The 70491-nt window shown below is 49.3% G+C and overlaps 1 protein-coding gene across 3 annotated transcripts; it reads left to right on the forward strand.

Moving 5' to 3' along the window:
• Positions 1-5115: 5115 nt before the first annotated feature.
• Xpnpep1 (X-prolyl aminopeptidase 1) lies at positions 5116-53117 on the forward strand. 3 transcript variants are annotated; one of them, XM_052183857.1, is made up of 21 exons: positions 5116-5230; positions 12051-12139; positions 18959-19083; positions 29808-29871; positions 30975-31079; positions 32139-32231; positions 32510-32653; positions 34273-34368; positions 36510-36591; positions 38080-38290; positions 39494-39583; positions 40449-40499; positions 41585-41643; positions 41767-41844; positions 43830-43901; positions 45120-45180; positions 46402-46471; positions 47287-47460; positions 48191-48267; positions 49017-49115; positions 52586-53117. In XM_052183857.1, the coding sequence occupies exons 1-21, from the start codon at positions 5199-5201 to the stop codon at positions 52712-52714; spliced, it is 2001 nt and encodes a 666-aa protein (XP_052039817.1). In that variant the 5' UTR covers positions 5116-5198; the 3' UTR covers positions 52715-53117. The 3 variants fall into 3 exon arrangements, with proteins under 3 accessions (XP_052039817.1, XP_052039824.1, XP_052039832.1); XM_052183864.1 differs by lacking the exon at positions 12051-12139; XM_052183872.1 differs by lacking the exons at positions 5116-5230; positions 12051-12139; positions 18959-19083 and adding an exon at positions 29396-29516.
• Positions 53118-70491: the final 17374 nt, after the last annotated feature.

Below are 70491 nucleotides of genomic sequence, written 5' to 3' on the forward strand. Positions count from 1 at the left end.
CTTAGAAACCTTTGAAAAACTTGAAAGAAATCCTCTTAATTTTGCCGACTGCAAATATTTCAGTTTCAAAGCCTCTTCACGAAGGAGTTTAGGGAAGGAATTTTGCCATAGTCCCCATCTCAGTACAGAGACAGGATATTAACCTGTTATCAACTCTCAATAAATAGTGATCCTGAGGAATCACTATTTATTGGAATGCTTAGATTGGGAAGATGCAAAATTCTCCCATTCTGCCTCCCAAAGAGAAAGGCAGAATGAGAGGCACTTACATTTTTTCTTTTTTTTATTCTCTCTCTCTCTCTCTCTCTCTCTCTCTCTCTCTCTCTCTCTCTCTCTCTCAGCACCAGTGGAGATTGAACTCAGGGCCCTGTGCACGCAAGACAAATACTCTACCACCAAGCTAAATTCCCAGCCCTTTACTTACAAAAAAAAAATGTCTATGTATGTGTGAGCATGTGCGTATGTCACTGGGTGTGTGTGGAGGTCAGATAACTTAGAAGGGATCAAGGCTGGCTTTGAGGCATATGTCTTTGTGAACTATCTCTCTAGCCAGATCTACCTGTCTGCCTGCCTGTCTGTCTATCTATTTAGTCTATCTATCTATCTATCTATCTATCTATCTATCTATCTATCTATCTATCATCTATCTATCTATCTATCTATCTATCTATCTATCTATCTATCTATCTATCCTTTTGTTGTTAAATTGTGTTTTGAGCCTGTTCTAAGTAGAATGTACTCTGTAGATCAGGCTGGTCTTGAACTCTGAGACCTTCCAACCTCTGCCTCCCGAGTGCTGGTATTAAAGGCATGTGCCACTACCACCTGATTTTTCTTGGGTTTTATTCCTTAACCCCAGTATAGGGGGAAAAAGAGGTAACAAGACAAACAACAACAAAAAGGAGAAAGAAACAAAAAGAAAAGAACAAGGAGGGAAAGTAGAAACTGTTTCAGTTTCTGCCAGCCCAAGATAAATGCTCCAAGACATTATATAGATCATTTTGCTTGTATCCTGAAGAAGCATTTACACTGTAACAGTTTGTATCTAAAGCTATGGCCACGTTATTGTGAAAATGGGATGTTGTTTTAGATAATTTTTTTCATTTATTATTTCAAAACTACTAACAAAGCTGCAATGACTCATCCATAAAATTCAAGTGTGCAAATGATTACTTAAAGGATCCAGAAGGAGCACTTTTGATTGCAAGTGACAGGAAGCCCACGCCAAAATGACTTAAGAACCAAAGGGAAATTTTGGCTGACATCTGAAAAGTGTAATGGGAGATGTGGTCCAAGGCCCAGCAGGCTCAGGGCTCAGGTGCTGTCAAGAGCACTGTTTCTCCCTTTTGCCCTTGCTTCCTTCTGCTGCCTTGGTACCACTGAAGGCTGCACGCAGACAGAGCCAGCAGCTCAGGGGCATTGCCTCTGCTGTTACTGGCAGATGAGAGTGGGTCCCATTCCACTCTTATTGTTTGAACCTTGCTGCACTGTACCGGTTTCTTAGCAATCTCTGCACCCATTATTATGGTTTTGTGTCTGGACCACACAGTCCTTTTTGGGATTCAAATATCACCTGGACCACACAGGCTGAGAACGGGGGTGGGGGGGTAGAGGGGGGCAGGAGTGACACTGAGCTCATGGATAGCTTGGTTTTCAGAAAAAATGGTGGGCGTCCAAAGCAGTAGGCTGCAAAGCACACATTTTCAGAACTTGCTTCATGTTAGTTTTCTAGAACTTTCATGCAAACTGTCACAAAGTGGTTGCTAAAAGCTCTGAAAGTGACTGTCCCAAAGTTTTGGAGTCTGGACTTGGAAGATCAAGGTATGTACGAGGTCATTTTTTATTTTTTTCCCTTGAGGGATGATCTGTTCATACTCTCTTGGCTCTGTGTGGCCCGAGGGTAACCGGTGTGCCTGGCTTGCAGGTGCATGGCTCTGCTCTCTCTCTTCACCTTCACATGCCTTTCTTCCCGTTTGCAGATTCCTTTTTTTTTTTTTTTTTTTTTTTTAAATAAGGACGTTAGTCATCTCAGAGTAGGGACCTGTCTGTTCTGAGATAATGCCATTTTAATGAATCATGTGCTCAGAAGTGGAGCCCACAAGGCAACTGCCCAAAGTCATTGAGCTCATGATAATCACTGCATCAGCAGGAGTTCCAGGTGATGCTGGGCGTGACCTTATTGGGGGAAAGAGGAAGCTTGACATGGCTACCAGGCTACCCGACCTTGCGGTGGGGGATGGGGGAGGAACCAGTGGGGGATGGAGGGATGGAGTGGGGGTGGGGAAGCAAAGGTAGGGTACAGGACTACCCTGGGCCTGTGTGCCCCAGGGCAGGAGGGGAGCAATCGGACTCCGTCAATCTCAGAATCTCAGGACAAGACCTGCCCCACCCCCATCGGCATGGCTCCGCGCCCCACAAGCAATGAACTTGACCGCTGAAAACCACAGTCTTTGCAACCAGTAAAACGAGCACAAACAGTTGCTTGGCCCATTGGGTTGTGGTGGGCTAGACAGATCGTGTCCAGTCTGCGTCAGTGTGACCATCTACAGGAGGTCTACAGAACTAGAGAAATCGCACTTAACCCTTCTTGTTCTCACCCACTGCGATGTTTTAAGAGTCTCCTCCTGGGACTTCCCGAAAGAACTTGAAGACTCTGAAGGTGGCTTTGCTGTCTTGTACACAGGGCTACCCGGTGCTTCTTTCCCTCTCCTCAAAAGCCAGTGTGACATACATTCTGAGGTGGCTCCTTTCTCCTTGGCAATTACAACTGAATTGCTTGCTGCCTTTTGGTCTCTCTTAGAACTCCGCCAGTACTGCCAGATTTCTCTCTCGTTATTCTTCTGGGCGTGGGCAGGAGCCAGTCCCTTTGTTTACAGTCTCTTTTTGGCTTCATAAGCTTGAGGAAATGAACAGACAGGCTGTATCACACATATTCTTTTCTGGCTTGTCTAGGTGCTAACCTACTGCTCCCCGGGACTTTCAGTCCTCCAGGAGAGCAGAATCCATTTGACACAAGTGTACTAGGACTTCCCCAAGGTCATCTTGGGATGAGTGGGACACAGCCTGGCTCTTAAAACAGGTGCTCACTTTCATTAAGTGCCAGGTGCTGTTCTAAGCACTAGGGACATAACAATGAACAAGAGAGCCACTGTGCCCGAGAAGTGTGCGATCTGGGGACATTTATTTCTGCAGCAAACATGTGAGGGTGCCTATCAGCTATTGCCCATTTTCAAGCAACAGAAACAAGTCCTGCGCTGACAGTGCTATAGTGTGTGTGTAGGGTATGTGTATAGTGCTATAGTATGTGTGTAGGGTATGTGTATAGTGCTATAGTATGTGTGTAGGGTATGTGTATAGTGCTATAGTATGTGTGTGTAGGGTAGGGTAGTGCTATAGTATGTGTGTAGGGTATGTGTATAGTGCTATAGTATGTGTGTAGGGTATGTATATAGTGCTATAGTGTGTGTGTAGGGTATGTGTATAGTGCTATAGTGTGTGTGTGTAGGGTATGTGTATAGTGCTATAGTGTGTGTGTAGGGTATGTGTATAGTGCTATAGTGTGTGTGTAGGGTATGTATATAGTGCTATAGTATGTGTGTAGGGTATGTGTATAGTGCTATAGTGTGTGTGTAGGGTAGCGAGACAGCGGGCAGATTATCCTCAGAAGATGAACGCCTGTGAACAACAGGAGAAGCTGTGGGAAAGGAGCAGGCTCAGGATTGGATCTGTCCAAGGGGTTTACAGCTTTAAGCAGGTTTCATTGAGGAGGTGACACTTGATGGGTCTGTGAGTGTCAAAGACAGGAAGGCCAGCTTAGGTGAAGTGACTTGTGAGCCGTGATTAAGAAGAGTTTCACCCTGAATGAAACAAGTCCTAGTTTCTTTTCTTAGTTGTTGTGATGAAACATTCCGACACAAGGAATTTGAGGGGTAAAGTGCTTCTTTGGCTTACATATCCAGGTTATAGTTCATGGAGTCCTGAAACCAGTCTTTACATCCATAGTCAAGAGGAGAGAGTAATGTATAGGGGAGAGTAATGTATTTGTTCTAGACCTCAGCTCATTTCACTTATACAGTGGCTATGGAGTGGGTCTGTCCGTTTTTTTCCTTTTTCTTAAGATTTATGTATTTTATGTATATGAGTACACGGTAGCTTTACAGATGGTTGTGAGCCACCATGTGGTTTCTGGGATTTGAACTCAAGTCCTTTGGAAGAGCAATCAGTGCTCTTAACCCCTGAGCCATCTCTCTCCAGCCCTCTGGCTGCCCCTCTTAAATAACACCATCAAGACAATCCCCACCCCCTCACCTCAGGCCCAGAGGCTTTCCTCCCAGGCGATCGATGATTCTAGAGTGGTCAAGTGGACAGCAGTAACCATCACAGGACACCGCAGGGTAGGTTTGGTCTGGCTTCTAAGCAGGCGTCACACAGGTGAGGTGGAAGTGATGCACCCCAGTCAGAGAGGTGACGTGATGGAAGTGGGTGGGGCTACGGATTTGTTTTGAAACCAGGACCAGGCGGATCTTGGGCAGATGGAGCATGGTCTGGGCAAAAGGCAGAGATTGTATCAAGATTTTTGCCCTGAGAACATGGAATAGCTACCGAGTGAGATCAGAAAGCCCTACGTGAGGAATGTTTTTGTTTGTACTTGGGGTTAGGAGCTAGGTTTGGACGCTTTAACGCCCGGTCGTTACCCAAGCGAAGTGAGCAGCAGGTTTTGAAGCTGTTTGGCCAAATTATTTGGCGGGGGCATCTCTAAGGTCTCAGCAAGTTATATCTTGATCTTGTCAGTGTCTCCAGGACCCTAACTAAAATAGGTTCTTGCAGAGCTGGCCCACGACTCTCTCGTCTTAGTTGACCTAAAAGCTGGAACAAACCTGAGAAGCATGCAGCTTCCTTAGCTGACAAAACACATCTCCTTCCTCTTAAATGGGGGAGGAAGAGAAGAACTGACTGACCGGCGCCTCTCCCAACTGGTCGCCCAGAACACCGCCCTGTCCAAGCAACAGCCCAAAGGTTTCGGAATTCTGACACCAGGCCACGCCCCCTCCGGCGAACGGGCGGGGCTTACAACGGGGCGGAGCCTCTGCGTGAGCACGCCACAGAGCGGGGCGTGGCCTGCCCGGTGCGCGCGCCTGGCCGTGGGTGATCAGCTGGTCTGCGCTCCCCTGACGTGGGCTGGGGCACGTCACCGCCGAATGGCAGCCTCCAGAAAGCCGCCGCGAGTAAGGTGAGGGTACTGTGCCGGCTGACCGGCGCCCGGCGCCCGGCGCGCGAGCTGCACACCCGGGAGGGTAGGGAAGAGAGGGCGAGGAGCGACCGGCCCGCGGCCATCCGGGATGGCCTCGGCTAGCGGGAGCTGCCCGAGCGGGAACCGGGGACCGATCTGTGCAGCCCGGCAGGACTCAGCTCGCTTCCGGCGGGGCCCCGGCCACCTCCGGGCGGCCGGAGCCCGTCCTGGGACCAGTGTGACGGAGGAACTGCCTCGCCGGTCCGGGGAAGCCGGCGATCCTTAACACCCCCGACCCCGAGGGGAGGCCATGCTTTTGCAGGAAGTTGGTCCCTCTTGGATCCACCCCGGGTACCCAGAAGTGATTGTGCCCCTGCCCTCACCCTTCCTCCACGGCGGCAATCTAAAGTTACAACCCTGATCATTCCGATGACTACTGCATTTTACCTCTTGATTCAAACTCCCCACAGAGATAGGCAGCCGTGGGGACCCTCCCCACCCAAATGGTCCCAGGGGCTGTATCAGGAAGCAGATAGGCATAACCTTCCGAAAAAAATCCACCAGGAGCCTGCTCTGGGTTCTTCTTGGACACAGGAAGTGAGAAGATATTTCTCAGACTCATGTTGAACATGTTTTAGTTTATCCCCTCTCCACCCGAACCGGGCACACTTAGTTATTTAAAGTGGGAGGTGATAAGAACACAAAACCAGAATTAAAACTCTGAGGTGATGCACAGAGAGAGGGCTTACCCATCCTCTCAGACCAGTTGAGTCTTGAATGAACACTCGAGGCACCGCAGCCGGACTTGTGAAATCCCGATCATATTTTGCTTGTTTTTGTGAGTGGACAGATCTCAGTCCACCTTGACATAGACTTGCTCTTGTCACAGCGTGCTAAGTGCAACCAAGAAGTTTATATATGCACCGTGGAGGTTGGTGTGGGCAATTGTCCATGTGGATAGACTTTCCTGGACGTTCTCTGCTGGACATAAGGTCAGGCAAGTGGATAATGATGTAATGTCAACGGTTAGGAAGCTTGAGGACCATGCCATAGCCATTACTGGATCCGTAGTGTTGGGGGTGGTACTTCAGATGGTAGGCTGAGAGAGGGAGGGTGTCTTCCGGAAGTGGTAGAATTTCAGGTCCATCCAGTGTACAGATAAGGACTCCTTTCAATTTAGAAGGTCAAACTCAACGCGTTGAAGGAGGCAGAGGAGGTGGGTGGGCGTTAGTGAAGCCAAAGATGGAAGAACCAATCCTGGCACTAGACGCGGCTTCCCTGGTTTCACTTCTAGCTCCAGTGGGTTCAGCTCTTGCTTGGGCAGACTTTTCCCTTATTGCAGGTGATGAGAGTTCTAGGCTGACAGTCACTAGAAACAGCCTGACGGCATGGCTGGAGCAGCGCTCTTAGATCTTCTCACTGAGCTGACTTGATTGTTGATGCTGTCTGAACCAGAGGAATGCATTTACCAAGCCTGCATCCGTGATGTGCATGGGTCCGTGTGCTGCAGCAGTGATAGATACTCACACCAATCCCTTGCATCGAAATGGATATGGGGATTCTCAGAGCGAGCACCATGGTGGTAGTCGTCACATCAAGAGTGGTGGGTTCTGGGTAGTGCAGGACAACGTTGCCTACGTTCCCACCCTGAGAACTGTCCCATTTATCTCATTTCACTGGATACCATTTAGCCCTTGGTTCTTATTCAGCCTCAGCTTGAGTACTAGAGATAATGTGATTCTTATTGCATACTGGGACTTAGAGTTCGGGTGCACACTAAAGTTCTGTTGTTGCTTTCTTAAAAAGAGAAAGGGAGGCAGTTGTGTAGTTTGAAGCAGTTCTGGCCATAACCACCTTATACAGAGAGGAAGCAGGGAGCTCTCTGCACAGCCCATTCCCACTTACATGGTCTGGAGGCGGTCTAGGCTTCTGAAGTTCTTGAAAGGGACAGAACACTGGGCGGGAAGGAGAGCTGGGCTCTCTATTCTGTACTCCTTTGTTAATTGAAACCTTGAAAGGCTTTGAGAGTCACCGAGGCGTATAACTGTTACTGATGCTTATGACACTTTTATCCCCAAATTCTCTTTTAGATTATTATTTGTGTATGTGTGTGCCTGCGTGAGGTTTATGTGCACCACATGCGTGCAGGAGCCCTTGGGGGTCAGAGGAAGGCTTTGGGTCACTGGAACGGAAGTTATAGCTAGTTGTGGGGGTGCTGAGAACCAATTTAGATCCTCTGCAAAGAGCAGCAAGTACTTTCCACCGCTGAGCCTTCTCTTCAGGCCCACCCCCCACTCCAATCTTGTTCCTATCGGTACTTAGTCTTCATTTCCCCCAATTCAGCATTCCCTGTGGCCCTCCGCAGCTTAAAAGTTACTTTGTCTCTATAGGTTCTCACTCTGGTCATTCATATAAATAGAATCAGACACTGTTATTGTTGTTGTTGTACACTGTTGTTGTTGTTGTTGGGGTGTGTGTGTGTGTGTGAGTTGCCTCCAGTGCCTCATGCATACTGCTTGCTAGGCAAGTGCTTTACTCCTGAACTACACCCGTAGTCTTGTGAACAAGTTTTAATGAGACTTTGTTTTCTGTTTTCTTAAGTGTATGCCTAGAAGTGGAACTGCACTGGTTGGATAACTATATTTACATTTTCAAAGGAACTGTCACATTGTTTCCCAAAGCACAGCACTGGTTTACAGGCCCACCCATGTGCAATGCCTGATCTCCCCCCCACCCCACCCCCCAGACAGGGGTTCTCTGTGTAGCCCTAGCTGTCCTGGAACTCACTCTATAGACCAGATTGGCCTTGAACTCAGAAATCCGCCTACCTCTGCCTCCCCAGTGCTGGGATTAAAGGCATGCACCATCACCGCCGGCTCTGCCTGACAGTTCTAACTTTCTGCATTCATACCCACACTGGTTATTATCTGTGGTTTCAGTTGCAGTTGTTTTCCTTTTTTTTTCTTTTTTTCTTTTTTTTGTAAAGGCTAGGTGTGGTGGTCCATGCCTTTAATCCCAGAACTCAGAATACAGAGACAGGTGGATCTCTATGAGTTCAAGATCAGACTAGTCTGCATAGTGAGTTCCAGGCCAGTTAGCTACATAGTGAAACACTGTGTCAGTCAGACAAACAAATTATATTTTGTGTGTGTGTGTGTGTGTGTGTGTGTGTGTATGTATGTATATGTGCCGTGCCTAAGTATATGTATGGGCCAGAGCCCACTGAGACCAATTGCTTTTGTAATTGCAGTTACAGGCAACTGTGAGCCTGTATGGGTGCAGGGATTGGACAAAGAGACAGGTGGATCTGAGTTCAGGACCAGATTTGTCTGCACAGGCATAGGGAGTTCCAGGCGAGTCAGCTACATAGTGAAATTTTGTCTCAGACAGACAAATTATTATTTTATGTGTCTGTGTGGGAGCCCACTGAGACCAAAACAGGGTGTTGGACCCTCTGGAACGAACCGGAGTGATAGGCAGTCGTGAGCGTCACCGCGTGTGGGGGCTGAGACTCAACCTGGTCCTGTGCAAGAGCAGAAAGTACTGTTCTTAACGGCTGAGTCATTTCCAGCCTCCCTCCGAGCACCCCTTCCTTAGCGGGTGAGAAGTCACATCCTTGGATCCTGTTTCCTTCTTTCCTTCAGTGCTGGAAGAGGAAGGAAACTCAGGGGCTCTGGCTTGCCCAGGAGAGCGTCCTGCTTTTTCCTGAGCTCCACCCGTCAGTGCTGTGCTGCAGACGAATGATGCTGAATGATACTGGACATCGCCCCCCCCCCCCACCCCCGCCCCACCCTCTGCTTGTTTTTTGAGGTAGAATTGCACACTTGAGTCTACGCTGGACCCAAATTTGTGGCAGTCCCCCTGCCTCAGCCTCCTGAGTGTCGGTACTGTGTGTGTGTGTGTGTGTGTGTGTGTGTGTGAGAGAGATAGAGAGAGAGCTACCACACGCAACAGTGTTCAGCTTCTTACAGATCTTTGACTATTTGAAGAGATGTTTGTTTATTTTTCCTATTTTCAAATTGTGGTTATCTCTGTATTGGTGAGTCAAAATGATTGGAGCCTTTTGGCTAATCTTGGTCTCTTATATTACTATATTTTAGGGTTTTTTAGGATTTGCTTGTCACTTTATGCATAGAAGCCAGCTGAAATTTTGATAATGTTCAGTGTGTGTGTGTGTGTGTGTGTGTGTGTGTAGCCCTGACTGCCCTGGAACTTGCTATATAGACAAGGTTGGTCTCTAACTCAGATTGCAGACCCCTGTGTCGGAGTGCTGAAATTAAAGGTGTGCACCATCATAACTGGCAAGAATTATCTTAATAATAAGCAAGTCTTCAAATCTGTGAACACAGGCTCTCATTCCATATATTCAGATTCTATTTAATTCACATCACAGATTTTTTGTATATTCTACAGTATTCATTTTATACCGTGTTTGTTAAGTGTATTAAGTAGTTTATTGCTTTTGATGTTATTGAACGTGGCTCTTTCTTAATTTTTTGATGTTGAGAGCAAGGCTATGGAAGTATAATTAATTCTTGTATGCCATGTCTTTGGTGAGCTCAGTTACTCTAGCTTTTTCGTGAATTCTTAAGGGTTTTGCGTACTCAAAGCAGTGCCATTGCCAGAGGATTTTGCTTGTTTTTTGTCTGGATGCATTTGTTTCCCTGTCTTGCCTCATTGCCCCAGATAGAGCCCCAGAGATGCAGCATGGAGAGCATCCTGTCTTGCTCCCCCCTTACCTAAATAGGGATTTCATTTCATAGCATTTACGTCTCACACGTTTTTGGAGTTCTACTTATTAGATTGGGAAGTAACAAAAACTACCTTTCCTTGTTTTTGGGTGTGCGAGGGCCACGTATGGAGGTCAGAGGCCAGCCTGAGGAGTCATTTCTGTCCTTCCTGTCTGTGGGCCCTGGAGTTTGAACTCTGGTCCTCAGGCTTAGCCTTAGGCTCCTGTGACCTGCTGAGTCACCTTTTCCTGAGGTAGAGAGTTCCTCTTTCTGGCCTACCTAGTGCCTTTATCATCCACGGCTGTTGCATTTGTCAAGTGATTTTTTTTCCCTTACATCTTGAGATGTTGATTTTGCTTTTTCTTGTACTGAGCTGATATCTTACATTAAATTTCCGATATTGAACCAGCCTGTGTTCTTGGGATAAAGCCTGTGTTTGCTGCTTTTTGTGCTGTTATTGTGTTTGCTGAGGTCACACGTTCTGTGACATACATACCTGGCATGTCTTGCTTTGGACACCAGCTCAAGGCCTCATTCTACCCTGGTATAGCCTTCATGGCCCTTGTATTTGCTATCCTCCTGTTCTGGAATGTTCTTCCTCTAGAATTGAACATGGCTAGTTTCTTTAATTTTTTTTTTTTTTAAAGATCTTTCTGTGCTCAAATGGCAAGTATTATCAGAAAGACCTCCCTTAGCTGCCTCCCGTGGGCCAGCCTTCCTCTTATCTTCCGGATACCCTCTCCCTAGTCCTTCCTTCTTCCCCTTCGTAGAGCTGTGCCCGCTGCTCTCTGTCCCTGTCCCGTGCCTCCCCTGCCTCCCTCCTGCCCAGACAGGGTTTCTCTGTGTAGCTCTGGCTGTCCTGGAACTCACTCTGTAGACAAGGCTGGCCTCGAACTCAGAAATCCTCCTGCTTCTGCCTCCCAAGTGCTGGGATTAAAGGTGTGTGCCACCACTGCCCCGCCACCACCATCACCAGACGCCTTATCCACCGAAGCGCCCAGGTTTTCAGCTAATCTAATACTTGAGTGAGCTTGAGAGAGCCTGCCGAGGAGACTGGCGAGCTTAGCCTGGGAAGGTCTTGGGTCCAGATGGAGGCCTTTATGCCTCGGACCCAGGGTTCTTATAGAGAGGACAAGAAATGTGTGCACATTTGCCTAAGAAATTAATGTGAAAATCGGCTAACAGTGATAGTAAGACTTGTATGAACCAGGACATAGCTTTTCATAGGTAGTTTCTATTCAAGACAAGCATATCCCTCCCTCCTCATCCCCTTCTGAGACCCGCGCTCACTTGTAGTGCATGGTGGGCTCACACTCTCCCCGCCTGCTTTCTAGGTGTGTACCACATGCCTGGCTAATGATAAACTTCCATGCCTTGAGACAGGCTCTCATGTATCCTGGACTGACCTTAAGCCAAGCAGTGGAGGATAACTTTGAACTTCAGACTCTGCCTCCCAAGTCCTGGGGTTCTGAGCATGTGCTACCTTGTCTGGTTTATGCAGTTGGTGGCGACTGGACATGGTTTCCCCAGGGCTAGGAGAGGGTTCTGTCATCTGAGTATATCCCCAACCCATGAAGATAAACTCCCAACGAGCTACCTATAGGGGAAGCAGCAGATGCAGCCAACACCAGATTTGCTATCCCGTGCAGTATCTGTAGTAAGAGTCTAAAGGGCTCTCGCTGCTGGGAGGAGAAACTGAAACCAGAATGAACGCACAGGACACGGCAGAAAAGTGTGCTAGAGCTAAGCAGAACCTTGTGTAAGTGAAATACATTGAGAACATAGTTACAGAAGATAAGTCAGTCTAGTCCTGGGGTTGGATGCCATTGAAGAGAGTTCATGAATTAAGGTAAGCTGAGGCACTCTGGCTGCTGTGGAGAGATTTGACAATGACGATCTAATGTGTCCCGAGGGGCGGTGCTCCCTGCTGTGGTGTACATGGAGTGGAGGATGGCTTATCTGAAACCTGTAGCCATCGCGATACCAGGCTGTGACTCAGGCCGGCCCTCAGCCAGGGTGCCGCCTTCCTTGACTAGCCTTGCCACGTTTCCTGGGCCGAAGTCTGCAGCACTCTGCTCTTTCTCTTCAAGGGCGCACCGCCAGGATTTTCAGCTGAGAAATTTAAGAATAATTGAGCCTAACGAGGTGACACCCTCAGGAGACCAGAGTGTGGACACAGGTAACAGTCATTTTGCTTATACATGAGGTGGAATGTCGGAAGAGTCCCGTCCCAACCTCAAACTGATTGAAGGGAGGGTGAGAGATTTGTAATTGATTGTGGGTAAGATGAGGATCTGGAAATTACAAATCATGGTATCCTCTGGGTGGTCAGTCACTGGTTTTACAAGTCACGTTTTTTTTTGAAGACAGGGTTTCTCTGTGTAGCCCTGGCTGTCCCGGAACTCACTTTGTAGACCAGGCTGGCCTCAAACTCAGAAATCCGCCTGCCTCTGCTTCCCAGAGTGCTAGGATTACAGGCGTGCACCACCACCGCCTGGTGTCACTATATTTACAAGTTAAATTACTGTACTATATTTGGTTATTGTGTATGCGTATATGAGTGTGGAGTCATGGCCCATGTATGGGGGTTGGGGACAACTTGTGGAAATTGGCTTTCTCCACCATGTGGGTTCTGGAATTCGTCAGGCTTGGTGGCAAGCAACCCCATGGCTGGGCCATTTTGCTGGCCTCAGTTTTTTTTTTTTTTCTTTCAAGCCAGAAAATTACATTTCCTTTTTTCCCCCTCCCATTTCTTGTTCTTATGAGGATGGATGATGATGAAGGTGGGGTGGAGGAGACTGTTGTTGAAATGTCTTCTGGTTCTTCTCGTATCAACCTTATCTCTCATATAGTTCCTGTTGATTATCTTAGAAATTGACTTTCAACTTTTTGTCCTCCTCTGAAGTGAGAAAATATATAACTGTGCTGTACCAATTGAGTGTGGAATTAAGGAAAGTTTTTCTTTTCTTTTCTTTTTTTCTTTTGAAAATGTCCCAGGTTCAGCCTTGTTTCTCAGAACATGTTGGTTATTCACCCAGTGAGGTTGCTAGAGAGATGACAGGAGTTCTTGGCTGCACTAGGCAGGCCTCCGTTAGCTGTGGCCGCCCGAGGAGAACTGCAGTGTGCCCTTTATCGAAGTGGCTGTGTACCCACTAAAGTACCCGTGGGAAGACTAAGCGTATTGTGTGCGATCTCACGTCTAGAAATACAGATTATCCAGCACATTCCGAGCTGTATTAGGAAGAAGAGAGGAAGGAGGGAGGCGGAAGAGGGAGAGTGGGTAAATGGCTCAAATAATTAATTTGGAGTTGGGAGAGAACTTGCAAGTGTGTGCTTCCCGGGAGCTCAGCGGGTAGCTGGTGGCTGGAGATGGGCCCAGGGACCGATTCTGCTGCTCGTGGGCTTCTTTCCTCTTCCCTCCCCTAGGGATGCTGGGAATGGCGCATGGATTAGAAGGTTGCATGGACCTGAAACTCTGGCTCGAGATGGTTTAGCTGACTTGGGCACCTCCCTAACTCCTCTCAACCCCTGTTCCTGCAAGTGGGAATAATGAAGTCTTCCTCAGAAGAATCATCCTGAGAATCAAGTATTAATGTGTGTAAAAGCCCTTGGCTGTCTCAACCACATAGGCAGAAACATGTGCTGTCGCCAGACCAGGGCATCTGGGCATACTCTAGGATGCTGAAACTGGAGGGCAGCGGCCCTCTGCTCTTACAGCACGATGGGCGGGCATCCCATCAGGTCCAGGTCCGCGTGTTTCTTGAGCATGGGTGCCACAGCTGTCACGTTTAGTGCCATCCACCCAGAGAGGGCAATGAGCCATGCCTTCGGTGTGAGCAGGGAAAAGCGTTTGTGACAATGGCTTCAGGTTTGAGAACTTGTTTCATATGCAAGAGGCTTTCTAATGAGTTATTCTCTTTAAGTCACGATTTTATAAATCCCGGAAAGTGTAGGCTCATGTTACTCCCGGCCAGCATGTAGTCCTTGGCTTTCCGCTTCCCCGCACACAGCGCAGCTCCTGGCTGCTGTTCCCTCTTCTGAAAAATGAACGGTGCGGAGTGAGGTTTTTAATAGAGCATCTTCTAAGTGTCTACGTTTTTTCTCACTGTTGTTCTGTAGCTTTTTCTGAAAAGATCTCAGACACAACACTGTGATAGTCAGCCATCTAAATGTGTGTAGTTATGCACAGATACAGAAACAGCATGATCTCTGCTTTAGGGAAAAGCAGGATACGTACCTGTTACGCCATTACATTTCTTCTTTAGTTTATTCTGTGTTTATTCTAATAGTTGCAGATACTCATAAAAATGCTTATTATATAAAGGGTACTCTTGTTAGTAATGGGTATCCTCATAGAATAATTAGTTTTCCTTCCCTCCCCCTTCTACCCTGGCCCTGGGATGCATAGTTTTGCTGGTTTTGACCTTGAATGTCAAGTCTTCAGTCATCAGTCACCCTCGTAGACTGTGTTTTTCATGGCCATGACTACTCAACCATCCTTCCTCTTGTACTTAATCTCAGTGGTAGTCCATGGGGGAGCGGCTTCTAGTTCTACAAGCCCTTGACTTCAGCCACTGAGATCCCCATATTTACTGTTGCCCCCACCACTTTTTTTTTTTTTGGATTTGGATTTTTCGAGACAGGGTTTCTCCATATATCCTTGGCTGTCCTGGAACTCACTTGGTAGACCAGGCTGGCCTCGAACTCAGAAATCCTCCTGCCTCTGCCTCCCAGAGTGCTGGGATTACAGGCGTGGGCCACCATTGCCTTATCATTATCTGTTGGTTGTACTTTAGGGAGTTTTTTCCTCATGTTCAAGGATACAAAAGACAAAGAACTTGCTACATTTTATCCAGAACCAGCAAGAGGAGCCTGACGGCTAAGCAGACAGGAAGGGAACGTGGAGAAGTGCTGGGGGCAGAGGATCCGGTGGACCGGATGGATGCTCATGGTTGTAAGAAAGCCTGGCATGCCAATCAAAGAGAGGGACTCAGTGACGAGGCAGAAAATTGATGAAGGCCAGGGTGTGGCCATGAGGAGACAGTGAGGAGGAGGCCAAAGATGACTTTGGTCAAACCCACTTGGCCTTGACCATTTTCAGTTCTTGGCTGAGATGTAGGTGCTTGCAGTTGGCTATGTTAATTTTGTCTGTGAGGTTAGCAAATGCTATCGTTGATGCATTTGATTCTGTATGGTAAGCACCCTGTTGGTGCCAACAAAATCCTTCAGTTGCAATGTACCTAAATTAGAAGCCAAAATCTGTCAGGAAATGGGTGATCTTGAAAGAGAGTATGGTGGGCTCTGCCAGATATTTGCCTTTTTAAATTTCATATGCCAGGCTGCACTCCAGGCCAATTGAGTCAGAAGTTCCCCCACTGGAGTCTGCAGTTCAAGAGACTGCTGTGAGAATGTTAACCCAGGCCTCCTGTAGTCCTCACTGCTCAGGAAGCTGCAGTAGGGGGAGCTCTTGAGTTCAGGAGGGCCGGACTAGCTGAGGCGAGAGGGGCCCCTGACCACTGTGGGACGGGCTTTGATTAGAAGCATAACAGATCTGTTCAGAAACTCAGGAGAGTGTCCCAGTCAGGTTTTCAGGTGCTGGTGTTCACCTGAGTTCACTTTGGGTCTGTGGAGGTGTTAACGTACGAATGAGGGGGGGTGTTGGTTTTTCAGGGGAGTGGAGCAGGGCTATGTATTGAACGGAGTGACTTGTGGGCCAGGCAGGTGCTTAATACTGAGCTACACCCGCAGTTTTAAGACTCATTCATAGCAGTCCAAGTACTTTTTGTGTTTGTATGTGTAGTACTAGAGCCTAGTGCACACTGGGCGAGCCCCTACCCTGAGCCATCTCCACAGCCTTCTTTTTTTTACTCTGAAGTAGGGCATCAGTGATTTGTCCACACTGGCCAGGCACCTGTGGTTCCTTCACTTTATTCTCCTAAGTAGTGTCTTTAGAGCAGATATTTTGGCTGTCTCTGAGACATGAGGGGATCTGGGTTATGAGATGGGAGAACAGGGAAGAAGGATGCCCCTCTGAAGGCAGGAGGCAGAAGCAGCTGCACTGTAAGGAACAAGGACATGGTCAGGTGACAGATGGGATAGTTTCCAGTGATCCTTCCTCTAGTTGTTCTGCCCAGAGACTCCTCAGAGTTGGAAGTCCAGCTGGTGAGGTTGTCCTTGTGCTGACGATGCTCTGGTGTGGTTTCGGTGAGTCATATAACCAGTGTGAGGTGCACTGCAGGGACATCTATTGAGGACATCACAAGGACTGAGGTATGAAAACCCAGGTGCTGGTGCAGAGAAGCAGACACAAGGTACACCGTGGGTAAGCTGCGGCAGTCAGGTGGGCAGTCACATTCCCTGGTCTTTACCCAGATATGTTGACATGCACACAAAGGCCATGCCTGCACATGACTGTTATGGCAGCTTCGTTCCTAGTTACCCAAACTTGGAAGCACCCACATGTCTTTCAGCAGCTGAAGGAATAGATAAGCGTCAGTACAGGTAGTTATTGGAGTATCATTCAAGACTAAAAAGAGTTGAGCTATCGCACTCTGAGAAGACATGGGCAACTCTTACCCTCATCTTGGTAAGTGAGAGAAGCTATTCTGAAAAGGCTGTGTATGATTCTGATTGAATGACATTCTGGGAAAAGCTGACTAAGGAAATGGTAAGGAAAGGCAGAGACTGCCAGGGCCCGGGGGTGGGGGGTGGGATGGGGTGCAGAGGGGGAGTGAGGGTAGGGTAGCTGATGATTTGGGGGGTCAGCGAAAATACTGTATGCTCAGACATGGTGGCACATTCCTGCGATTGTGGGCTTGAGGCCAGCCTGACTTATGGTAAGTTCTAGACCAGCCTGGGGCTGTGTGGGAACAGCGCACTTTGGTTGTGAACCCCGAGCTCCTCCCAAAGGTAAAATGTCTATTGAAGAGTGTATCGGAGGGCTGGTGAGGCAGCTCGCAGGTAAAGGTGCTCAAGGCCAAGTCTGACAACTTATATTGGATCCCTGGGACCCACGTTGTGGAGAGAGAACCGATCCTTCAGGTCCTGACTTCCACATGTATGTGCATAAATGCGCACTCAGACAAACAAGGGTAACTTAGAAGTGAAAAGAAACTCTCTCAGCTGGGACGGCGGTGCACGTAGTGTCCAGGACTCTGGAGGCCGAGTGAGCCATTCCAGGGGAGACCCTGTCTCCAGCAACAACAGCAACACAGCAAGGATTCCCCCAAATAGACAGCCCTTCTTTAACCACGCCCATTGTCTGCTTGGACCTCTAGCATTCCGGTCATAAAAGGCCTGAGTGCTGACCGCAGCGCAGAGCTGGCCTTTTGTGAAGTCATTGGTCAGGTTGCCATAGGACTGTGTCTAAAGGCTTATCGATTGGATAACGTCAGTGTCTGTTGTGTCAAGGTCTTTTTGAAGAATCTGAAGAAGCAGCGGCTGGAGAGATAGCGTAATGGTTAGGAACTTGGGCTCACAGCCGGCTTTAAGTCCAATTCCAGGAGATCTGATACCATTTGGCCTCCAAGAACACCAGGCATGCACATATTGCACATACGTACATACATACACACATACACACATGCATGCATGCATGCATATATACAAGCAATGTAGGTAAAACATTCATATAAATAAATCTAAAAGATTGACAGTGTCATCCATTTATAAAATTAGTTTCAGGCATTTCAGCCCATCACTCTCAGCCCCCACTTTCTCAGTGAAGGCTTTCTTCATTAAGTTATCTCCTGTCCTCACACCTTCTTTCTCTGTGCTACGTATAAACCCATTTAGGTTAAGAGTTGCTTGCACAAGTGTGGGTGAGATATTATCTGTTGAAGCATAGGCAACTATCAATGGCTACATCACTGAAGAAAGTTCCAACCCCCGCCCCAGACACCAGCTGCCAGAAGGCTCTCAGGAGGTGGGCAGGCCTTACCCATGCTGCCCTGTCGGCAGGCCCAGTCTTGTGCAGGTCTTGTGAGGTTAGCCGGGGCTACAATGAGATCGTGAGTGTCTGGTTATGCCGTGTTACACATCTCTCCATCCTCTGGCTTTTAGAGTCTGTAGGTCCCCCCCTCTTCTGTGATGTTGCCTGAGCTCTGGAATGGGTCCATGCAGGGCTGAGGACTTAACAGTCATTTGGCACTTTGGTATCTCTGAGCAAACCATGAGAAGCAAGGCAGTAGGCAGCATCCTCCGGGGCCTCTGCATGAGCTCCTGTCCAGGTTCCTGCCCAGTTTGAGTCCCTGCTCTGACTTGCTTCAGTGATGTACTGTGAGGTGGAACTCTAAGCTGAAATAAACCTTCTCTACCCCCAAAAAGGTTGCTTTTGGACATGGTGTTTTATCACAGCAATAGAAACCTACCATTAAGAGATCCCCAAAGTAACCACATGGACTATTGCAATTCTGGAAACTTCATGTCCATTTTAGAATGCAATTTTAAAGTAAAATAATCTACATATGCTATTTCAAAATATGTTTTTAATTACCCATGAAGCCTAGACATCTTTCCAGTATACAGACACACATACACCTATGTGATACTTTCCTAGGCCCATATAATTTTTAGTGGCTGTTTAGTGTTATAGTTATGCATTAGGATGTATTTAACTAATAGTGTATCCCTTTATTTCTTCCGCAGCTGTAAACAAAGGTTGATACTTATATTTCCTTACACCTGTTTAATTTTCTCCTCAGAGTAATGTCCTAGAAGTGAAAGATTATTGGGAAATGAGTCTTAGTGGCAAAAGTTTTCTTGCCACCTAACAGGTGTTTAGAAGTTTGCGTTTCAAAACTGTAACACGCACCAGTGTCTGGCTGCTTCGGGCGGGGCTGGAGGTGGAGTGGCTGCTTCGGGCGGGGCTGGAGGTGGAGTGGCCAGTCTGAGGAGGAAGCTGGAGGAATGTGAAGGCTCCCTTCTTTAGCTTGCCGTGGCCCTGTAGTTGCTGAATTGCGGGGCCAGGCTGTTTTCCTAACAAGCTCTCATGTTGCAGACCACAGGATGGCTCCGAAGGTGACTTCAGAGCTGCTCCGGCAGCTTCGACAAGCTATGAGGAACTCCGAGTACGTGGCAGAGCCCATCCAGGCCTATATCATCCCGTCAGGAGATGCCCACCAGGTACCGTGTGCTTTCACTTCCTTATCTCTTACTTTCTAGATAATAGACTGAGCCTCCTCCCAGGTCCAGAGTCCCAGATGAGGCTGTGATTGGTGTGAACACCCTTGGTCTTCCCTCCCTCCATCATGTGGAATAAACAATGGGGTGGAGTCTCCCCTGAGGGAGTGGCTGTGAGGGGCGGCGATCGGCCTCTACTGTGGCCATAGATGTGTTCAGAGGTACTCCTGTGTCTTGTCAGATGTCCTACAAATGTGCGTTTTGTGATCTAAACACTGTAGTGAGCTGTAGTTAAGAACATACCTGGAGCCGGGCGGTGGTGGCGCACGCCAGAGGCAGGCAGATTTCTGAGTCGAGGCCAGCCTGGTCTACAGAGTGAGTTCCAGGACAGCCAGGACTACACAGAGAAACCCTATCTCAAAAAAACCAAATCCAAAAAAAAAAGAACATATCTGGTAGTCTGCCAGCATAATCCATTAGAATGTGCAGTACCGGAATGTTAGCAACACACTCATACACACACACACACACACACACACACAGACATACACACACACACACACACACACAGACATACACACACACACACACAGTTACACAACAGCTTTTCAGGACAGGTTTCACTCCGAAAAGCAGATGAAAACTCCCCCTATCAAGAGGCCCTTTAGCCCCTCCTCTCTGCTCCTGTAAACCGCCATTGTACGTTGGGTTCTGAGAGCTTGAGCACTTTAGGGGCCTCACATGGCCAGAACCCTGTGTGACGTTTGCTTTGCCTAAGACAGCGTCCTCCGGGCTGCACAGGACAGGAGCTGACAGGCTTGGGTGATAAGGGTCCCCCCCCCCCCAGATGACCCCTCCTTCTTTTCTTTTTTCATTTGCCCTCCTCCCGGTCCATCCCCTCTCTACTTTATTTGTGAACCTTTACCTCTGAAGGCGGCCTAGTGCAGAAGGGTGTGAGCCTTCCTGCACCCCAGTCAGATCGACGCGCCTGCCGCCTGCCTCCCACCGTGTGCAGCCGCATGTCTGTGCCTTTGCGTTTCTGCTCCTTTAGCCACACTCTGTGCTATCTGTGTGTTCATGGGTAGAGAACATTCTCGTAGCCAAGCCAAGCCAGGTTTATCTTGATGTTCTTAGTCCTGGGTGCTGTTCATGAGATGCTTTTCTCCCCCCTTTTTATCACAAAGGGAAATTATGTGTTCCGTTGAATTTTAAATGCTTCGCCTCTGACTTTAGGTGTGGCCTAACGAACCCTTCTGGACTGGCTGGTGTAGGCTAATCAGTCCTTCAGCTCTAAGGATCCTGGAAGGTCTCTGTAGGACTTTTTTTTCTCAATTAGGACGCTGAATCTGGAACTCCAGGAAAACACATTATTTAGCTCAGGCTTGTTCAGGCAGGCATGGTGGAAGTCACTGTCGAGACGTCACAAATCTACATATACTTACATTCCTTTATTTTTTTACTGAGACCTAGGCACCCACTGCATGGTACCTGGTCTGTGCACACAGTGGGGAGACTGAGTATTGTTTGTTTGTTTGCTCTGTCTGCCTGCCTGCTCAGGGGCTGATACAGGACAAATGCAGAGGCTGGTAGCTCCCATGTGGGCCAAAGACCGGGGATGCCAGACTAGCCTGTCTAACCAGCTGCACAGTTGTTAAGAATCTGAGTCTCAGCTTCCCTGGGGAGTCACAGGGCTGCTGTCAGCCAATGCAGAGGCAGGTCTGCCCCTGGGTGTCCCTGCAGGAGCTGTTGTCCCTGTAGGAGCTGCTGCCTCTGGGTGTCCCAGCAGGAGCTGCCTTTATTGTTACTGTCACTTTTATAGAAGCTAACAAGAGTCCCCTTAGCATAAAAACCTGGACAAGCCACAAACAGATGTGAAGACACAAAGCCTGCGCGCACGTGTGTCAGGAAGGGCTCAGCCAGCACCCCCAGGAGGAACGCGTGAGGTGTGTGCAGCCTGCAATCTGGAGCCACACTGTAAGATAGTAAAATAATTAAGTTATTCATGCCAGGGTATCAGAGGAAATGATCATTTTCACATATTAGTATAAAGAGTATAGATTACTTCTTATAGGAAGCATTCATATGTGGTAGTTTGTATTAATAAAGCACCTTAGTTTGAATATGTTTTCGAGTATTTGGTCTGTATTTACCTTTCATTAAATTGATAGTTAACAGGGCTGGAGAGATGGCTCAGCAGTTAAGAGCACTGACTGCTCTTCCAGAGGTCCTGAGTTCAAATCCCAGCAACCACTTGGTAGCTCACAACCATCTGTAATGGGAGCTGATGCCCTCTTCTGGTCAGTCTGAAGACAGCAACAGTGTACTCATATACATAAATAATATTTTTCTTTTTTTCTTTTCTTTTTTTGTTTTTGATTTGGTTTTTTTCGAGACAGGGTTTCTCTGTATAGCACTGGCTGTCCTGGAACTCACTCTGTAGACCAGGCTGGCCTCGAACTCAGAAATCCGCCTGCCTCTGCCTCCCAGAGTGCTGGGATTATAGGGGTGCGCCACCATTGCCCAGCTAAATTTTTTTTTTTAATTTATAGTTGACAAAGTAGACTCCCATATCCATGTTGTTCAAAGCATACTTAAGAGTTTTCTACTAATCCAATCTGTGTATCTGTTTTAAAATTACATTGCTATTGATTAAAATGAGATAAAACTAAATACTCACAGTTTCAGTCTAATAAGAAAGTAACGTAATAATGAACTACTTTTCAAGTGTTCAGGGCCACATGTGGTGAGACTCTTGTCATTACAGTGTTGGTTTGTGTAAGTACAGGGTGCATTCCTAGCTGAGAGAGATTTCTAAGACCGCAGGATTAAGGAAGGCTTCCTCAAAGAAGTGCATTTAATTGGACTATGGGTGGTTAGAATTTGGATGTGTGGAGAATGCTGGGGAAGGAGAGACAGGGACAGACATAGAAAGCGCGCATGGATACGTTCGGGGGCGGGGTGGGGGGAGACAGACAGAGATATTCATGGAAAGCACTGCATGGACACATTTAGTCAAGGCCATCTATCCTGTCCGTCATGCGTGTCCATAACCTTGACCCCACAGTCAGGAGGTTTTGAGACTCTCTTAGAGCCCAAACTTGGTGTCATAGTGGAGGATGGCTTTGGAAGCCCACTCCTCCTGCCGGCTAGGGTTGCAGGGTACTGCCCTGCCTGGCTGAGTTGAGGTATGGTTAGCAGTATGACCAGGAGGGGCCTTCTTGAGTATGGCTTAGAGGAGGAAGACGTGGAGTGGGGACGCCTGTTTGTCGATGGCCAGGCCAGGCCAGGCCAGGCCAGGCCACGAATCTAGGCGAAAGGTTCTGAAATTGAGCGTTGGTCGTGGTGGAGAACAGAGACTGGGAGAGAAACAGCAGGCCGTGCTCTAAGTGTGGGCCAGGCAGGCAGAGGAGACCACAGGTGTGCTCCACGCGGGATGCGTGATGGCAGCAGCAGAAGCGGGTTTCTTGTTTCAGTTTCTGTGGAGAGGCACTGCATAGCTGGGGTCACCCCCTTAAGTGGGGCCTTGTGTCCTTGGCCGGCTCTGGGAACGGGGAGGGAGTGCTCCTTTGTGTGTGACTTGTTCAGCGGCCTCCTCAGCAATAGAGAGGCTCTGTTCTCTGTGACTCTCATCCTGATCGGTTCACTTCTGCCTGATTCAAGGTCAGTGGAATTCCTCCTAGGGGTGGAGAACGGAGGGTGAAGAGAACTGAAGGGGAAATCTTGAATTCTGTCCTTTGTGCACTTTCCAAATACAAGCACACCCACACTGTTCCTCAGTGGAGAAGAACCAGACGAACCTCAAGCGCACGGTTATGCAAGGACCTGGCACTTGAGTGGTCAGGCAGATAGATCCTGGGATTTCTTGGAATCAACAGCTTCCAGCCAGGACAGCCACGGGGTGGGGCCAGGGCTTTCTTTCAGAAATCCTATCTTTCTTCTTATCTGAAAGGCCCCTAGTTCTGTTCTTTGATTTGGCTTAGTCAAAGGGTCACATTTTGTCATAGTGAATTTGTTACTATGAGTCTTTGGCGGTATGTGGTTCTCTTTCTAGAAGACACGAATCAGATTTTCCTAAATTGTACTTTTCTCCATACCTCCTGAAGTCGGCCTCCTGTTTTGTTTTGTTTCTTAAACTTAACCCTGGGACAGATTAGTGCTTTTAACCACTGGCTCATTACAGCCAACGCCTGTGATGGTAATGCATCGTAAAGCCTCCGGGGCCTGGTCCTGTGAGGTCGGAGGTCTCCATCCTGTAGTTCAGAGTTCCTGTTGATGAGGGACTTGACCTGGGCTCCTTTGTCTACAGTCCCACCTTTCTAGCTAGCAAAGGGAGAAATTACTGAGAGAATATATTTACATTTAACTTTTTTAAAAATATATTGTTGGTTTTCGATCCATGTAGTTATCAAAGTGATTTTTATTTAAAGATTTTTTTTTTCCCGAGACAGGGTTTCTCTGTGTAGCCCTGGCTGTCCTGGAACTCACTCTGTAGACCAGGCTGACCTCGAACTTAGAAATCTGCCTGCCTCTGCCTCCCAGAGTGCTGGGATTGCAGGCATGCGCCACCACGCCCAGCTTTATTTAAAGGTTTATTTATTATATGTAAGTACACTGTAGCTGTCTTCAGACACCCCAGAAGAGGGGGACAGATCTCATTACAGATGGTTGTGAGCTACCATGTGGTTGCTGGGATTTGAACTCAGGACCTTCGGAAGAACAGTTGGTGCTCTTAAACGCTGAGCCATCTCTCCAGCCCTACATTTAACTCTTGACCCAGCCCTTCCCTTCCCATCATGTGACCTACCTAGAAGCCATGGGACCTGGGGGTGTCTGGTAGCCCCTACGCTGTGGCAGGAGTGTTTGTTGTCGGGAAGCTGCACACTTTCCTCACAAACATTGTACGTTGACGCTGTTCCGTTTAGGAGAAGAGGTGAACAGCCCGGGCATTGCTCCGTGTTTGGGTGTAATGGAGGAGTTTAGGTCTCTGTTCAGCATCTACATGTGATATTTTCATAACACAGATAGATAGATATCCAACCATTCGGTTTTATAATGTTGAGAGCTTCATGTGTGTGAAGCATGTACTTGGCTTACAGGAACAGAGGATCAGGGAGAGGAAACCATGCTCCCAGAGCGGACTCTTAATAAGTTAGTCTTGGTTGTGGTGTTGGGCGTTTGTCGTCTCTGTCCTATTCCCAGACATGTGGCCGGCCACGTGACAGCTCTACAGTCTTAGCACTAGTTACCCCCGACCCTCAGCCTCAGTGTTCTCTAGAACAGGGTAGAGTGCAAGCTTTTTGGGTAATGTTTGGACCTCTGTTTCTTCAGACTGTTCTCAGAATTCTCTGCTGCTGCCCCTGTTGTCAGGCCCATTGACTAGCAGCTCAGATGGTGTGTCTTGCCTCTGGCCTTCCCTAGCCTTCTCCTGTTGAGTGAAATATTTTAAAAGCTAGTGCTGGTACATTCTCTCCTGCACTTGTGCCTCTAACTCTCTGCCCTGGTGGCTGGCCGGCCATATACTGTAGAGTCGTGGAGATTCACTGGCCCCGAGCTCCTGAACCGTCTCCACCCAGCTTGCTAGGTTCCCAGTGGAGGAGGGTCGCTACCACACCAACCCTGTGCTTCAAATTGCCCAGCAGCTTTTGTGGAGCATCTCAGGCAAACCCATGCTTGGCCGCCATACCTTTCTTGAACCCAGAAAATCCGCAGTGTGAAGGAAAACACAACACAAATTAGTTCAGCAACAATGGTAACTCAATCTCTGGGGGCAACACCTAAAACCTGATCTTGTAAGCCTTACTAAAATCTGATCCCTGCGGTGGCGGATCCTTGCAGATCAACCATGATACCAGGAAACTCCAGCAGCTACATCTGTCCAGGTTCCCAAAGGGAAGTAACTCTCTCCCGCTTCCTCTCTTCCTTCGTCCAACCCGGAAGTCCCGCCTACTCACCCAGGGATTGGCTCCTTCATTCATTAGGGGATTGGGTCACAGGACAGCACCAGGCCCATCCACAGTGGTCCCCTTTCTCTGGAGAGTCCTCTTGCTCCTCATCTGTCCATGGTGGCCCAGGTTAGACCTCCAAGTGCGGCCACACTTCAGGGCCGGGTATGAGCTGGTGCTCAGCACTGAAAAGGAGCAGCACTCGCTCCTCTGCGTTAGGCAGCGAGCCAGACTCAGGGAACCTGATCAGGCCTCTCAGTGTAAGCATCGCCTTCTCCCCATTTCACAGATGAGCAAGGTGAACCCAGCTAGTGAGCTGAGTGCTGGACGTGGTAACAGGCTTGGGTCATAAATCGTGTTATTATTGAAGGCTGTGGACTCTGGGCCATACTTCATGTTCCTTGTTCCTTCTGAGTTTATAATCCATTCTTATGTTAAATTTTCATAAACAGTTTAAAACTGTGAGTTGCCTGGCCACATAGGCAAGGGTGAGGAAGTTAGGTAGGCCCGAGTTCACATTTTTTCCTCCACTGTTTGTTGTTGTGGAACCTTGGATGGAAGGAAGTAACTGATTCTGTGAGCTTCAGTTTTGTTTTCCCATCTGTGGCTGGGGGAGGTGATTACTTCTAGACCTCGTGATATTAGAACTGGAAGAAATTAATACAGTCATTGGCAGCAAATAGGAACTGGGCCCAGTACCTCAGCCAGTGTTATCTGTCAGCATCCCGAGATTGACAGAGGCGGGAGGCCTGAGAGCTGGCGTGGGCCGGAAGCTCTGTCAGCCGGTGTTGGAACTGGGTTTCCAGAGATGACTGGGGTTCCTTTCGTAGTTCATGCGCGTGCTTGATTTACATTGCTTGAGTCAGACACCAACATTTTAAAAACCTGGTGGTTTCTCACAAACACAGGCATCTATTTCTAGCTCCGAGTACTGAAGGCTGGCCCAGCTAGGTGGGAATGGGATCGAGGAACAGCTGCTCTCTTTCTGTCGGGCCTTGTCCCTTTGTCCTACCTGCTGGCCTCCTGCTGTGCTGCCAGGTGGCTCGAAGCCTGAGCTTCAGATGGTGAGTCCCTTCAGCCCCTTTGCTGTTCCTGTCACAGCTATGACAGACACCTCAGACAGGAGACTTGTTCCCTCACAGGTCAGAGGTCCCCAGGTCTGTGGGGGGCCGCAGGGCTTCTTTACTTCTGGAGGCTTCAGGGAGTACCCACTTTCTTGGTTTTAGCTCCGACTGTTTCCTTCCTTCCTTTTCATAGAAGGGGGGAGGTTCCCTGGGCAGCGGGGAGAGGCCCTTTATTTATTCTGCACAATTTGGTTGGGAACCCACTACGTGGCACCTGCTCTGTGCACAGGGACAGTTGTGGCCACTCTGTTCTCAGGGGACGCTCTGGGGGAGGTACGAAGGACCAATGCAGTGAAAGTGTGAAGGGTACCCCTAAGAAGAGAAGAAACTGCTTCTGCACAGACAGAGCCCTCAGATGGACTGGGTGGCCGCCGTGTTTGGTAGTTTCAGACAGTCTCGCTGTGGAGATGACAGTCACTGGGATATGCACCGATGAGGTGCTGGACGGGGTTGGAGTTTCCAGAGGACAGCAGGGCCTGATCAGGTGGTAACTTGGGGACTGGATCAGGATTTGCATTTGATCTTAAACATGACAGGCAGCCTAGAGAGTTTGAAGAAGAGTGGTAATAGACGTGCAAATATTAGGGATATATGATATATGTGTGTTTGAAGCTCCCCCTTTCAGTGTGTGTGACGTGAGGATTCAGGACTGTGGGCAGGTGGAAATGAGGAGGCTTATGAGGTTTATGAGAAATGCAGAGAATGGGAAGTTTTGGAGGAGAAGCCAACAGCTGTGTCTGCTTCTCTGGGACTCTCCTTAGCCTGCTCTGGGAAGAATGTCTCTGGGCTCTGCCAGCTTCTTGACTGGGGACGAGCACCGGCCAGGACTCAGCGCTCGCCTGGCCTCGCTTAGCCTTTGGCGTGGAGGTAATGCCGCTGCCAGCCCCACGAGCGGTGTCTTTCTGCCTTCTTGACCACTTAGGTCATGTCTGGTTCTTGTCCCAGGCTTCGTCTGGGTCCCAGGCTAGACATGATCATCTGCTGGAGAAATGTGTCCCCTGTCTTTGTGGTCGGGGCTGGACGAGTCCCATGGTCTCCTGTCCTTCCCCAGCCCCTCAGCTTCCTGGAGAATAATATGGCCACATGGGAGACCTGTCTCAGAGAGATCTGGAGTCATTAGCATCGTCTTGTCAGCACAGCCTTGCTCTGTCCCAGAGAGGAGGGCCACGCCCAGGGAGCCATGCTGTCAGAGAACGTCTCTGCTGAGCGGATGAGTCTGTCTGTCTTAGGAGGATGGGGTCTGGATCTCCGGTGTCCATGCATCTTCTGCAGGCTTCTGCCAAGGGTCACACATCATCTTATTTGCCCTTCCCAGCAGGCCTAGGGGCAGGCGTTGCTTCTCCCCAGCTCCTTTCTCCTTAACCCTCTTTTATTTTGAGAGGGTGGCGCTGCTGCTGCTGCTGCTGCTGCTGCTGCTGCTGCTGCTGCTGCTGCCACTGCCACCGCCGCCACCGCCCCGGCTGTCCTGGACTTGTCTAGGCAGCACGAACTTAGGACCTTCTTGCCTTGACCTCCTGAGTAGCTGAGAGAGACCAGCGCCACTAGGCCTGGCGCTCCCAACTCTCTTTTAAAAGTGGTCACCGGGTTAACAAATGAGGATTTGGGGACCATCTCTCCCTGTGACTGTAGGTCCAGTGATTTGTCCTAGCTTGCATGTGCTCTGTGTGCTCTGTTGGGTTTGGTGGTGGGAATAACACACTTTAGAGCTGAGGAACTGGGCCGATGGGGCGCTGGGCCATGCAGTGGCTGCAGAGCTGGGCCTGGGCTGGGGGCCGGCCGCGGCTGGTCTGCAGCTTCCTCTTCTGCAGCTTCTCCCAGCAGCGAGCGGCTCCCTGAGGGTCCCCGGGGATGGATGGTTGCAGCAGCTCTGGTGAGGGAAACAGATCCGTCACGGCAGGAGTGGCACTTGGGCACTTTTGTTCTCTAATGCACCGACTGTCTACACACCCTGGGCTTGGCCAGCGGCCCCATGCTCTAAGTTCCTTCCCTCCTCTAGGGCCCTGCCACATAGCTCTGGCTGTCTCTGACTCCTGGTTTCCTGCCTCAGCCTCTTCTTGCTGACATTGCAAGGGCATTCTCCCATGCTTAATATCGTTGACCTTGCTGGGTCTTCTGGCCGGGGAAAGCCTGCTGGCAGTGGTCGTGGAGGGAGACTCAGTCCCGGACATAAGCGGACCTGGCTTGGATCCTGGTCCACTGTTAGCCTTGTCAGTGGGCAAGTTATTTAGAGTTTCCTTTTTGAACCTTAGTGTATTAACTGATTTGCTGCGAAGAACATCTGAGAGAAGCTCCTTATAGAAGGAAGGGCTGAGGTGCACCATGGTAGGAAAGGCTCCCCCGGGAGCAGAAGGCGGCTGCTCATGTTCTCTTATAGACGGGAGGCAGAGAGAGATGGATGTGAGCGCCCAGAACACCCTTTCCTTTCTGTTCTGTCTGGGACTCCAGCCTCTGGAATGGTACTGCTCCAGACAGAGTAGGGCTTCCGACCCCAGCTAACCTCATCTGGATGGTCCCTTTAGGGTGCCTCGGTCTACCTTAATTAATCTAATCTTAATAATCCACCACAGACCTGCCCAGAAGTTTGTCTCTTAGGTGGTTCCAGGGCCTGTCAAGGCAATAGTAATAACTGTCACACTCCTTACTCACTTTTGATCTTGTCCTGGAATCCTTAGGATGAGAGATACCATGTACTAGAAGGCAGCCTGGCATAGGCCTCGGGGTCGTGGATCTGGGGCTGACAGCTCAGGTTCAAATCCTACCTCTGCTGTTTACTTTGTGCAAAGTTCCTGAGTACTGCTTCTCTGGCTGCCGCACGGTGGTGTCTCACAGCCCCCAGCCTCTTCACTTTATGCTATACCAACCTCTCTCCCACACAGAGGCAGGGGGATTCTGAGTGGGAAGGACCTACTTTTCTGGGAGCCCTCTGGGTTGGAGGATGTGTTTCTTCCTGTTACCTGGACTGAAAGGGATGGGCCTGTGTGGGAGACTGACAGCACCATGGGGGTGGGGGTGGGGGACACACACAAGACGTTCAGAAAGGAGCCAGTGTCTGAAGAGACTTCAGCTAAAACGAGTGCAGTTCCACGTTTCAGAAAAATAACGGATGCCCAAATGTCAGCGGCAAGGGGCGGAGCCTGCGGGAGGGGGCGGAGCAGGATGGGACCTTATCCGGGAAGGTTTTGAGCATTTCTCCACAGTTGCTTTGTTCTCCAAATGGGGCCATGCAGCTAAAGGACATTAACTTGTCCTCATTAATTAGAGTCTTTCACACCGTGTGCTTTCCGTTGTTGTTTAGCTTTTTCCGAGGCAGGATGTTGCTGTGTAGCCCAGGCTGGCAGATTGGTTTGTAGCCTCAGAGCTGGGATTGCAGGTGTGTGCCGCCATGCCTGGCTATTTAAAAAAAGAAAAAAAAAGTCTGGTTTGCTTTTCTGCTTCTCCCTTTGGCTCCATGAGCAAAGGTACCAAGACCCTTCCAGCTGCTGTACCGGTAACGCCCGTAGGCTGTGGCACGGGGCGTGAACAGTTAACGCCCGTAGGCTGTGGCACGGGGTGTGAACAGTTAACGCCCGTAGGCTATGGCACGGGGCGTGAACAGTTAACGCCCGTAGGCTGTGGCACGGGCATGAACAGTTGAGGCTCAGCTCTCGTCTCTGTTTTCCAGAGTGAGTACATTGCACCCTGTGACTGTCGGAGGGCGTTTGTCTCTGGATTCGATGGCTCTGCAGGTGAGTCACTAAATGTTCTGTTCTTACTCCGTCTTTGTTTTGGTTCTGCTCTGAGGGGAACTGAATTGTGTTCCAGCCTATGCCATAGAATCAAAAATAAAATCAGACTGGACATTCCCCACCCGAGCCTGTGCAGTGGTGTGGGTTCTGATTTTCCCATCAACATTACCTTTTAGCAACCCCCTGTTCTTTTCTGTGTCTTTCCTGTTCCAGGCGAAACAAAACAACCTTCTATTACAAAGAACAGTCTTGAGCTTTGTATTGCTTCTGACATACACACAGAAGTAGTATCAATTAAACTGCATACGGCTGCCTAGCTAGTACCCCAAAACATGAAATATGGGACCTTACATAGCTTCTGAGTTCTCCCATTTTAGCTCACTGGCCCTACAGGTCTCTCTGACCTTTTGATACTTCAGTTTAACAGCACTAGATAATAGTTAGTGGCTGACGTTGAGCACCCTTGGTGTTATGCCCTAAGTTTTCCAAAACTGTTACACTCTTGACTTTTTAGATGGTTTCCCCTCTGGGATCTTATCCCTTGCGCAAACTACATGAGGTCAGAGCCCCTCTCTTCTTGTGGTTCACCTCTGCTTCCTTTGGCTTAAGTGCTTGTGTTAGTTGGCACGGTTTGGTTGGTTTTGGCCATCACCTCTGCTGAGGGCCCTGAGGTCTGCCAGGCCTGTGGGAACTCAGGGTAAACAGAGGTGGGAGCCTGGACTCCTCGCTGGTGCCTGCTGGGTCACCATGGACACGGGTGGCTCAGTGTCTGCTTCTGGGGAAGGTAAGTGGCTCTTTGTGGATGTCTGTGGGAGCAGAAGAACCTTTCCCACCTTGTCTTGTTGGTTATGGGATTTGGCCCCCTGGTCGTCCGCTCCTTAGCTCCGGCTGCACGTGTGCGGAGGCCGGTGTCCTGGTGGTCTAGGCGTCAGGACTGCTCTCGCAGCCTGGCCTGAGCTGCCCTGGTGTCTTTCTCTCACCGGGCATTTCCTCGGAGTCCAGGACCCCTGTGCTCCTCACCGCCCGGCCTGCCTACGGCTGTTTTCGGACCAGTTCACAGTGGTGCTCAGAACCCCCTCTCTCTCCCTGCTGCTTTGCCCCAGGCACAGCCATCGTCACGGAGGAGCAAGCGGCCATGTGGACTGACGGGCGCTACTTTCTCCAGGCTGCCAAGCAGATGGACAACAACTGGACTCTCATGAAGATGGGTAGGTAGAAGCATGGACTGCCCACCTGGTGTAACTGGGGTGCTCTGTCGGGGTGGCGGGATGCTTCAGGGACCTAGGATCTTAGTGTCTTTCCTGACATCTTGGATCCCTTGAAAAGCCGAGGAAAGCCAGAAAATGGTATGCCTTGGTATACATGCCGGCGCACACTCACCTTTAGAGGATCCAAGGTTTAGAAACCCCAGTTCAGTTTGCAGAGAGAAACTGACTGTTGGGTGTGCAGGCTGAAGCTGGTGGGTCTGGTAGCACTGTAGGGTCAGAGCAGCGAGGCGTGAATTCCGCTTCCCATTGCAGTGGGAATGTCGCTCCTTGTCCCCTCTCCGTGGCGCTCCCGTGTCCTCCCTGCCTTTCTTCAGCTGTGCCACAGCCTAGGGAGGTTCTGCAGGTTTTCACTGCCCATGAGTGACGCAGTCCTAGGGTTTTGATCTTCTGCTGGGCAGTGATGTGACGTCATCTTACAGAAGTTATACTGGGACTTCCAAGGAAAATGTTGTTAGTAATGTGGTTTTTTTAGTGGTTTGTTAAAAAAAATATGGAAAGAGTCAAATAGCAAAATAAAGCTTCTTGTTAGCCCTTAGTTGTTAAGGACTGGGGGTCATGGGCTTTATAAACCTCTGAGCCTCCTGTCTGTCAGAAGTTAGCAGAGAAACCCTCAGAACGCATGAGCTTTCACTCTGCATAGGCGTGCATCGTGCCAGCATGTTAATGGTTTAGCAGATGTCTCATTAGTTTCAAAAACTTTGTCCCCAAATTATTGGCTTGATTAAAGAAAAACTGTCCTATAGAAACTATTTTAGTTCTTTTGGAGGTTGTTTGATATTTATCACAGTCTGGTAGAAGTAAGAGGCTGTCCATTGTGGTTGGGAGCCCAAGGTTGCCATAGGCTCCTGTGCACACCACTTGGAATCCCCAGGAAGACATTTTATAGTCAAGACTCAGGCTCAGTCCTCTAGTCAGAGGCTGGCTGTGGGCAGGGGGCTTTGCTCTGTGGTCTCAGCCTTCCATGTGAAGGGAGGGAACTTAGCAGTTCTGTCCCCCTAGGTCTGAAGGACACCCCAACCCAGGAAGACTGGCTGGTGAGTGTACTTCCAGAAGGATCCAGGGTTGGTGTAGACCCTCTCATCATCCCCACAGGTGAGTGACTCGGTCCTTCTCAGACTTCTGGACATCGCTGTCTACCCTCCTTGTTTGCTACCGGGATCTGGGCATTTGGGACTCAGTATGACTTGGTGTCGCCTTCGAGGGTCAGCTAAGGAAGAAGTTTCTGGGACAGGCAGGGAAGGCCATGGTGTCCTCCATTTTGTGTACCTGGTACTGAGGAACACCTTTCAGAAGAGCCTGGCCCGAGCCCTGCTTTTTGCCTTTGGTGAAACGAGTATTCATTTGGTGGCTGGCCGTATGCTTTCCTTCAGATTACTGGAAGAAGATGGCCAAGGTCCTGCGAAGTGCTGGTCACCACCTCGTGCCTGTGAAGGAGAACCTTGTGGATAAGATCTGGACAGACCGGCCGGAGCGCCCTTGCAAGCCCCTCCTCACACTGGGCCTGGATTATACAGGTCAGAGCTGAAGCTGGAACCCTTAGTGAGACCCTGCCTCGCCAGCCCATCTTGCTAGTCAGATTAAAGACCCTGATACGAAGTCTTGCTAAATCCTATTGTACTCAACCTTGTCTCCAGCACAGGTCTCTGGCGTTACCACAGGGCTGTGCCTCACCTGGCGTAGAGGGCAGGTGACAGACAGGTCTTTACCGCCTTCTGCTTTTGCTCCCTGCTTGCCACTTACTTGGCTTGGTGTGTGTTGGCCGAGCTCCTCTCTGGTGGTGCTGTGGGTGCTGGCCGGAAGACCAAAGCTTTTCCCTGGTTGGCCACTGCCCCTCTTCTGGGTCAGGCACTGGGTGTGGCACCTCCTGACCATTCCCACTTCCTCTTGCGGCACTTCCAGGCCTCACTGTCTTGTACCTTATGGCCTAGAAGTTAAGATGTGGCTGTCTCCGGCCCAAGCTGCTGGACTGCTGAGTGGGAGAAGACAGTGTGGATTAGTGGAGACAGTGAAGGGTGGGAGGGGGCCGGAGGTGGGGCTGTGGGGAGGGAACAGGGAGGTGGATGGATGGGGGACGGCTGGAATGTAGGCAGATTGCCAGAGGGGTCCTGGGAAGAAAGTCTCACAGCTCAGACACTGGGCCAAGTTTTAAACTGCATTCCCAGGCTGATCTTCAAAGCCGGCTGTGGTTGTGGGCAGCCCCAGGCTTGCTTTCCTGTGTGACACCCTCACTGTGGGTGTGGTTTGCTGGGGAGGATGGGTACAGCGAGTGGCCCAGGGTCAGCTAAGTATTTTCCATCAGCACGATTGAAATTGGTTTTAACCAAAATAGAGCCCCTGACCTGTTGCCGCAGGAGAAGAGATCTCAGATCCTGATGCCAAAGTCTCTGTTTTACAAACAGTTGCATGCTTTGAGTGTTCAGGACAGGGCTAGGTGCTAGGTACACCACATAGCAGTGCCTACCCTATTCCTAGGTAGCTAGTGAGACGCTGTTACAGATGCTGCTGTGGGGGGGTGACTAACTTGGGTGCCACATAGCATTCTGAGGAGCAGCAGGGAAGCCTTGGCTGTCCCTCACAGGGCAAGTGTGATTTGGAAGTAATGTTCACAGTGAGTCAGGCTGCAGCAGGGACTCTTCGGTCTTAGCCCCAAGTCTTCTGGCCCAGGAAACCTAAAGTGAGTCTCACAGGTGAGGTCTCCTGCTGGAGAGTGTGTTCACGTGGCCCGGCTAGTTTGCCCAGTCACACCAGCCTATATATAGTCGCACACTTAATTGCCAATCTAACTGTATGTACTGTCCAATGAGGAGGGACTAGGTATGTCCAGAGCCGTAGCTGCACCGAGCAGTAGGGCCACGTCGATCCCTGTGCCTGGTAAGTCTAGATGCCCATGTGGGATACGCATGTTCCTGGAGAGGCGTCGTTACGGCTCATGGCAGTCGGGTGACTGGCACAGTCGTACTTCTGTAGGGATGGACCCTCCGCTGACTGCCCGGGCAGACCGCATGCTTGCCGTAAGAAGGCTGCATGCTTGCCGGAAGAAGCAGTACTGTGTGAGAGGGTTTGGCATAAGCCTTTTCACTTGGCTTTGGCTTCACGGGATCCTAGCGGAGTCAAGTGCATGTGTTTCTTGCAGGCATCTCCTGGAAGGAGAAGGTTGCAGACCTTCGGCTGAAAATGGCAGAGAGGAGCATCGTGTGGTTCGTGGTCACCGCCCTAGATGAGATTGCATGTGAGTACTCCGGCTTCCCTGCCAGGCCTTTACCTCATCTCCTCCTTGGGCCTCTGGGGATCTGCGTGCTCCCGCCATTCAGCTTTCTGAATGCTGAGGGAATTATAACAGTGTCTTTAAGTCAGAGAGCAATGCACGGAGGAGGAGGCACTGCAGTCGGGCAGAGGTCATATGATCCGCTTGCCACAACAGTGCACAGCCAGGGCGCCTGGCGAGCCCACGCGTGGGGCCTGCCTCTGGCCTCATGGGCTGAAGGGCTGTGACGTCTCTGAGGAAGAATACTTCTCAATACTTCACGTGTTGCTCACTCTTTATACTTACACAGCTTCTAAGATCTTCACAGAGAATATTTCTAGTAAGATTTTTTACCTCGGAAAACTTAACTGAAACGTCTGAAACGTCTTCTCTAGGTCCTTTCCCTCAGCCTTCTGACTTTGCACTACCCATGCCCTGGGCAGTTGTTTGTAAATCTGACGTCTCCCAGAGTCTGAGGAGCCTGACTGAGATGCTCCCTCCTGTCTTGCTCTCACTGGATTTGATTCAGGAAAGCTCGGAAGAGGCTTTTGCGTTTTATATCCGCACTGGAGGGGAGCCTCTGTGAGATGCCCTGCCTCTTCCATCCCCAGACCTCGTCACATGCCTGTGATTGTTGTCTCTAATTAACCCTGTGTCAGAGGGAAAAACACACAAACGTGCTTTCTCCCCTTAAATATAAAACAGATATGTTTTTTTGGAAAACCTGTGAAGGGTTTAGGGGAAGTAGTCGGAAAACAAGATCACTCAGTCCTGTTCCCTAGTGACAGCCGTTGTTGACATTTCTGTGTATCTGTCGTTCAGCCTGGGGTTCTGAATGTGTCAGTGTGCAGGGAACAAGTATACACGTAATTTAAGCATTAGCAATTCCATCAAATGGTTATACTGCAGCCTGCCTAACAGTTTCCATATGGAAGGCCTTTGGGCTGTTTCCAGTGTCTCCCTCCATCAGTTGTTATGACACTCTCGTCAGGACCCCGGCTCATACACTTCTTAGGTTCTCATCATTTTCATCTTCCTGTTTCTGGCTGACTTTGCGGGCAGTCTTGTGAGTTTAAGGGTGAGCCTGTGGTGCGGCTTTTGACACATCCATTCTGTCACACGTCAGCAGCCCCAAGTTTCTCCATTTCAGGAGGTAGTAAGCTTGATGTGGGGCGCATGTCTTTAACCCAGTGCTCGGGAGGCAGAGGCAGGTGAATCTGAGCTTGCGGCCAGCCTGGACTACATAGCAAGTTCCAGGCCATCTAGGGCTACACAATGAGACCTTGTCTCCAAAAAATAAAAACTAAAAAAGGAGTCGGTATGAGGCTAACCCTTTCTGCTTGTCTGTGAGAAGCCACTATGTTAACATGGAGAGGCAGCTTTTGTGCCTGCCGTTTTGCTCTTTTATCTTTGCGAGCCAGCATTAGAGCTTGCAGCCAGGGCCAGAGCCGCACGCTCTGCGTGACCGTCCGGCTTCTCAGGTGTGCAGTGACCTCATCAGTCTCTGCCGTGCCCCCCCCCCCCCCCCCAGGGCAGGTCCTCTACCCAGCCCTGTGACAGCGCACTGGAGCTGAGCCACAGGCCCCTGACTCACTAGTTGTGGCTCCTCCGTGGAGAAGCTCTGTGTCAGTGGAGCTCAGGGGTGGGCTGGGGTAGGGGGGGGTCTCTGTCACCATCTCCATTTTAGTCTTTCTGTCCTAGGTTGGCTGTTTTGCAATAGAGAGAATGCTTATGTCCTTATATTTGGGGGCGGGGTGTGTGTGCTGGAGTCTGTATGCAGCAGCACTGAGCCTGGCAGCTCCCACCACTAGTTTAGCCTTTGCAGCTCATGGGGGACACTGGCTAGGTTTTTTGGATCCTGCTCCCTCCTTGGCTTGCAACATGGCCGACTAGGAAACAGTTCTGGCGCCATCAGGTGGCAGAGCCCAGCAGTTGCAGCTCAGTCTTGGAACCGAGTAAGGTCCCTCCCTCCTTTTTGAGAGCTGTGGAATCCTTTGAAAGGAGCTGAACTTATCTAACTCTAGGGAGCAGGAACTCTTCTCTTCCCCCACAGCTACCTGTGGAGCCTGCCCTGGGAGCCAGGCTGCTGAAAGGAACCCCTTTTAAGAACGTGCTTTCCTCTTCAGGGCTGTTCAATCTCCGCGGGTCGGATGTGGAGCACAATCCCGTGTTTTTCTCCTACGCAATTGTAGGACTAGAGAAGATCATGTAAGTGTTCTCCCCACCCCAACCCCCACTCCGGCTCCGAGGCCCCAGGCTCCCCTTCCGGTCCTCACCCCACCGTTGCTATAGCTGCTTTCCCCGGAGCCCCACCTTCATGCTTTTGTCCTGACCTGCCCTAATGGGTGTTTATTTTCATCCTGCCTTCCCTCTAAACCTCTGTCTTGAAATCTACAAAAGCATTTATAGAAGCACAAGACCGAGAGTAAGCCTGAGACTATCAGAGCACAGCCAGTGTGAGGGTCTTCCTGAGGTGCCTGTTGTGTGGTCTTGCCCAGGCCACACAGGTCTCAGGCTTCCCAGAGGGCAGTGCAGAGGGAGCGGTATAGGCTCAGCTGTGTGGTTGTGGACCCCAGGCATCTTAAAGGTCAGCAGTGATGTGAGGAGTCCTGGGCTCTGCTCCGGTGACCTGCCTGCCAGTTTTATCACTTCAGAGCACTGCTTTTGGGCTTCCATCATTGTCTTTCTATTGGGTGGGATTCTTTTCTCTCGCGATAGAAATACTCTGACTAGAAGTAACTTAGGGGAGGACTTCCATGCCACAGTCTATCGCTAAGGGGAACCAGGGCAGGAATTCAGACAGGAGCCTGAAGCAGGCCCTTGCTTAGCTGACTTTCTTATACAGCACAGAATCACCTGCCTAGGGAATGGTGCCACCTGCACTGGGCCGGGCCCTCCTGTGTCAGTTGGACCAAGACAATCTCCCAGAGGTTTGCTCACTGGCTGATCTTTTTGGACAGTACCTTAGTTCATTTGCACTTCTCAGATGGTGGTAGGCTGTGTCAAGTTGACAGTTAAAACTTAACTAGGGCAGGGGCTTGGGGTGTCTGCACACATCTTTAATTCCAGTTCTCAGGAGGCAGAGGCAGGCAGATATCTGTGAGTTTGAGATCAACATGGTCTACATAGGTCCAGGACAGCTGGTGTCAAAAGGTGAGACCCTGTCTCAAAAAACTACCAACCAACCAACCAACCCAACCAGCAGCAGCAGCAACAACAAAACCATTCTTCTTTTCATTTTTTTTTTTTACTTAATGTGTAAGATAGCGGGTTTCATCATAGCACTCTTACATGTGTTATCTTTGTAGTGTGCTCATATCTGGGCACCGAATTCGTTGATGGTAAACTCTGTCGGGGCTGGTGTCAGATGCTAGCGTGCTGCCAGATGGCAGGGTCCTGGGTTACAGTTGAGAAGTTGAGCTGTTCTTTCCCTGAAGGATTCGGGCTTATAAATGGGGGACCAGCCCGTTAGGAGTGGATGTGTGTGCACAGGAAGGGCTTTCCTGGGCGTGTAAGAGGAGATGGCTGGAGGAAAAAATAGTGTATTGAATCAAAAGTGGTGAGTGGGGGTGGGGCGTGAGGCGCACTCGGAGAGGAACAGTGTGCCTGGGCTCCTTTGTCTTGCGAGTGGGGCGAGCCTTGTGTGTGTTCTGCTCAGTGCCCTCCTTCCCTGTGATCCACCCCTGGCCCACGCAGGCTCTTCATTGACGGAGACCGCATTGACGCGCCTGGTGTGAAGCAGCACCTGCTCCTTGACCTGGGCCTGGAGGCAGAGTATAAGATCCAGGTGCTGCCATACAAGTCCATCCTGAGTGAGCTCAAGACGCTGTGTGCTGACCTGTCCCCGCGGGAGAAAGTGTGGGTCAGTGACAAAGCCAGCTATGCTGTGAGCGAGGCCATCCCCAAGGTGAGCGGTCTCAGTCTGCCCTGTCTGAACCCGGCTAGCGCCCTTGTGGTTCTGATGTTGTAAAGAGCTGGATCAGAGACCTGGGCCCTGGCCTGTGGTCCCCGGATGAGGCTCTGAGGTGTGCTGTGAAAGATGATCTTGGGTGGCACACACTAATACTTAGGCTTATTTAAATATGTCTGCCTTAACAGCAGTTAGTGTTCCCAAGAAAAGACGCCGGAAGTAGAGTCTGCTGCGTCGCTGCTATGAAAATGCTCAGATAAAACAGACCGAGTAGGGTTCGAGTTGGTGCTAAACAGTCACCCTGGAGTAGGGTTGGAGTTGGTGCTAAACAGCCACGCTGGGTTTGTGGCCAGAGAGCGGGGAGTGGAGGATTTGTCTTAGGATCACGTGGTCTCTTAGGGTCACATGGTCCTTGCCCTTCATGAGTCCTTGCTATGCACCTGCTGATGCACTTTAGTTAGAATCCGTGGCAGGACCTGAGCCGAGCCCGCTTCACTGGACCGGGCCCTTGGTGGATAGGTGGTCTCTGCGCTGCCCATCAGCATCCCTGCTGCTGTGACACTGTCTCTGGCCTACTTCGCAGTCACTCAGGGCACTCTGCTTTCCCTGCTACAGGAGGTGGGGGCAGGGGCAGAGATGGAGAACGTGCATAATTTGAGAAGCAAGTGTCAGGTGTGCTGAAGCCCTGAGTTCACACAGGACTGGGCTCTGATTTATTCTGCACCAGGGAAGGGTCAGCCCTTCAGTCTCTAAGGTGAGGCAGCCGCTGAGGGGAACCAGCTGAGGGGAATCACGTGAGAAGTCGGGGAGCAGGAGTCCTTTTTTGCAGGTCACTCCCCCTCCCCCCACCTCTTTCTTCAGAGGTGGAGTTGTTTGGTTAGCTCTGAGAGGACAGTGAACTCCAGCCATAGCTACAAGGCTTGGGAAAGCAGTCCTGTGCAGCAGACGGGAAGCATCACAGAGCACGGCTTGCAGGAGGATGTCTCACTCGATGTATTTAACTTACCTTGGGTGAACTCAAGCTGTGCTGAACATGCTCAGAGCATCAACTGACGTGACAGGACTGCAGGGGACAGGGATGTGACAACACTGCAGGGGACGGGATGAGTTCCCACCAGAAACTCTTCAGATGGTTTGCCCCCGAGCCTGTGTCTCTGGCCACTGAGCAGGCTGTTTCTCCTCTTCTCTGTCTGACCTCAGGATCATCGCTCCTGTATGCCTTACACACCCATCTGCATCGCCAAAGCCGTGAAGAACTCCGCAGAGTCAGAAGGCATGAGGCGGGCTCACGTGAGTAGAGCGACTGGTGTGGGGATAGGGCGGGGATGGGGTGGGGGTGGTGGTGGACAGAAGGATCCAGCTCTCTCCTGCTCTCTGGCCGTGGGCCTACATCCTCTGCTCTGCCGGAGTCCGTGGGAGAATGAAATTACTATGTTGGGCATGTAGGCCTGAAATTCTAGCTACTTGTGAGTCTAAGGCAGGGGGATTGTGAGTTTGAGTATCAGTTATATAGTGTTTCAAAAAAGAAAAACAATAAAACTGGATGTATTAAAATTTTGTGAAATACAACACAAAATACAAAGAAAGCAGGCTGAAGAGATGGCTCAGTGGTTAAGAGCACTGGCTGCACTTCTGGTGGACACAGGTTCAGTTCCCAGTACACACGCCAACTCACAACGGTCTGTAATTTAGTCCCGGGAGATCTGATGCTACTGTCTCCTCATGTCTGTGGGCACTAGACACATGGTGCTTAGCCACCCATGCAAGCAAGACGCCTGTAAACATTTCATGCATACAGGCGTGCATGCATTCCCCACCCACCCCACATGCACCGTGATGACAGTGCAGGGTGGGGCTGTGATGTACTGAGAAAGAATTAGAAACTGGCTGGCGGTGAGGAACAGCCTGAGGATGTTTGAGGCTGACCATAGTCTGTCACTCTTGGCCCAGGCAGGGTGGGAGTTCACTGGTTAGAGGAGCTGCCTGTGAGCTCAGAGGGAGCGCCTCCTGACTGAGCCTCAGGTGACAATAGCTGGGCAGCCTCCTCCCGCCCAGTGCACGCCCAGTGCACCGGAAGCGCTTCAGAGGGCTGCTGGGGTGGAGGGTGGCCGCAGACTGGGACCTGAATCTCATTACCTGACCCCGCTTTTCGCAGATTAAAGATGCGGTTGCCCTGTGCGAGCTCTTCAACTGGCTGGAGCAAGAGGTTGGTTCTGATCTTCACTCAACTTGGCGTAAAAGACTAAGATATCAGCCGGCCGTGGCACAGCTGTGGCCTCCTCATCTCTCGTGGTCTCTCGTGGCCTAAAGCTTTCGTCTGACCTTGGTGTTTTCTGTGATTCTGTGTTATAACTGCATACGTACATCGATACATTCTGTGAGAGAAAGGAGCCCCATCCCTGTGGCTCTTTGTGGTAGAGTGACAAAGGGAGTAGGCAAGGTGGCCCTCCTGAGTCACAGGCCAGCCGGGTGCGCCCCGGGGAGGTGGCTCTCTTGGTGTGCGTGGTTTGAACCTTAAGCCATAAAACTTTTTATATTAAATTGACTCTTGGCCATTAATTTCCCGCCCATCCATACCTGGGAGTTGACAGGAGGTTAGTTTCTTTGCGCTGCTGTTAAATAGACTCCTCTCCCTTTAGCTAACGAGGAGTTGTGGCACTTGGGAAGAGTGGACTGACTTGTAGTGCGGCCATGGCTTCTCCACGCTCCCAGCCATTGGTCTCTGTAAGGCGTTTGTTCTGCTTGTGGTACCGATAGGCTTTTGTGGTTTGTTTGTTTCACTCCCAGGACCATGTAGTGTGAACCTTGGCCATGTGCTGCGCTGTCTTAAGAAAAGGTCCAGGTGGTGACTGCGCTGTACCCAGGGGCCGGATTGTCTGTCTTCTGTACTCTTCCTGGTTTTGAGTGTTTCGGTTTTCTGTATTTGCCCTTTGTTACAACCCCGTACTATCTCTGCTCTAACCTGGTTTATTCCTCCAGTGCTGTTGCCTTTAGTAGGGGATGCTTTTGAAGTTCTAAACTTAGATACAGTGCATTTCTGCAGATTTGGGTATTTAGTGCGGTGACAGAAGAGTCCAGTGAAACTATAAGCGGCTAGAAACCCTTGCACTTTACACAGCTGTTGAGAGCCTGCCAGTTCCCTCCCTGTTAGAGAGGAGATGCAGTGTATCCTGAAGAGTGGGCCTTAGGGGGTGAGAACTGAGGACAAGTCAGCTGTCTGTTGAACCCCCTTCACGCGTCTGAAACACGAGTGACTCTCAATGATGATTTGTAAGTACTTTTTTCTTGCAGGTTCCCAAAGGTGGCGTAACTGAGATCTCCGCCGCCGACAAAGCCGAGGAATTTCGAAGGTGAGTGTTTGTTGAGGAGACCCTGGACCTTGTTGGATTTCCTGGCCAGCTGAGGGTGCTGGGAGGCCTCAATTCCCAGCACGGTGCAGCCTTTCCAGCGCCTCTGCTCTGTCTCTGTTCTAGGCAACAGGCCGACTTTGTGGACCTGAGTTTCCCAACGATTTCCAGTACGGGACCCAACGGCGCCATCATTCACTACGCGTAAGGCATGCAGACGGAAGCACGGGCCTGGCCTTGCACTGCCTCTGCACGGGAGCCTGAGCAGGAGACAGTTTCCCAGAGGCCTCCTGCCCACCCCTGGGTGTCTGTGGACACTCAAGTGGGAGATAAGATCCTGGAGGCCTCGTTTCCTCTGAACCCTCAAGTCTCTACCTTTTAGGACCTTGCTCTTCCTTGTTTGCTATTACAATAATTATTATTATTATTATTATTTTATTTTTATTTTTTGAGATAGATTCTTACTCTGTAGGTGTCAGGCTGGTCCCTAACTTACTACATAGCCTAGGCTGCCGTCATCAGTCTTGTGATAATCCTCCTGCCTCAGCCTGAGGTTGTAGGGATTAGCTGCCACACCCGGCTGTCTTTCCTTTTGAGGCTCAGACACTCAGAACCCCTGTATCCTGACTGGCAGTCAGGAGTGCTTCCTTTCATTGTAGCAGCAGGTTCTTGATGTCCTGGTCTGTCCAGTGTCAGCACTGCTGCCAACATCTAAAAGATGCTCTGCTAACTGATGTGGGTAGAGAGGTGCGGGGCAGCAGAGCCACCTATCCGGGACTTCCGGCTTGATGCCAGCACCCTAGTCTATGTTTTTGTTTGTTTGTTTGTTTCTTTTTTCTTCCCTTTGTACCACATTATCTGTGAGAGTCCACAAACCCACAGCTGAGGTCCCTGAGTTGAGGGACATTGCTGTGCAGGGCCTGAGCCCTGCTGGTGGAGGCGTAGGAAGTGTAGTTAGGTTGGGCGCCAGCTTCCGCAGCTCGGCACTTCCGCAGCTCGGCACTTCTGCAGCCCGGCACTTCCGCTCCGTGTAGGGCATTGTGTGCTGCGCTTTTCTGTCTTCCGTGTGCAGCAAAGCGGAGGGCGCTCAGCTCTCTCTGAGCTGCAGTTGGGTTGGACTGTTCTGTCTTAAATAATTGTGTTTAGACCTGTTGTTGGTCTCGGTAGATTTCAGAGCTGTGTGTGGGAGTCACCGATGTGCCGACATCACCCACACTAACGCTCCCGTTCCAAACACAGATACCGAAGGTTTCACTCAGATGATGAATTTCATGGTGGATTTTTTCACAGGGTTAGAGCAATAACAGTTTCAAAGCCCTTTGCCCCTCGCGTCATCACAGGCAGTTAGACGTCTTCTTAGAGGCCTGGGCGTTATCTGATTGCCTTGCTATCGCTGGAAGGGATTGGCGTCCACAGAGTGTGAACTTAGAGTGCCGTCATTCCTCAGAGGTGCTGTCTAGAATACAGGATGGGGAAGGCGGGTCCCTTCTCGCAAAGAGCCACCCAGTCGAAGTGGCCCCGCACAGCCCTTTCCCTGCAGGGGAGGTGGGGTCTCTTAGCACACAGAGGGTTCTGAGCCCCAGACCAGTGAGCCTGTCCCTGGAGCCCAGGCTTAGACGGGTTGCTCCTTCTGTCAGGTTTCCTGTGTCGTCTGTTTGTTGTTTGAGATAGGGCCTCACTGTGTAGCTCAGGCCTGTCCTAACTTGTAATCCTCCTGCCTCAGCCTCCTTACTGTTTTGCTTTTAAAATCATCTCTCAAACACTGTTTCTGTTCTAGACACAAGCAGTTACTCCTTCTGTTCCCCTTTCTTCGCTGGCCACCCAGGTTGCAAAGTCTTTGAATAGTGTAAGCTTAGTGCTTATAATTTATTGGGTAATTTTTCTTTTCATAATTATTTCAGACTTAAATATGTTTTAGGACTAATGTACAGAGGCTGGATATACTGGTACATGCCAGTAATCCTAGTATTTGGGGGAGGCAGGGACAGTTGGATCTCTGAGTTCGAGGCTAGCCTGGTCTACTGAGCAAGTTCTAGGACAGCCAGGGCTATATAGAGGAACCCTGTCTTGATCCCCCCCCCCCAATAAAAAAAGGAAAGAAAGAAAAAATCATATACAGTAGTCACACCTGCTCAGATTTACCAAGCGATTACGATTTTGGAATGACTGATTTTGTTTGCCGTTGTCAGGCCGGTCCCTGAGACGAACAGGACTCTGTCCCTGGACGAGGTGTACCTCATTGACTCCGGCGCTCAGTACAAGTAAGCAAGCCAGGGCAGCCGCGGAACGGCCGGAGGTTGGGGGCAAGCTGTGTTCGAGCCGAGCGAGCGTGCCCAGCTGCTCACCCACCCCGGCCCTTCGCCCGCTGCTGACGGGTGTTTTCTGTCTTGTCTTTGACCTCGCATCAAAAGCCCAGTTGTGATTGTTCTGTGAAGGATGATGGAGCTGTGTAGGACTGGGCTATAAACTGGTAAGGTACGGAAGGAATGAGCGAGTGAGGGAGCGGGAGCTCTGGGAGCCCTGTGAAGCCTGCTGCTCCATCCCAGAGCGCGCCACCTTGGGCCTGAGGAAGAAGAGTTAATGTCGAACATGTGGACCTGAACTGGACCTGTCTCTGCCTCTCTATTTCCGAACTAGTCTTGCCACTTTTACAGCTATCCACTTCAGCATTTCTTTCCTCAGGAGAAAGGCTGAAATTTCCTGGGCCTCATGGTTGAACCCAAGAAGGAGCCAGAGTAGATTCCGTGTGTACAGAAGGCCCTTCCCCACCTCAGTGGAAGATGCCCGCAGTCTGGCCTTGTGATCACATGGGGATCACTTAGTCATAGTATGCATTTCTGTCTTTCCTGAATTTTATAGGAAGATTCCGGAAGTTCTGTTTTTGGTGTGAACTAGTGTGTGTTAAGAGGCACCTCAGGGTAGTTTCAGGGTCTCTTCAGTAATCCTGTTCCTCTCCAGGAGCAGGGAAAGGATTTTGGTTTTCTTGTCACAAGCACTTGCTACAAGCCTGTGGTACTTGGTCCTCTGCTCTTAGTCCTGAGAGCACCCAGTGATGGCGAGTCCTGGAGTAGCCCTCCTTGTACGGACCGAGGACAGTGAGCGACTGCACTGCACCCAGTCCCGCCCCTGCAGGCCAGTGTGGCGCTTACGCTTCGGTTTATTTTTAACAGTTGTATTGAGATACTTCACCCACCCAGTGTGAAGTTAGCTTTCATGTATATACAGAGTTGTAGAGTCATTGCCACAGGTGATTCACGAGTGAGTGTGTGTACTCACACACCTCTTCAGGTGTGTGTCTGGGAGTCGGGCTGATGGCGACTCACGGGGAAAGGCTTAGCCTCGGAGGGAGAGCTGTTTTCCAAAGTGGCGTTGCCTGTGCTGTCAGCACGGTGTGCACACTCTCTCCTTGTACCCTGTCTGCTCCGTGGCTGAGAAAAGGTTATTTTAACCGGAGAAACTGTTTTCTCTGTCTTCCACAGGGATGGAACCACAGACGTCACCCGGACCATGCACTTTGGGACCCCCACTGCCTATGAGAAGGTAATGTGAAGTGGAAGCCTGGAGCTCTCTGCCTTCTTAGAAAGGGCATTGCTTTCATCGAAGGATTGCATAAATAAATAAATAAAAATTATAAGCAGGGTAATAAAACGCTCGTTTTTGTGGAGTCAGGCTTGTTGGGTTTATGAGATCTGTGTAATAATTATCGGAGGGTAAGACACTTGCAGAAAATTTAAAAGCGTGCTGGTAAGGTCAGAGCAGCTCAAGTTCAACTTCAAATAGCTTTGCCCATCTCTTGCAGGGGGAGTGGGTAGTAAAATGTATGTGTTGCAATTTTGTTATCAGCAGTGTCTCGATTGGATTCTGAAAGCTACCCTCATAGTTTTTCAAGGTCAGCATTCCTATTTAGCTCGTTGTTCAGGGAACTTTGTTCTGCTTTTAGTTAGAAAGGTAGCACAGAGCTGTGAGGTAGAGAGATATCTGCCAGGGGCCTGGTTAGATCTTTGCTGTCCTGACTGTGGCCTTGAACAGGTCTCTTCTATGTAGACATGGGCACAGCAGTGGCTGGTGCTTGTGCTGCACAGGAGGCTATAAGCTGAGGCCTGGAGATCAGTCAGTCTCCTCAGCCGTCTCCTCAGCCAGGACAGGCCGAGGCTCTGAGCGCTGTCTGTGCAAGGGAGAAGGGGTTTTACAAGATGTGCTGGGTGGTTGGTCCTGGTGGCTTGACCTTGTCGTTTGCAGCCACCCCTACCTGGAAGGTGTTGGCCATTGGGTGTAGGGTCCATCTGCTGGGGGCAGATGCAAGGCTCGGGCGTCAGCCCTTTCTTGCCCCTCTGACAAGCCCTTGGCCTTGTCACAGCTAACTGTGACGATAGCATGGTGGTGTGGTGACCAGATGCTGAGGCCTGGCTGCCAGGCCAGATGCAGCTATGGAGGGGGGCTGGCATGGTGCTCAAGAATGCCAGAGGTTGTAGAGGTTGATACAGGGTGTGTGGGGTGACGCAAACGTTCCCTGGTCTGCCCATCTTCTTGACAGAGGGAAGGCCCGACAGGCCCCCTGTCTGCTACTGCTTTAAGTAGAATTAAAAGATTTTCTGGCAGAGTTGTTGAGGTGTTTTTTAACTTTTATTTTTTTTAACCTCACTCAGCTGTTCCCTGTAGTACTTGTACACACATTATCAGGCAGGCAGCTCCGCAGCGCTGGAAGACTGTAGGGTTTGAGGACTGGTTTCCTGCAACCCCCTTCTGGGTTTTCTTTGGCAGGAATGCTTCACATATGTACTGAAAGGCCACATAGCTGTGAGTGCAGCTGTTTTCCCCACGGGAACCAAAGGTAGGTGTTCATTCTGTAACGAGGCAGGCTCAGCGCTCAGCCATATCTCATATCCCATATTTGGGTGGGAAAAAGAAAATGTGTCCTTCATTTTTGACTTGTCAGTCTTAGTTCAATTCCGGCCCGGCTAGGATACGCAGGAGTGAGTCCCCCTCCCCTCCTCCCCACTCCTGGCTTCCAGACTCAAGAGCCAGGCTTAGGATGGTTTCCAGTGGCTAACACTAACAGAAGTGCTTGACACACGTGGTAAATTGGGCCAAAGGCCGCAGGGCTGCAGTAAAAGTTAGGGTAGCCTCCTGCGTGTCTTCAGTGTGGGGCCAGCTCCTCCTTCTGTGGCTGTTGTTGGATGTATGTTACTGGGATCCTGACTCGGGGTGTATTCTGCTCTGAGTGGACGGGGCATTGGATGGCAGTGGCAAGCCTCGAGCCCTGACTGGCAGATGGGCATGCCCTCATCACCCGTAGACATGGTCCTCTCATGAAGGCCCCCAGTCTGTGTGTGGCCTGGGGAGAAGCTCATGCTGGCAGTTCTGAAACCTTAAAAGTCCCAGAGCTGGGAAAGGCGTGTCCGTGCCAGCCATTGCAGCCTTGCCCTGCCCATCTCTTAACCTGCTGGTGAAAATGACCTGCTTTAGACTGAGCTCTGACTGGGTTCTTGTATCTTCTGTTGTTAAAGTTCTTCCCTGTGCTGGGCTTAAATCTGAACTCTTAAGTAACTTTTGCCTTTTGGTTTCTGTTTGACCCTCTGAAGCCAAACATAGCACACGTAATCTCTGAAGTGCTGTGTGAGTTCCAAGTGGCCCTTTGTCTTTCAGGCCACCTTCTAGACTCCTTTGCCCGGTCAGCTCTGTGGGACTCTGGCCTGGATTACCTGCATGGAACAGGACATGGCGTCGGGTCCTTTTTGAATGTTCACGAGGGGCCTTGCGGCATCAGTTATAAAACGTTCTCTGATGAGCCCTTGGAAGCCGGCATGATCGTCACTGATGGTAGGTGTCCGTTGGCAGAGGGCAGAGGGCAGAGGGTAGTTCTTTGTTGTTTCTTTTCTTTTTTTTAATTTTTTTTATTCGATATAATTTATTTACATTTCAAATGATTTCCCCTTTTCTAGCCCCCCACTCCCCGAAAGTCCCGTAAGCCCCCTTCTCTTCCCCTGTCCTCCCACCTATCCCTTCCCACTTCCCCGTTCTGGTTTTGCCGAATATTGCTTCACTGAGTCTTTTCAGAACCAGGGACCACTCCTCCTTTCTTCTTCTTTGTTGTTTCTTATTTTTCAGTTATTGTAAGGGAAATTGGTAATAACTTCCCCCCCTCCTGTCATTTTGAAATGACAGCAACCTTTCCTAATTATCAGAGTGATCTGGGCTCATTTTAGAAAGAGTAAGGTATGGATAAGAATGTATGTGTAGATATTTTGTTTGTGTTCAGGGTCATACCAGACACGTTGTGTTCTACTGTGTTGTATTGCTCGGGGTTTGTGAGCAGACCTCCGTGCTGCATTACTGTGTCCTGTGGATACACAGTGTGCACCTTGTAGCAGATCCCCACTAGTGCATTCTGCCTTTTGGTTAGTTTTCAGAACCTTGCACCTTGATGCCCGCAAGAGGGGTTAAGTGGGAGAAGATAGAGAGGCAGCCCCTCTCTCGCTTCCTCGTGGGTGGCTGGGGGTGTTGTCTCTGTCTTCTGTGGTCTGCCTCTCATTTGAGTTGTTTGTTCTAGAGCCAGGGTATTATGAAGATGGGGCGTTTGGGATCCGAATTGAGAATGTTGTCCTGGTGGTCCCTGCGAAGACCAAGGTGGGTGTTCACATTATTTGCTTAAAAGTTCCCTACTGTTATTATGGGGAGACAAATTCTTCCGAGCCATGGTGGGGCTAATCCTCATACAGAGATTTTACTAGAAGCTTCTTTCCTTTGTAAAACCAGAAAGGGACAGAAGATACAGCTCAGTGGTAACGTCCTGGCTAGGCACAGGAAGGGCCCAAGTTCCACCCACAGCACTATCCAACACAGAAAAAAACCCCATGTCCCCATGAATGGAAGAGCTTGCGATGGGCTGGGTGGGCAGAGGCGCCTGAGCGTGATCCCTGGGACCCACATGGCAGAGAGCTGTCCTCACACAGAGTTAAAAACAAAAGCTTAGCAAATATGACTGCATAGGGCACATGGCTTACTGATTTGGATGGTTTATACCCCAGTAGAATCTTACACACTCAAACCAGACATTCCCTGAGTCCCGGACACCCTGATGTGATGCCTTGTTCCCACCCCTCCTCCACAGCAAACATTAGCTTTGTGGAGCTGTCAGAGGGAGCACCCAGCACCACTGTTTGCTGGTGCCTGGTAATTCAGAGGGGTGCTCTCAGTAGTGTGTGGGAGGTGGCATCTGCTGCCCTTGGGCTCCTTGTCTGAAGATGGTACCTGGTGACAGCTGGTCAGGTCCCGCTTGCACACTTCTCTGAGGGGTGCCAGGCTTGGTAGTGGACCTCAGCTGTTTCCTGCGATTAAGGGGAGTCTAATTTGCTGTTTCCTCTCTTCTCCTACAGTATAATTTCAACAACCGAGGAAGCCTGACCTTTGAACCTCTCACTTTGGTTCCCATCCAGACCAAAATGATAGATGTGGATGCTCTTACAGATAAAGAGGTAATGGGGAATCTTGGGGGGAAGTTTGGAGGAAATGTTAGTAAGGGCTAAAGACTATCACCTGGTCCACTCCCACATTTCATTCAGAGGTCAGCTGCTTCTGAAGTCCCCTCTGGGACTGGCCATTCTTGCATGTGCTGGGTTCTTGGCAGAGATAGTCCTATTCTACAGGCTGTAGGGCCCAGTGACTCAGGGATAGGTACAGTAGACCATTGCTTTTCAAGAGAAACAACTCGATCCCTGCTTGGGTGCACTGAGGAAATGTATCAGCTACTTGTGTCTACAAGAGCTGACAAAAACAGCTCACAGGGAAAGGTTTGCTTTGGCTGCGTTTCGGGCGATTTCAGACCATCTTTGTGGGGAGGGCATGGAAGAGCAGCTCTGTGAGCGTGAAGATGAGGCAGAGGATTTTTATGTCAGTGGACCAGGAAGCAGCGAGAGGGTCTAGAACCAGGGACCAGACCATGACCTTTGAAGACCTGCCCTTAGTGATCAGCTCCTGTCAGTTAGTAGACCCCACCTCCTAAAGGTGCTACAGACTCTGAAATTAATGCCACTCGGGGCGGACACTCAGAGCAGGAGCCTAGGGGCTGCACTTCAGAGTCAAGATGTCATAGTCCTCTGGAGCAGACAGGATCCACACGTCTTCCTACAAAAAGCCAGGTCTCTTGGCCACTGCAGATACCAGATTGTTTTCCTGTGTTGCATGGGTGAGGTGCTCCCAGTCTGTCTGTTACCGCTGTGGTCACTGTGTGTGGCACAGCAGTGTTCACTGACCAGGCTCGCGGGGCTAGTGGTATCAAGCCCTTGCGAAAGTGAGTCTTCCAGCTCTCAAGGCTGGCCAAGTGGCTGGCCAAGGTATCTGAAGTAACGACTGAGGGACCAGGCAGGTGGTCAAGGCCAGGGAAGAAACTAAGACCTGTAAAGGGCAGGAACAGTTAGCCAGGCAGAGACAAAGTGGGTTTTAATCTAGGAAGCTGGAAACCAGGACACAGGTTCCACGGCAACAGAGAGGTCCCAGCGAAAAGCAGGGCACTGATGGGGGCCTGAGGCAGGAAAAGCACAACAAGGCACTTTAGGAATAAGACAGTTGGTCCCTGAGCTAGGCTGCTGGCCCATCCCCTGTGGACTGACCGATCTTCACTGGGGCCCTTGGCATCTTGGCCGTGAGGAGGGAACCCGAGGGCTCATGTGCTGTCAGGGGCTGCAGAGTGGGACTCTCCCAGCTGGAAGCCTCTCATCATTTAGCAGGTGGGTCACAGAGGAAGTCCTCCACTTCCTGATTAGCTTTCCTGTGCTTGGGCACCTGTGTCTGATCCCTGGCGCTCATGTTCAGCCAGCATCTGTTTCCAGAACTCTAAAAGGGCCTGGCGGCCCTGCTGTGCTCAGACTGTAGACAGACCTAGGACAGCATGCTCAGCCCAGCAGCGGCCTGGTGCCCAGTGTGTCTCTCAGTGGGAAGATCCTCTCCGCAGCTCAGGAGCCCTTTACCCTACCAGACCGACGCTGCCGGTGCAAGGGAGCACACAGTGCTGTGAGGGCCACCTACGTAAAAACCTGTGTCCCGGATGACCTATGCTCTTGTGAGGTCAAGGAGAAGTTAAGCAAGGCTGGCTTTTCCTGATGCAGTTTTGCTAACCAGACTCACACCCTGCCCAATGACACTGACCTAAGCCACTAGGAGCTGCCATGCCCAGTGGCTATTAGTATACCTTGCTTGGCCAAGTCACTGAACGGTTATTTGTGGCAACTACTCTTTGGGCCATAAGCAAGTTTCCATGGCTAGTGGAGGGCAGTGTTTGACACAGCAGGCAGCACACTGCCTCACTATTTTAGCAAGGTCCCTTTCTAGCACAGTGCTTTGTAGGTTGGGACACTGTGTTTCTGAAAGAATGGTGATGGCAGACAGCAAGGTTTGTCTGTTGACCTTTACACCTGCTCATTGTACTTTCCTACCGTCTGTTCTTGGTCGGCCCCTTAGGGGCTGCTTGAGTGGGTCCACCTTTTGTCACCAGATGGCAGCAGAGGACCATCTCTGCTGTGAATGCGGTCCCCTGCAGACATCAGGGCCATGGGCTCTCTGGAGTCAGTCTGCAGCATCCTCTCTCTCTCATTTCTCATCCCAAAGGGCCTCAGGAATGTCCCGGGCCCAGGTCACAGGAGGCCACCACTTCACTGCTGAGCTGCACCCGCTGTTCACAGCCGCATAGCTCTCTGCGGTGTTGTTGCTGACACAGACACACGGTGCTTCACTGGTTTAAACGTGTGCGACCTCACGACCTCTCCCCATGGCCTTGTCGCTTCCCCAGCGTGAGGCAGGGACATTTGCTGTTAACAGTCAGCGCCAGGGCCCCGGCCCTGCCAGAGCGTGTTGACAACAGCCATCTATCTGTCTGCCTTTGGCATCTTGGTCTCTCAGGAAGGCTCTCTCAGGTACCTGCTGTAGACCTGATGCTAACTCCTTTGTAATAACACAGCTTCCCTGAAGAGCTTGTTTCTCAGTTGCTACAGCTAGGACCAAAGGCCCTGCCAGTCTGGGTCCATTAGCTGTGTGGTCAAGTCCATCCTGTGGACTCCATTTCTCACGCCATTTTATTTTCTCTCCCCCACCACTCCTGTCACAGACCTCTTAATACCAGTTCTGGTGTTATCAGTTCCTAGGCACCAAGTTCTGTCAGCACCTACTCTTTAATCCTTTTTTAAAAAAGTTTTTTTTGGGAGGTGTGTGTGGTAGCATATTCCACAAGGGGCTGTAAGTAAGAGTTCACATCAGGGCTGGACCCGCTTGGGCGATGGTCATTCACTCAGCTTTAGTGGATGTAGGCCAGGAAGCTGAAGAGCATCCGGTTCCAGCAGGAGTCTTTACAACCCCGGGGCTTGGTTAGGTCTGACACTGTCCTACGGTAGTTGAAGGTTAAGGGAATGAGTCCACATGGCCTGGTAAGGTGCTCTTAGCTTAGGATGGCCCCTTCTCTTGTGATTACCAGTGGGTGTGGCTTCCGGGTGTCCAGGGGAGAGCCTTGTGCGGGGGGGGGGGGGGGGGGGGGGGGAGCCCAGAGCCTTGCTTGCCTCCAGGTTATTTCTGGGCTCCCTCTCAGTCATTGCTGATTCATGTTGACCACACTACACTACACTGTTCAGCAACTTCTGGTGAAGCACAGCCTTCCTTCTCCTCATCTCCTGCTCCCCGACTCCCCTTTTTACTTTTAGACACTAGGAACTGAAACTCTTCTTACCCGCTTGGATATTTTCTTGCAAACAGTCTTTTATGAAGCCTTAATTGTTGAGTCTGAGCCAAGGATGGAGCTGCTAGGGGATTTTCCCAGGGAAGCAGACACTGGGGATCCGGGAGCAAAGGACACCATGCGTGCCTCTCTCCTCTCCGCTCTGACCGTGGCACCCGGGCCCCTCGCTGCTGGCCTGGGTAGCTTTCCCGTAACAGTGCGGTGTCCTTCTTTCTTCCCTTGCAGTGTGACTGGCTCAACAGCTACCACCAGACCTGCAGGGACGTGATTGGGAAGGAGCTGCAGAGCCAGGGCCGCCAGGAAGCTCTGGAGTGGCTCCTCCGAGAGACAGAGCCTCTCTCCAGGCAGCATTGATGTCGCCCAGCGTTTGTTTCTGTAGGATGCTCTGGGGGAAGGAAGACACAGGGCAGACCCCTGACTTCCTTCTCCCCACCTCCTCCCCGACTCCCCTTTTTACTTTTAGACACTAGGAAGAGCTGAAACTCTTCTTACCTACTTTGATATTTTCTTGCAAACAGTCTTTTATGAATTTTTAATTGTTGAGAATGAGCCAGGAATAAAACTGCTACACCAGAAGGAGGGCCCTACGAAGCCGAAGACTTGACAAGGGGGAGACGCCCGAGCCCTCTGGCCGCTGACGGCCAGCACTGACTGCTCCGCGATGGTCTCGTTCCAGGTGCTAGTACCTCAGTCACGGCCACCTTGATGTTCACGAGACCCTCCTGCGATGATCAGTGAATAAAACCATCAAAACTCGGCTTTGTTTTGTCTGCCTCTTTCTCCAAGGTGCTGTGTCCTCGTGAGTTAGGCTGCTGGACAAGAAACACACAAAACACCCCCCAAAACAAACAAACGAAAACAAAACAAACCCACAAAGATGGCAAACGAACGAACAAAACAGTAGGTCAAAAATGCCTAAACAAAGCAAAATGATGCCGCAAGTCTACAGAATACTGTTGAAGTTCATTTTGTGCTGGCCAGTGGTTTCTGGGGCCCTTCCTGAAGTGCTGTACCCAGGGAGACTCCATTGGAGGACGCTGAGTTTTAGTTTCTCTGTGGGTATCATTTGCAGAGAGCTTGCTGGTTGGAGGGTGAGGGTCGGGAAGCAAATGTCCACTCCCTCCTCTCACTGCTTGCCAGGAGCCATCGAGGAGAAGCTAAAAACCAGCAGGTGATCTTCCTCAGATGGTGTAGCCATGGACTGTCCAAGTTAAGGATGGATTTGTTTCTCTAGACAAGGCTGAGGAGATTCATTTTTAGGAAAGATTCCTGCTATTATGCTTTTTCCTGTTATTAAATATATATAACAATCATTAGGTATTAGCCCACTCTTTTGACTAAATCTCTGCAGATAGTATACTATAGGTGCAAGGATACAAGATAAAATATTGACTGGGTTTATCTATATGAAACTTCACTAATAATTTAGTCACAAAAATTATGGTTTTTGACTTTTAATGAACCTGTTAGCTAGTGACAGATAACGAATGTTTAGGCAGATAATTACTCAGTGGATATGCATGTAAACATTCCCTCTTTTTATACTTCTAATTCAATTTACGACATGAATATATGTTTGAACTTCTAGTGAACTATTGTAAAAAAAGAGGGAGGCTTGGAAAAATCATGTGATCTACTCTAGAAAAGGTACAAAAGGATAGGAAACATTCCATTGGAAGGCATAACATTGGAAAGAATAGCATTGGGAACATAGCATTGGGAGTAAGGCATGAGGAGAAAGAGCCTTGTTACATCAGAGCAGGAGAGAGCAGGATTAGAAGGAGCATGCAGAGCAGAATAACTCAAAAATTATAAGGCAGCTTAAAAAATTAGAACAATGTGCAGAATGAGAAATGATCTCCAATCTTTATCGCATAGAGAAAGAAAAAGCTTCTACCTGTTATTGCTAAATGAATTAAACCCAAGTCTGTAAGAAGACAGCTTTGTCCTCTTTAGTAAGACAGCCTGCCTTGCTGTTAAGGAAAGACCTGGTCGGTCCCATGCTAAGACGCTGCCTGCTCCTGCTCTCAGATCTGCAGCTTCGTTTTCCTCTGCATTCTGCGGATTGGTCTCTTGTCCCTGCTGATGCTCCTCCCCCTCCACTATCTCAAGAGGAACCAGGAAAGAAGTGTGGGGGCTGGCCCTGGCAGGTGCTGTGACCTCATCTGGCTTGAAGCTGTGCAGGCGCTGTGCATGCAGCCACAGTCTCATGTGTGCATCAGACTGAAAATTAAAACAAAGCAGTCTACGTAATGTAGAACAGAAGTGAAGTCAAACTTGTTTAGTACACCAGCTTTTTTAAAATTTATTTAACTTTTTTATTTTTCAAGACAGGGCTTTTCTGTATAGCCTGGAACTCACTCTGCAGACCAGGCTGGCCTCGAACCCTGCCTCTGCCTCCCAAGTGGTGGGATTAAAGGCTGCCCGACAACACCAGCTTTTAGAGTTGTCCGTGTACCTCAGCGAGTTCTTCAATCTTTTTTTAAAAAGAATTTGTTTTGATTTTGTTTTCTTAATTATTTTATATATATGAGAACACTGTAGCTGTGGTTGTGAGCTACCATGTGGTTGCTGGGGTTTGAACTCAGGATCTTTGGAAGAAGAGTCAGTGTTCATAACTGCTGAACCATCTCTCCAGCCCTGAGTTCTTCAATTTTTCTCATGGCATCTGGTTATCTGGTTACTTTCCTGTCCTTTCATTTTATCTTCAGGTCCCTTAGGGGTCTCTCCTCCCCCCCCCCCTGCCTGGGATACCTTAGTTTCTCCCTTACATTTAAACAGCTTTGCTGGATGTTAGTTTCAGGGTTGACTTTTAGTATTTAGGATAGGTTGGCCTACTGCCTTCTGGCTTCAGACATTTCTCCATACTAACCTTACTGAAGGTTCCTCATAACTAATAAGTCAGTTTTCCGCTGATTTCTGGTCCCTTTGGAAAGACAAGCTTTAGAAACTTTGATGATACTGTGTTGTAGTGAGAGTGAACCTTACTGGAATTTATTAACATCTTAGACTATACTACTAAGCTTAGATTTATATTAATGTCTTTAAGTTGGGGGATCTCCTAAACGCTATTTCTTCAAATGTTCCCTCTGCTGCTATCTTCCAGGAAGGGCGGCGTTCTGTAGGCTGTTCTCTGTCCCTCAGACTTGCTGATTCTATCACATTCCCTTCCTGAGTCAAGTTTCATTTAGCTGGCACGGTGATGTTCAGTTCCAGGATTTGTTCTTGTTTCTTTACGTTTTCTGTTACTGTTTGCATTTTGTTCAAGCACACACTTGACTTTCTATGCCTTTCCCCTGAGCTCCCCTAGCATCGGAAGGCCTTTGTTTTGAAGGCAGCTCGTAGACAGACATCCAGCTTTTCTGTTCAGATCTTGTCAGTATTTTCGAGTATTTTTTGCTTTGAAAGTATTTGCCTGCCCATCCATTTCCTTGTGTGTGTGCTGAGCCCCTTTTCTTGGACTTTGAGTTCAGCGCTCCTCCTTGGGGCGTCCTTCTTTAGTTATTGTTGATCCCTTCTCACCTTTACAGCAGGCCAGGGATCGGATGGATTGTGCCATTTAGGTCTTGTGTAGGGGAGAAGACAGAATCTCAATGTTCCCTACTTACCATGCCACAAGTCTCTCGCTATTTCACCGGCTTTGACAGATGAACAAATATAAGCCTACTTGTGGCTCCTCAAAGCAAGGTGGTAGCAAGGACAGGATTTATTGGAAGAGTGAGCCCGGCGTACAGACAAGCTGGCCAGCATGGAAGATTTTGTTTCCATAAGAGCCCTTGATTCCAAGCTGCCATGCGGTAGGAGCAAGCTCTGCTCCTCAGGTTATTTTGTAACAAGGTCAGAAAAGTACAGAAAAGATGCTTGCCAAGGAATAGCAGGATACATTTTGATCCTCTGAAGATGGATTCTTAACTGTCTTTACCCCACACGCTTGATCGCTTGATCGTATTTCTAATATGCACCATAAAGTGAGACTTAGAGGGGAATTTTCTCCCTGAAGGAAGGAAGGCAGGAAGTACACGTACCCTGAGGACTCTGTCGTCTCCTGATACCCCGAAAGCTTCCTTATCCACAGAAATGGGAGCTGTGAATCACAGTTGATTTCAAGTTTAAACAGACCATAACTCAAGTGTGACGGCAGCTCCACCATCCCTGCATCAGGCTGTTAAGCCTGTCGCTTCCCAAGGCAGCCTCAGAGCAGTGTGACTTAATTGGCTCCAGCCACACTGACAGGTGTCAGGTGCCTGGAGCCTCCGGCCTGAGCTGTTGTCTTTGCATTAAGTCTAGGAGACAGGAGTAGGGAAGACAGTTCCAAAAAGGCAGCGCTGGGATAGACCTCTCCGTGCCGGCGCTCGGGGGAGGCTGGTGGGAGAGAAAGGGTAGAACGCGAGAATCAGTTTAAATAAGAGATGTCGAGTGGAAAAACAGCAGCATTGCTACATTACGGAACTCCAAGAAACCCAACTCATTTCTCAGGCCTTGCCTGCTCTGCTCTTTAGTAAAGTTTTATGTACAAGGTAGTGCAGGCGTCGGTGCCCGTGCAGGTGCGCGTGCAGGCGCAGGCGCCGGTGCCGGTGCCAGTGCTGGTGCACGTGCAGGCGCAGGCGCAGGCGCATTGAACCCTCTCCCTTGGGGTGGGGGGCTGGCCTCTGGGGTGCTTCTGTGATTCTTGCACCTGGGAGAAAGCCCCCCCCCCCATCCCATGATCTCCCATCCAAGAGCTTAACTGCCTAGCAACAACCTTTAGTTGTTTCTCATTAGACAAACTCTGGGCTGTGTAAGTGATTTGGAGGCAGGTGGTGGTTTGGAGTGTCTCAGCTCTTGGGAGTTTATCCTACTGGTGACTTAGAGACTCAGTATAATGTTTGAGCACTTTGCATCTGGGGAGGTGAGTACTGGTTCTGGAAGAACTCTTATGTGACAGTTTCTATTTTTTGTGTGCACTGGGAAGCCAGTAGTCATCGTCCGATCTCTATAATCTTCCACAGTTGTCTTTGAGACAGGGTCTCCCTGAGCCTGGAACTCACACATTCAGCTAGCCTGGGGGCTCAGCGACCCAAGGGGTCTTCTGTCCCTGCTTCCCAGTACGGGGATTACAGGCATGTGCTGCCAGGCCTGAATTTTTATGTGGGTCTTGGAAATTCAAACCCAGGTCCTCGTGCTTGTAACAGCAATCTCTACCAACTGAGCAACCTCCTCAGCTCCTGACTGGCAGTTTTAAAGCCTATGCTGTGATAACTGGCTAGTTAGAATAGGACATTAAGAAATTCACAGGAAAGTGGGGTGTGGTGGCATACTTCTTTGATCTCAGCTCTGGGGAGGCAGAGGCAGGTAACCTTGGTGAGTTCTAGGCCAGTTTGGTCTACATAGTGAGTTCAGGATAGCCAGAACTATGTAGAATGATTCTGTCTCAAAACACCAAACCAAACCAAACAAAAAACAAAAAAACCCACGAAAGCAAACCAAACAAAAAACAAAAAAACCCACGAAAGCAAACCAAGCAAACCAACCAACCAACCAACCAACCAAACAAACAAACCCAAATCAAACATAAAACCCATAGAAACAAGAAATTAACAGGATCTAGAGTTAAAAATGTAGGTTCTGACTTTTGCCATAGTCTTGAATCTGTCCAAGTCACTATAGAAACAGAGAAGCTGAAATAGCAAAACTGAAAGGCAGGGTAAGATTTCCAACAAACAGAGGTGTGGTCCGAGAGCAGCACAGCTGCTCTCTGCAGTCTGCAGTGGAGGAAGATGGAGGAGGTGGCCAGGTGCTAAGCCAGCCTGGAAACAGACAAGGAACTCGCTCTCCAAGAGCTGTTTGAGAGGTGTAATAGAAACAAGGAACAGTTGCACATAACTGTGGGGGTGGGCGTGGCTTTTGTGGAAAAGAGGCAGGAGCTGCGGCCTCCAGAACCCTGGAACCCAACCTGGTAAATCTCCTCAGTAAAGAGAAACTGCTGAGGATAGACCTGAACAGGAGGTAGTGCTGAGGATAGACCCAAAAAGGAGACATCGCTCACGACAGATCCAAACAGGAGACACCGATGGAGGTGAGAAGTTAGAAATCCTTGCAAACTGCAGAATTATAAGCCAAGAATGGAGATGCACCTGGAAAACGCTTCAGAGCCACAGGCTCACAAGGATTCAAGAAGGAGCAGAGCAGACTGTCTTAAGCAAACAGGAAAAGACAGGAGAAAATGTAGCAAGTCAGAAGAAGGGGCGGGGCTACAGCTGTCAGTAAAGAGCTCGCAGCTACAAGTCTGGAGGATCTGAGTTTGGAGCCTTAGAACTCACATTAAAAGGCAGGCTGGGTAGTAGTCCATCGTGTAAATATACCACATTTTCTGTATCCATTCCTCCATTGAGGGACATCTGGGTTCTTTCCAGCTTCTGGCTATTATAAATAGGCTCAGCAATTAAAGACAATGAATTCATGAAATTCTTAGGCAAATGGTTGGATCTGGAAAATATCATCCTAAGTGAGGTAACCCAGTCACAAAAGAATACACATGGAATACAGTCACTGATAAGTGGATATTAACTCAGAAACTCTGAATACCCAAGACACAATTCACATATCAAATGACTCCCAAGAAGGAGGAAGGAGAGGTCCCTGATCATGAAAAGGCTTGTTCCAGCATTGTAGGGGAGTACCAGGACAGAGAAGTAGGAGGGGGTTGATAGGAGAATGGGCAGAAGGAAGAGGGCATAGGGAACTTATGGGGAGGGGGGAACAGGGAAAGGGAAAATCATTTGGAATGTAAACATAGAATATAGAAAAAAAAAAAGGCAGGCTGGGCCTGTGGTTCCAGCCTGGGGGGGAGGGGCAGAGACAAGATGATACGGGGTGGTTGATGACTGATGACTTTAGTGAGCGACACTGTCTAAAGACTGGGCCAGAGAGATAGCAACTCTGACCTCCATGTGTGTGCACATACCCTGGCATACACAAAACATGTAAAAGTCAAATGAATAAGAATCACAAAGAGTGTGACCCAGATGGATAACAGATCAAACATTTATACAGGTTCCTCCAAAGACGGAAACAACAGCGAAGGGACAGAACAAATACTTGAAAATGTTCAAGAAAACATTCCTGAGATTATAGAATAAAAGTCAGAAATGGCCGGGCGGTGGTGGCACATGCCTGTAATCCCAGCACTTGGGAGGCAGAGGCAGGCAGATTTCTGAGTTCAAGGCCAGCCTGGTCTACAGAGTGAGTTTCAGGACAGCTACACAGAGAAACCCTGTCTCGAGAAAACCAAATCCTCCCCCCAAACAAAAACAAAAACAAAAAACAAGAACAAAAAACCCCTCAGAGATCCGCCTTCCTCTGCCTCCCAGAGTGCTGGGATTACAGGCATGTGCCACCACTGGCCGGCTTGCTGTTTCTGACAAACGCTGTATGGGGTCCAGACTGAAGGCTGAGAGCAACACTGTAGCAGCCCCCACCGGGCCTAAGGTCAAGGGCTCATCACACAGGGGGTGCTACCCACCTACCCAGTGTTGTGCTGTAGTAGATGGTGCACCACAGTATCCGCTTTCCTGCTTGGAGGACCCTCCACACCCTCAGTCCTTCCACTTCCTAGCTCAGATTCCACATATCCCACCACCACTTTCTATAGCATCCAAAAACTGTGAGGAATCCCTTTCTTAAAGTTGAACTCTCCCCACGTCTCTCCCACTAGACTTACGGCTTCCCGAGACTCAATACAATCTGTGACCGCAACTATGAATGTAATCACTAAGAATATGTATTCACTGGCATGACGGGCGAAGATATTTCAGGTTTAGAGATGACAAGATAATGGAAGGGCAGTGGGAGTCTCCCCACTGCCTTCAAAGCTGGGCAACCTATCTATTTTCTCTGACCTCCAGTCTTGTCATCTATAAAACAGAAGCAGCAACGGCATCCTTGGTGGCTTATCTGTATGGATGCAGTGAAGCAGTACTCGCAAATCACAGCCCACGTTGGGACACGCGGCGTCACCCAATAAAGCTGGGTAGTGTGAGAGGCCACCTGCATGTTCAGTGAAGAGAGACATCTATTGCATTGGGTTCTCTCATTATTGTTTATTCCTTCCTATTCATTCCTCATCAGTATTTTAAAAATCAGATGTTATTGGGGGCTGGGGAGATGGCTCAGTGGTTAAGAGTGCTTGCTGCTTTTCCAGAGGACCTGAGTTCGAGTCTCAGCACCCACGTTTGGTGACTTACCACTTCCTGTTGGACTCGTATACGTATACACACACGTCCAGGCTCGGTACACATCAATAAAAACACCTCTCAAAGAAACCAAATGTGTCTCAGAACAGTCTTAGATTCTCTGTCAAACAGTAGAGAGAGACCTTTTGTTGTTGTTGTTGTGTTGTTGTTGTTGTCACAGTGAACAAACGGCTGATGCATCATTAACAGTCAGAGACCATACTCTTCTCGGTGTTCATCTGGTACGCTTTCCTGTCCGAGGATCACGCTTTATCTCCTGTTCTGTTTTCGGTTGCTCTGATCCCAGGTCACAGTTCATGAGGGAAACTGAGGCAGGAACTTGAAGGTGGGAACTAAAGCGGAAGACACAAGGAGTATTCTTAATTGGTTTGCTCTTCCTGGCTTGCTCGGTTTGCTTTCTTACCCCAAGACCACCGGCACAGGGATGGCGCCACACGCACTGGGTTAGCTCTTTCTACATATCATCAGCCAAGGAGGCATCCCACAGACCGCCCACAGGGTGATCCGAGGGAGACAGGTCCTCAGCCTCCTTTCCCTGCCTCCACACGACTCCATCTTGTATCAAGTTGCCCTCACCATCTCAGCTGTGATGTCCCATTAGGCTGTGGCAGTCTCATACTCTGTTTTTGATGACCGTTGACAGATTTGAAGAATGCAGATCAGCTATTCTGTGAGCCGGTCCTTTATTAACACTTTTCATGTGATTAACCTGTCATTCTACATTCTCAAGGGGAGACCCCAGAGGTAAAAATACCATTACTATTACATCAGACCAAGGCAACACAGTAGCAAGGCGGCCTGCCACTGTTGGGATGGCCCTTGGCCTCTGACTGGGGAGGCTTTTGCTTATATTTCTTCATCATAAAGGTAATCCCCCTGCTTGCTACTATACTGTCTTGAAGTACGCCACTACGTGCAGACCATACTTGAGTGGAGACCACACTTAGCCTTTTCGAATAGCGAGTATCTGTATCTATGGGACTTATTTGAGAATATTTGATAATGGTCCAAGTGAGAGATTCATCTCTGTTCTTACTTTTGTTTTTCACATTTATAATTTTGGATAGTAATTAATGCCACTTTATTTTGTTCCTCAAATTGTTCCATCTTTGGTCATTAGGATCTCTCCCTTGGCTTCCGTGTCCCTTTGGCAGATCCTCCCTACCCCTGTCTCATGATATTACAGTACACTTCAGACTTCCTTGTTTAGTGTATTTCCCAACCAATCCTTGATTCAGCCATTTCTCCAAGGAATTAAGTTCCTTTGGAAGAAGGTATTTAAAATTAAACTCTCATACTGGATGGATTCTTGCCTATTTCCACTGGATTATCGTTGCTTTTCGACTCTTGCAGCTGGTCGAGGAAATGTGTGCACATGTACAAAGCCGTATGACAACACATTTCTATAACCTTTGTACAAACGCTTCTATTGGTGACCAGCTGTAAGTGTCTGTGCAAGTGAAATGTGACCCATACTGATGTCTCCAAGGCCAATCCGTGAGCAAGGGGATGTTCTTGTTCACCTGCAGGCTCGCTCAGTGTGAGAAGCTTGGCTCACTAGCACTCACCATGCCCGTGACACGACTGCTCAGTTCTACCATCTGCGTTGTGGTTGATAACCTGGGTGCCTTTTTCTTGTTTAATGTGCCTTCTTATGCCTTATAACACCGTTTCTTCATTTTTGAAGAGGCTTAGACCCAGCCTTTCCCCTTCTCATCCATATGTGATGGTTTCATCCCTTTGAAGGCCGTTAGGTCACATTCTGCACCCCATCTTACATTCACTTTTTATTTTATTGATTCAGATTTTCACACATTAAGGTCTGGTCTTGGTCCTGTAAGGCTCAATGGGTTTTGAAAAGCGCTTCGTGTCATAAATGTTTAACAACAATGTCTTACAGATGTAGTCTTACTCATACCTGAATATAAGCCCCGGCTCCATCTGTTCAAGCCTCCCCACCTTTCCTGCAGGCTCCAAGTGAGCACTGATCTTTTCACTGTCTCTGAAGATCTGTCTTTTCCAGATGGTGCATAGCTGGCATAGATGGCATATAACATGTAGATTATTCAGATGGGACTCTCTCATTAGCAACACGTATTTAAGGTCCATTCATGTCTTTTTGTGACGATAGAATTTTCTTTGTGTCTCAGTCTCTACATGTCTGTCTGTCTGTCTGTCTGCTCTTGATAAGGATTGTACTTAGGGCTTTGTGCACGATAGGTAAGTTCTCAGTAGCTTTTCTTCCCTGATCACTGAATAATATTCCGGTGTATAAATATATCAGTTCAAATACCATTTACCAACTGAAGGGAATTTAGTTGCTTTCTATCATAACATCTGTCTACCGATCTACCTGCCTATTTACCTTCTATTAATTATATATCATTAATCTACCTACCTATATGTATATGTTTTTTCCGTTGTTGAGAAGTCCTAGGACCTTTCACACACTGGGAAAATTTATGTGTTGCTGATATTATTATTTATTAAACCCCAGTTCTAATATGTAGTTTTTAATTAAAATTATGTTATTATTTTAAGCATATGACTGTGTTGCCTACATGTATGTAAGTGCACCACATGTATGCCTGGTTCCTGAGGAGACCAGAAGAAGGTCTCAGATCCCCTGGGAATGGAGTTACAGATGCTTATGAGCCACCATGTGGGGACTAAAACCAGGATCCTCTGCAAGAGCAGCAGATACTCTTAACTGCTGAGCCAGCTCTCCAGCTCTCAATCCATATATATATATATGAGATATATATATATCTCAAAAGAGAAAATTTTATTTTTTTTCTTGTTAGAGAAGATTTGATTGAAGTGTTTTATTATAATCATAACAGTGCAAACAAGAGAGAACTGCAGTGAGTGGGAACATATTCCGGGGCAGATCTCACTGTGTGAGCTGAGTCACTGGGCAGCACAGGCCTTTGAGTCCCTGTTCCCTATGGATCAGTGAGTGGTCCCATCTCCTGACTGATTGCGAGGACCCAGTGAGAAAGTACCTGTAGATCGTGCTATTGCGGATTAGAGCCTTGTGCACACCCGTGTCTTTCAACCCAACCGGAGACATTAAAAAATGTCGTCCCAGCATTACTGAGATGTAGTTCACACACCATGCCACCCCCCCTATTGATCTCCAGATGTCAAAGGTTTTTATCAAGCATCATCCTGGCGTCAAAGTGCATCCTGACTTTTAACATGAGAAACAAACACAAAAGCCTTTGTAATAGAGCGCCAGACTAAGGCTGCCCTTGTGTGCTGTGCCGTGGTGTTTGGTTGTATAGTGAGTCTCCTTGGAGAAGGGGTGAGTTGTATGTCAGGCTCTTTCCGCCATCACGCTCCCCTGACCGCGGGTTGGGTGGTGGGGACACACCTTTCTCAACAAGAGAAGAAAAAGAACACCAGCTCAGGAGGTCCAAGAAACCAAAGTGAACAGAGCTTCCCCCCCCCCCCCCCGCGCCATAAACAGCGTAAGCATTCTGGGGTCCCCAAAGAGAGACTGGCTCTGGGAATTTCCAGTACATCCTAGCATCCCAGGCTACTTGCGTGTTTTGCCAGCAGGTGGCAGTGTGGTTCTTTGAAGTGAGCAGAGCCCACCAGCAGCTTGGAAAGAGAGGTGAATTATATAGAAACTGTAAGACCCCGGGAGGTCCTCAGGAAATCTCTGACACAGGGGCTGCCACTCAGTGTCCCTTGAAAGCTCCGTGTACGCAGCACCCCTCGTCCCCCCTTGAGACTGTAGGCTGGAGGAGAGGAGAGTTCATTTAACAGCCTGGATTGGAGCGCTGGCTCTGATGAGCCCTTCCAGGAATACCATGAGAACAGAGATTGCACTGGGCTGGTCTCAGAGTGTCAGCTGTGATATGTAACTTATGATGTAAACGGTCCCTGGGCGACGTCAGCAGAACCTCTCTCGTATGCCCTGGCTCGGTCTTGGTGCTCTCACACGGACGTTGCATCTGACTTGGCTTTGCCCAGTAATGGGTGAGACCGCTTGTTTGCGGGGAGGACAGACCGACCGTCTTTGGCTCTGGGTGCGGCGGTCACCACCTTGGAAAGTCGGGCAGCATTGCTTCCTGTTCCTTTTTATCGTCACCATCAACACTGTCAACTTTCTGCTTTCCCCTGAGACTAGTGGGACACCTGGGGTGGACTCAATTTTCTGTGTGGGAAAAAGAGGGCATTTTCTGTCTCCTCTTTACATAAAGCTGTGCAGGTGCCCCTGGGACCCAGGAGAGGGTGTTGGGCCCTTTGGAGCTGGAGATACCGACAGGCTGTGAGCTGCCTGATATGTGTGCTGGGACCTGAACTGTGGACTTCTGGAAGAGCAGCAAGGGCTCTTAATCACTAAGATTAATTAATTAATTTCCCAGCCCCTACTCCCAGTCATTTTTCTGTATTTTTGCTCTGTGCTTTTTCTAGCCTTGGGCTTTAGTTAAACCCCACAAAGTCATAATTCTATGAGAGAGACCTCAGCCACCCAGTGGGTTGCCTTGTTCTACCATCAGACACCGTCTTTAATCTTGGCTTTGCTGTCGTGACATTCTGCTCTGTTCACCCCATGCCCACCTTTCTAGTGCCCCAAGAGTTTCCTTGGCGGTGTATCTATCTTTAGAACTGTTCCCACCTAGGTCCCAGGACCACGCCCAGCCTGCGTCAAGCTGATTCTGAGTTATTTCTGCCACTCTGGTTCTCCTGGTCCGGTGCCCATTCTAAGAAAGAAGATCTAGATGTCGGAATTCTTTCTTGTCCAAGACCAGCTTTGGCCTCTTGCTGAGCCCGCCTCAGGTGACTCAGGGATTCTGAGAGGACGCAGGTACCAAGCTTGTAGCTGTTAGGCTCGGTCACCTTTATTCACCACACGGCCTTGGCCCCCTGCTGCCCTGAGCTTTCTGTCAAGTGTACAAAGAGAGGCACAGCATTGCCTCCTAGGTGTCCAGACCCTTTAAAAATACTACAGCGCCATTCCATCATTTAAGAACTCCCGTTTCTCAGAACAAAAAGTGGAAGCCAAGAGAAAGAAATGACAAGTGCAAGGTTGCACAGCCAGGAAATGATGGAGCCAGAAATTTCAGCTGGCAACCCGACCCTGGAGACTGGGCTGGGATCCGAGAGGCGATATACACTCCCCCGTCCCCGAATCCTAGATGCCAGGTTCATGCAGGCAGCTGCCATTTTCAAACTTGGCCGTGAGTCCTAGCGAGCGGAGGTGGCACTCCGGTGATCCTGTTATGAAGGAAATTGTACTTGTCATGACTAGGTCAAGGGTTAGCTGGCGCTGAATTCTAGCTGCCCCTTGACGGTGAGATGGCAGAAAGTGAGGATGGCGGACTGTCAGGATCCACACGAATCAACTGAGGAAGGGGCCTGCACTACAAGTGTATATTTAGAGCACACACACACACAGAGACAGACAGACACAGACAGACAGACACACAGACACAGACACACACAGACACATAGACACACATACGTACACACAGACACATAGACACACACACAGACACACAGACACACAAACAGATACACATATACACACAGATACACACACAGACACACACATAAACACACAGACACACACACAGACACACATAGACATACACACATACACACACAGACATATACACAAACACAGACACATAAACACAGACACACACAGACACACAGACACACACAGACACAGACACACACAAGCACACAGACACACACAAACACATAGACACACACACAGACACACAGACACACAGACACACAGATATACACACAAACACACAGACATAGACACACACACACAGACACACAGACATACACACAAACACACACAGACACAGACACACACAGACACACACAGACACACAGACACAGACACATACAGACACACACACACACACAGACATATACACAGACACATACACACAGACATACACACAGACACACATACACACACATATACACACACATACACACACACACACACACACACACACACACACACACACGCACGCACACGCACACACACACACACAGAGTTGACCTGATGCTAATTGGCAGAAATGCTTCCCACTGTCTTGCCAAACATGGCTCATTAATTAAAATGTGAAGTTCCCAGCGACTTTAAAATTAAAGATCGAAGACATAATATCTTGTGAGGCAGATGTGAAGGGCAGTTATTTTTATTTCCGGACGACTCTGACTTGCTTGTTTAGTGGAAGGCAGCACACGGGCCTAACTGAGTTCCTAGTTAGGTTTCTTTCCTTGTATCTTCGGTTTGTGACAATCTGGAGAAATATATATGCGTTTTCCCACCCGCACTATTGGAATTGTTCAGGCGCTTGCTATTACCTAAGCTGGGTGTTTCATCCTTCAGAGCAGAAGCTCTGAGCCCCTGACAGGGGAATGGACTCTTTCCAAATCAAAATAAGCCAGTGGCCAACCTGGAGCTAGGTCTCTGCTCTGTGGCTGAGCTCAGGGACCCCTAGTCTTTGAGCGGCCACACTGCTGGAGGCTGCTCTAGTGGACAGATTCTCTCCTGGAAGCCTTGGGGACCCGAGCATGGTCATTTGGTAAATTTGAAGCGGATGCTGCTGGCGCCCCCTCCTCAGCCTGAGGCTCCTCACTCTTCCCGCCTCCCATCTGTAAGGTCTTCTCTGATGGTTGCTTCATCTTTACCATTTCTTTAGGAGAAGAGACTTCCCTCTTTCAAAGAAAACTCTCTGACCCTTTTCTTGAGGTTTTCCATCCTTCCTTATCTTGTGTGTTTCTCTGGCCTTTGCATCTTTAATTCTCTTTCCCTACAGGGGGGCCCTTTTTATCTCACAGCAGATATCTGTGAAGGCCTACACTGGGGCTGGAAACCTTGCAAGATGCTGCCTTGTTCACAGCCTGGAGATCTTGCCTGTCTGAGCAGGCCGCTGACATCCAAGGCTTTTTCATGAATCTGAGTCCGCATGCACCTCCTCCCAACCCTTCTCCATTTGTTTCTATCACAGTCACTATTTGTTGTCTGTGCCCTGGACTACTCATCGCCCGACCCTACCTGCCCTTGGGGGTTGGAGGTGCGGTGGGGCAGAGTCAACAACACAGACTCCCAGAGCAGGTGAGAAACACCGCAACTCATCTGAGCACTGCTGCAAGCTTCTTTAATACCCTCCACCTGCGAGAGCCCCACTGGTCCCAAGAAAGCATCTCTTCTAAATAGTAGTGTATGATTGTCTATATCAGTAATCTTTGGTCTCTCAGGCAGTCCTCAATTAGGTCCTCCTGCAGGAGATGCTTTTGCGATTGTGCGACCCCCAGCATTTACATAGAGGCGGCTCTACTGTTCCTGCTACAATTATTACTTAGCTCTTTTTTTATAACATCTTAGGAATTTTATTTTCTTACTAGAATGAAAATACTACATGGGTATGTTGGGATGGTTCCACCATGTCTTGTAGAACAGTGGTTCTCAACCTTTAGGCTACGGTCCCTTTGAGGGTTGAATGACCCTTTTGCATATCATATATCCCACATATCAGATATTTGCATTACAATTCATAACAATAGCAAAATTATAGTTATAAAGTAGCAATGAAAATAATTTTATGGGTTGGTGGGTCACCAGAACATGAGCAACTGAATAATGAGGTCACAATGTTAGGAAGGTTGAGAACCACTGTTCTAGAAGAATTAGTGTCTTAGTCACTACTTGTTCTATTTCTGTGAAGAGACACTGTGACCAAGTTAACTCTTATAAAATAAGGCTAAATTTAAATAAAATATTGTTTGCTTGCCTGTAGTTAATAATAATGTAGTCCATTATTATTAGTAGGGAACATGGCACAGGCAGGTATGATAATGGAGAAGTAGCCTGATCCACACGTAAGGGGAGGGAGGGAGGAAGGGAGGGAGATAGAGATATAGAGATAGATAGATAGAGATAGAGATAGATAGATAGAGATAGATAGATAGATAGATAGATAGAGAGAGAGAGAGGGAGAGAGAGAATGAGAATCAGCCTGTGTTGGTGTCTGGCCTAGCTCCTCCAACAAGACCACACCTCCTAATCCTTCTAATCCTTTCAAATAGAGCCACGCTGTCTTGGGTAATCATTCAAGTATATGGGCCTATGGGCCATATACTTATTCAAATCACAACTAGTAACAGCCTCCATTTTATCTTCTCAAGATTTTAAGCCATTTGGTCACTCCTTTCTGGGCAGCCATGCACAGGATCTCTTCTTTTACTCATTTGTGTTGGTTCCTGAGTTGGATTTACTGGTTAACAGATCAGACTCTGACAACAGAGACTTAAGTTCAAACCCTTATCTATGTATAAGTTTGAGTCTCAGTTTATCTGGAAACCAAGGGACAGCACTGTAGCTACCTGCTAGGACAGCTTCTATGGTTACCTGCTAGGATGGCTTCTGTTTCCAGGGAAGCAATTAACCTGCTTGCTAAGGCTCCAGATGCAGAGTGAGGACTTTTTGACCTTGGGGATTCCCACAGATTTGACCTTGCTCTTGAATGCCTTCTATGTTCCTCTGTGTATGAGCATAAACACACATGTACATATGTGTGGTTTGAATACACATGTATGAATATGGAGGCTAAGGGTCAATATTCCTTGACCACTTTTTACTTTTTTTTTGAGACAGCCTTTTTTCAATGGTCCTAGGGACCTGAATTCAAGTCCTTATGCTTTATCACCAGAGCCCTTTCTGTACCCAGTTAGTCTCCTTCTTCATCTTATCAGACTTCCGCTGGCTAAACTTGCAGGGTCTCTTGGATTTCTGCTCTTGGAGATTCAGCTTTGCTTTATGATGAAGAGGTTAGGCTGTGGGACAGGTGCCCTAGCTAAAGCACTGTGGTGGTATGTGTGTTATCAGTTGAGTGTACGTGGGCATTCTGTGTAACCTCTTAGAGTCTTGCATGACACAATTGGTGCCTTTGTGACTGCATTGGAAGCAGGAAGCTGATGTCATAGGGTGCTCTTGAGGACTGCATGAGTTAAGACAGTGTCCGGTGCTCCCCAAGGTTCACGTGCACTGCTTTCTCCATTCCCACGTCTCAGCTGTCCTGTGCTGGATCCTTACCCTTCTACCCACCTCGGCGTTCATCTTCTCTCTCAGATAGATGTCATCCACCTGCTCTCTTCTCTTCAGCTGTGGTTTTCTGCTTTTGTTTCTTTCTTAAGATCTATGGAGATAATCCCAAGGCAGCAGCTCTGCTGTGAGCCCCTTCCCCTTTGGATCCACTTTCTATGTCCAGAGCAACTTGATTTTTGTGAAGCATGGTTTGGATTATGTCCCCCAGTGTCCTCCACCGCCCCGCCCCGCCCCGCCCCGTTCTGAAATTCACTATGGCTCCCCTTTGCCCAAAGCCTAGAGAGCAGATCCCTAGTGCTGCCTTTTAAGCTATCTGAGCCACCAATAGGACTGATTTCACTCTGCTTCGCATCTCTGCACCCCGAGATCCAACCGAGATGGATTTGTGCCTCCCTTCCGTGGTCCCCGTCATGTGTGTTGTTATGACCAGCCCCGCTTGAACACGAGGAATGCATTTTCTGAGGCTGCCAGCAGGTGATCTTTCTTTCGTTGTTTTGTTATAAAGATAGCCCCTCTGCCCGCCCAGAGGCTGGTACGGAGGTGGGCTGCCAAACGTGCTCCAGGAGAGGATTTTAAAAGTGCTGTTCCCTTAGAAACGGATGCCATTTGAGAGGGGGAACGCAGAGGGAGCACAGTGACAACAGCACACGGCCATTAACCTTCTGGTGACTGCTCCCCTCCTGTCTCCAGGCAGTTCCGGGTCCCTCTCCACCCTCTGTGTCAGTCATTTTCCACACTGGCTTTGAAACCCAAGCCCAAGTATGTCAGTTCTCTGCTTAAAATCCTCGTGCTTCTGCCGCTCTCCAACACAT

The sequence above is a fragment of the Apodemus sylvaticus genome, chromosome 1 (genome assembly GCF_947179515.1).
Source record: "Apodemus sylvaticus chromosome 1, mApoSyl1.1, whole genome shotgun sequence".
Lineage (NCBI taxonomy): Eukaryota > Metazoa > Chordata > Mammalia > Rodentia > Muridae > Apodemus > Apodemus sylvaticus.

Coding starts and splice junctions, on each gene's coding strand:
- Xpnpep1 (XM_052183857.1), top strand. CDS start 5,199: ATGGCAGCCTCCAGAAAGCCGCCGCGAGTAAG. Junction 34,369..36,509: donor CGCCCTAGATGAGATTGCAT/GTGAGTACTCCG, acceptor TTTCCTCTTCAG/GGCTGTTCAATCTCCGCGGG. Junction 45,181..46,401: donor CCCCCACTGCCTATGAGAAG/GTAATGTGAAGT, acceptor TTTCTTTGGCAG/GAATGCTTCACATATGTACT.